Source organism: Camellia sinensis, chromosome 12 (genome assembly GCF_055761805.1).
Source record: "Camellia sinensis isolate YWXY chromosome 12, ASM5576180v1, whole genome shotgun sequence".
Classification (NCBI taxonomy): domain Eukaryota; kingdom Viridiplantae; phylum Streptophyta; class Magnoliopsida; order Ericales; family Theaceae; genus Camellia; species Camellia sinensis.
Genome location: NC_138972.1, coordinates 78,247,234 through 78,319,322, shown reverse-complemented (window position 1 = coordinate 78,319,322; position 72,089 = coordinate 78,247,234). Strand labels below are relative to the sequence as shown.

At 41.1% G+C, this 72,089-nt stretch overlaps 1 protein-coding gene and 1 pseudogene across 10 annotated transcripts in view; both read right to left on the bottom strand.

Moving 5' to 3' along the window:
• LOC114298958 (D-lactate dehydrogenase [cytochrome], mitochondrial) overlaps positions 1–4,275 on the bottom strand; it is a 35,075-nt gene extending 30,800 nt beyond the window's left edge. For 2 of the 10 annotated variants that reach the window (XR_014345613.1, XM_028243605.2), the window contains exons 1-6: positions 3,990–4,275; positions 1,986–2,267; positions 1,693–1,795; positions 1,195–1,295; positions 588–636; positions 139–231 (exon numbers count right to left, since the gene is read on the bottom strand). Coding sequence is in view for 5 of the 10 variants with exons in the window: in XM_028243605.2 (XP_028099406.2) it covers positions 139–231; positions 588–636; positions 1,195–1,295; positions 1,693–1,795; positions 1,986–2,236 (597 nt within the window). In the remaining 5 variants the exon portion in view is untranslated. Of the gene's footprint in view, positions 1–138; positions 232–587; positions 637–1,194; positions 1,296–1,692; positions 1,796–1,985; positions 2,410–3,989 lie in introns of those variants that run through there. The other 8 variants (XR_014345611.1, XM_028243606.2, XR_014345609.1 and 5 more) reach the window with 6 other exon arrangements.
• A 45,609-nt stretch (positions 4,276–49,884) lies between these two features.
• Positions 49,885–59,140, bottom strand: LOC145803687 (uncharacterized; annotated as a pseudogene).
• Between the last annotated feature and the right edge of the window lie 12,949 nt (positions 59,141–72,089).

Below are 72,089 nucleotides of genomic sequence, written 5' to 3'. Positions count from 1 at the left end.
CATTAGAAAGCACCAAAATGTATGGTTGATAGCTAAAACAAAATCAAGTTATTAATGAAAGTCAATAAACTAAATTTTACTGATAAAAGGGGCCTTCAAATCATGTGGCGTGATTTATAACAAGAAACAGGCTCATACTTTCATCAAATTCATGTCAATGCAAACACCTCCATGAGGTGATAATGTATGACCCTCGAGTGATGTGGCTCCACCGTAAGGTACAATAGGGACCTGCTCATCAAATTAAACCAGAAAATAAATTATAAAAAAAATAAAAGAAAAGTTCAAATAAATAAGCCAGTTTATAACTTGTGTAAGCTGGCCAAAATTATTTATAGTGAATATGTATATGTTAAGTAAAAAACAAGCATTATATTTGGTTCTTTTCTGCATTTCAAATTTGGATTTTCATGCCTAATGAATGGATACAAATAATTATCAATTTGAACAATCCAATAGCCCAAAACACAAATGCATAAAAGAAGAGTTACCCATTCACATTATATATTAGCAACTGAAAAACCATAAGAAACAATTGAAAGAAAAAGAGAAAAATCAGAAAACCCTCAAAAGCAAGGAGCTCAGACCTTATACTTATTACAAGATTTGACTATATTGGACACTTCCTCTGCATCCCTGCATGCACAAACTACAGTTAAGGTGCATTTTGGAGAGAAAACTAGGATACACTACACAATGTACTACTGAGCAGACCACAAAAAAATGGAGAAAAGGACTACTAAAAAATAGCTTGATGAACCATCTTTACAATAGACAGTCTTATCCCGTATCTCATATTTGTGATAACAACCAAACTAACACCAAGGACAGCATGTATTATTTCAAGTTAGATGAAAATTCTATGGATATCATGAAATGTTGAAGTAATAGCGTACGAATCAATGATGAACAAATTCAAGACACAAGTCAAGTCTCTGTCCACTATCAATAGCTAAAATAGGAACTGCATCATGCATAGATTTTCTCAAGAGTAGATGAAAACAGAAGCAACATATCAATTATGAGCATTCAGTGAACAAATAAAATGTCCCGTTTCTTTTGAATGCATGAGCTCATGGTGTACACTGGGACCAACACAACAAAAATAAAAAATAAAGAAAAATAAATACAAGTGCCGAATTATAAAAATAAACGATATTATAGTTTCCAAGTTAAAAAAAAGCCCAATCTCACCTTGGAAAAACAACCACATCAGGGATATTCACTGCTTTGTGGAAGCTATTTTGTGGCTTCCCATGGAAGTACCTCTCATCAAAATCCATTGTCATACTATCCTGCATAATGAAATGTGTCCATTCCCAACAGAATATTAAACATCTACTAAAGCACTTTATATTTCGATTCAAAAGTAATAATACTAATAATAAAAATAATCAATGCTATTTTGATTGCTGAGGATTGTAGAAACTTATGAGAAATAATCATTTGTGAAGTAAATATGGCAAATTCTCAATAGAATATAACAAAAAGGGTATGGAGGTTGGCCATTTCAACTTCAGAGAACGTTTGGGTTTGGTGCACCCATTTTGGGGCCGACCTGGTGATCCAAACCGTTCACTTTTAGTAGTTGTTGAATAGAATATTTATATGCAGAAAATTAAGATGATTAACACCCAAGAAGTCTCCAAAATTTATACGATACTAACAATAAAGAGGGAAGTGATAGAATACTTGGCAAATAGGTTTCAATTCATCAATAAGCTCTCGTGGAACATCCTTGTGAGAACCCTTCACCACATACTCTGTGCTACCCTTGCCCCCAAAGCTCGCACCTCTGGAGAAAACAAAAAAAAAAAAAAAACCAATAATTTAATTTCCATACAATCATCTAAACCAATTCCACATTTTTCATCGACTAAATTGAGTATTTGAGAGTGGACACAACATATTATATCAGACAGAACATATAAAATTCAAAAAATAAAAGATAAAAAAGTATGAAATGGGTTGAATGAATTAAATACCCATGATCAAGATTGGAGGCATCACAGAGTGATGGGTTGTTCTGGGTCTGGAGAGAAAGTGATCCAGCAGAGACAGCGATGGCGATTGGAAGCAAAGAGCAAACCCATGAAAGGATTGGTGTTTGTTTCTTGTCTGGAATCAGGGTCTGTGTAATGTGAGAGGTTTGGGTCCTATTTAGAGAATATCGGAGGTTAGTGTAAATGGGTTTTGAGGAACAACGTAAACGAGAGAACCAGGACGAAAACGCCATTGCTGAGCTTTGAAGAAGCTGGGTCTCTAATCTATGAGAACGAGAGAGAGAGAGAGAGTTAGAGTTGATCACGAAACTCGAGTGCAGTGAAGTGGGGCATTTCCATAAATAAGTTAAAATAGTAAAGGAATTCCCAAATTGAACCTGTTCTGAAAGAATTTCCACGATAAGATAACTCGCTGTTCACAATCGTGAGTTTAACAAATTTTTTTTTGTTTCACGTAAAAATTGGTAAATTTTAAATTCGTGGTTACGAAAAGTGATTTTGATTAAGAATTTACGGTTACAAAACGTGATTTTATCCCAAAAAAAATTTCTTTTAAACTCGTGGTTCTAAACCACGATTTTATAAAAAAAAAATTTCTTGAACTCGCTATTTCAATTCACATTTTTTGATTAAAATCTTTTCTTCTGAACTCGTGGTTGTGAACCACAAGTTCGTCTATATCACAAACCACACCACACCACACACTCACAGCCACAGCCACAGCCACACCACACACTCTCTCTCTCCTTCTCTCTGACATATCACTCACACACACATCACACTTACATCAAAATAAAATAAATAAATTTTAAGAATTAAATAAATATAAATAAATAAATTTTTTCAATTAAATTTTTTTCTAATAATATATTTTCCCCATAATATGTTTTTCCAATTAAAATTTTTTTCAATTAATATATTTTTCCAGTAATATATTTTCCCAATTAAATTTTTTTCCAATAATATATTTTCCCCATAATATATTTTTCCAATTAAATTTTTTTCCAATAATATATTTTCCAATTAAATTTTTTTCCAATAATATATTTTTTCAATTAAATTTTTTTCCAATTAAATTAAATTAGAAAAAAATTTAATTGAAAAAAAAATTAATTAAAAAAACAATTGAAAAAAATTTATTTGAAAAAAATAATATATTTTTCCAATAATATATTTATTTATTTATATTTATTTAATTCTTAAAATTTATTTATTTTTATTTTGATGTAAGTATGATGTGTGTGTGAGTGATGTGTCAGAGAGGGAGAGAGAGTATGTGGTGTGGCTGTGGCTGTGGCTGTGAGTGTGTGGTGTGGTGTGGTTTGTGATATAAACGAACTCGTGGTTCACAACCACGAGTTCAGAAGAAAAGATTTTGGTCAAAAAGTGTGGATCGAAATAGCGAGTTCAAGAAAAAAAAAATTTATAAAATCGTGGTTTAGAACCACGAGTTTAAAAGAAAATTTTTTTTTGGATAAAATCGCGTTTTGTAACCGTGATTTCTTAATCAAAATTGCTTTTTGTAATCACAAATTTAAGATTTACCAATTTTCACGCGAAACGGAAAAAAATTTGTTGAACTCGCAATTGTGAACCGCGAGTTAGGTTATCTGGGAATTCTTTCAAAACTAGGCTTAGTTTGGGAATTCCTATACTATTTTAGCTTATTTATGGAAATGGCCCCAGTGAAGTGTTATTTATATAGAATAGAATTTTGACATTCGCTTCGTTTGATAAGTTGCTATTTTAGTAGGTTATTTTAGTTTTTGATTATTTTAATAAGTTAAAATTTTTGTGTTTGGGAAGATGATTGGATTTTTTTATGGTTAAATGTGATGTTTGTGAGAGAAAAAATGAAATGATTATGAGTTTGATGTGATATTTTATCTTATTAACTATTTTAACATATTTTATCTTTTTGTGAATTTTAACCTAAATTAGATTTTTTTTTTTTTTTTTCCAAACACCCCCCATTATGGCCATCACATTACACTGTAACAGGAACCGGAAATTCTATAATACACGTTGTTGAGTCGAAAATAGTCCTCAAAACCCCCCGAGGAACAAGATCATCTCTCCAGAAGCATGAAGAAGCTCAAAGCTCTTACTGAACTGAGCTTAATTAGGAGAACTTGGAAGGAGAGTTTGGTTATCAAGCTTCTGGGAACAGCTATGGGTTACAAATTGCTCATTACCCAAGTTGGAAAAATCTAGGACCTTCCAGGTGACTTCTAAGCCATTGATCTAGGGATCGGCTACTTCTTTTATGGCCAAATTACAACACCACTCGAGATTTGGTGAAAATACAGATTTTTTTGAAGTTTGAAAAATTACAAATTACCTTCTGAGCGTCAAATTTCAAGACAAATTACGGAAAATTAGGAGGAAATCTGTATGAAAATAAAAACCTCATGGGGTAATTTGTTATGGAAATATAAACCTAAATTTTCAAGACAAATTAAGAGAAATTATGGGGGAATCTGTATAAAAATAAAAACTTCAGGGGGCAATTTGTTATGGAAATATAAATCTCAGGGGGTGGGATGTAATTTCTCAAACCTCAGGGGGAATCTGTATTTTCACCAAACCTCGAGGGGGTGTTTGTAATTTGCCCTTCCTTTTCAAATTCAAAATGAAAGCGAATTATACAAAGGAAGTCTCAACTGCAACGTGGGAGCATCTATTTACACACACCAAATACACTCTTTGCACATCCTCCTCACTGCACACACTAAAAAAATTAATTCCTAATTAATTTACTCACTGCACACACGGTTAATTTCACATCTACCCTCATACACACACACACCCCCGACCCCAAACCCAGCTCTCCCAACGGTGCCCATTGAAGCTGAAGCTACATCTTCAATCGTGAAGCCTACCGTATTGAAGACATTACGCCATAGTAGAAGCTTCACACAACTTTCATCCCCAAAACTGCATCCATCAAGACATCACATTGAAGCATTCCAACACATTTTTAATCCTCATTCGTATTTAGGTGAGTTTACTTTTCAATCTTCATTCCTATTTAATTTGCAATGTAGAGTTTTGTTTTTATCATTTTGAAAACGAACGAAGGCCCACGGAGTGTAAACAAATTGTTCGGAACTGGTTTTCCGAAATTAAGGAATTTGTTCGGAAGTAGGAATCCGAAATTAGTGATTTATTTCAGCAGTAGGTTTTCGTAAAATTTTGATTATTTCGGCAGTCAACTTCCGAATAGTTTAAATTCGGACAACAATCAACTTCCGAAATTAATTTTTTGTTTTGGTTTTCAACTTCCGAACAGTGTATATACTTTCGATTTTCAACTTCCGAACAACGTTTTTTTTTTTTTCCCTCCCTTCTTTTGTATATTCTTTTTACATTTGTATAATCATCAAACGTATTAATTTTTGCAGATAATATGAATTTTGAATATCAACAACGTGTCCCACCTACTGCTTCAAATAGACGACGTCGTGAATTGGATGTTGACCATAAACGGGGACAAGGGCGTGGGCGAGGACGAGGTCGAGGTCGTGGTCAAGGTCGTGATCCAGTTTCGGTAGAATATGATATCCCCAGTGCCAGTCGAAGCCGAAGCCAAAGACGAGTTCCAAACTATGATATGCATGACATTGCTGTAGAGGACGCCTCTTTACCCGATTCTCCTACTGTCCAGGAAAAGTACCTTACTCATGCTTTTCCAGGTGGACTGACTGATCCATCAATACTGCGGAGTTTCAATAGTCATGTCACTGCAGCTATTTGGCACGGGGAGGTAAATATTCCTGAGTAGAAGTGAAATTCATTTGTATATAAGTTTTTTTTTTTTTTTTTGTGTGTTGTATGGTAGTTTCTAATGAGATATCATTTGTGTTATAGGAACGAGGGCCCCTAAAGTGTCATAATCATTCTTCGAAGATCCTTGCATGGCCATGGTGGTCAGTAGACAACAACACCAGATTCAAAGCCATTATTGAGCAGTCTAGGCTGTCACAGTTAGTTCGTTGCACTTATCGGTTTGTCAATAAGCTTCTAATCTCCAGTTTTGTTGAGAGATGGCAACCTGAGACGAACACATTTCACATGACAGTTGATGTGATGACGTTGACTTTGGATGATGTTGGCAATATTCTTAGCCTTCTCATTGTAGGCAGATCAGTCGGCGTACCAGATGTGACGGATCATCATGGAGTTACACTACTAGTTTCTGGCTTGGGGATTACTGAACGTGTAGCACATGAAGAGATTTCTACTGCTGGTGGCAATTCAGTCAGGCTTGAGTGGTTGCGAAGTCAGTTTGCTGGTGTCACAGAATCAGACCCCGATGAGGCTATGCAGTGCGCTGCTAAAGCTTATTTGTTGTTTCTGTTGGGATGTACACTATTCAGTGACAAGAGTGGCGGCAGGGTTCCTGTTGTTTACCTTGGCTTATTAATGGATTTGGGATCCATTCATACTTACGCCTGGGGTGCTGCTGAATTAGCATTTTTATACAGACAGTTGGGGTATGCTAGCCGGTCCGGGGTTAAATGGATGGGTGGTTATATGACTCTTTTGGAGACATGGATTTATGAGCACTTCCGAGCATTCTGACCTCACCAGAACATGGGCTACAATGAAGACATGCCACACGTGTACCATTGGGCATCTAAGAGAGAGGCGGGTTCCTCCATTGATCATTTGAAATCTTTTCGAGTCGAGCTTGACAGTTTGGTAGCTACTGATGTAAGTTTACTTGTCTTGAGATAATTTTAACACTTTCCATTTATCTTACCTTTCATATACTTTAATTAAAAAACACTTTACGTTTACAGGTTATTTGGGATCCATACCACAGCTGCAAAGACCGGCATCCATGTAACCCGGTTACGTTCTACCATGGATGCTTAAAGTGCTTAGATGTTGTCGAACCCTATCATCCAGATAGAGTGTTGAGGCAGTTTGGCAGGGTTCAAACCATCCCAGATGCACCGCTAGCTCCCAGTCGTGGTGCTCGAGGCAACATATCTGCATGATATACAGTCATGTACAGATACTTGGATAGGATCTGGGAGGCTTGGGATAACCACGTGTTATCTGAGCAACGGAGAAACACACTAGTTCGTCAGCCTGGGAATGTGTACTGGGTTACATGGATAGGTATAAGAATATCACGCACCTATATGTTGAGCACACTGATGAACCGCGTGTCCATGACCATCAGGATTTTAGCCAACATGCCGATGTAATATATTATCCTCTTTTATGCATTTGTAACTTACTTTTTATTTTCTGATATGTTCCCTAAAATGTGATATTCTTTTGAAATGCAGCGTATTGCACATGCACTGCAGATTTCACATCCTATTATTGACACGGGTTATGAGGAGGGGATTCAACATCCTCATCGACTTTACCAGGCTATCGAGAGTATGACGCATGTCCTTCAAGGTTAGCACATTGACGAAGCTAGACCTAGTTCTGCTGGACCTAGTTATACTGGAGGTTGCTTTCCATTTTCGCCATTGACATACAGTCGTAGGCCTAGGCGTAGGCATACAGCTGATTCGTGACATGTTATTTGTTAGTTGATGAATTTTTTGTGGTGTTTTTTGTAAGATGATATTGTTGTAATGGTAACAGTGGTTAATATTTTCTTATTAGAATGAAATGGCAACAAAGGTTAATACCATTGAAAATGACATTTTATTATTAGAATGGAATAGTAGCAATGGTCGTTGATTTTGTAAATGATATTTTCTTATTACAATGGAATGGTAACAATGGTCGATAACATTCAATCCATACCACAGAACACATCAACATAAAAAACACATCCATTAATTTCTTCCATAATTCTAACATTGTCAAATGTATACATGTGTCATGCGACATCAACAACATCAAATGTCTCTCGAGTAGCTACATTATCATGAATAATGTCCTTGAAATGTTGAATGCGACGCACATATGCATCATCCCAGTCGACAGCGCAAGGGTGACGGTATTTTCGTCAATTAGTGGCTATAAGAGGAACTGGATGGCCTGGCTGCAACAAAACCTACACCAAATATCAATTGAGTTAGTGGTCATACCTCATAACTTCTTGTACATGCACAAATTTATAAGTTTCTGTTATACCTGGATGAAATGATTTCCGTTGACAAACCCAATGGCAATCTCACGTCTATCAAGTTGAGGTATTGGCACTGTTCTAAAAGGTAAAAAGGTGAGACATTGCTGTAATGACAAGTGGTATAACACAAGATTGTAGGACAATGCAACAAGATGCCCCATGTCTAGCATAGTCATCCAATGTGAGTATCCAGGACTGTCTACAAGGTATGACAATATGCTTGTCAATTCTTCAAACCTTTCGTAGGACCCATAAAATGTAATGTATTCCTCTTTGTGTGTGTGCAGTTCACCCAACAGATCACGTCTAACCTAAGCCCAGTCATCTTCTGTATGACCAATTGAAGCAATTATAGCCCTGAAACCACATTTCCCATCTGCAGCTACATCCTTGACAAACTTAATGTATGGTTTCAACCCAGAAGGGAAAGCATCAACATATGCACCAAGTTTCACTGTTCTAATAATGTATACCTTCTCTTTCGCATTCACCTTCTCCTTTTCCTTAACAGGTCGCTTCTTCTTGGTTTCTAGAGTAGAAGCTAATGTAGTGATTTGAGTGTCCCTATGTGAGAAGGAATCATGTCCAGATTGCACCAACTCAAATGCACATGGGTCACGACGGGTAGAAACATTGATCTTCTTATGATCCCGAGGATGTGTTTTGGGCTTCACCTCCGTCTCAATAAGAAAAGTGCTTCCCGGATATACAATCTCTTTTAACTTCTTCAAAAGCTCCAACCGCATGGTTCTATCACTTTCATTAAACTTGTTCACAAATAATTGTACTTCTGCACGACAACTCACCTCTGTTTCCTCTTCTTTCTTGCATATGGAGATATGAAGTTGCCTCTACTGTGAGTATACGGTAGCAAGTGGTATAGGACGATCTTGTCTGATGTAGTCAGCAATCTCATGGGCACAAGGTAAACCATGAGTGTGGCGAAGGACGCATCCACAAACTTCAACATCAATACCAATGGAATTGGCTCTCTTACTCTCTACAAGCAAATACTCCAATGCAGAGATAGACACATTACCCCGTAGCTCCCTATACTGAGAAGGTTTAAATTGATGTTGCACAACAGTTAGACTTTTCTCAAATAAAGCCTTGATATCAGTGTGTTGCAACTCAAGCAGACTGTGTATTTTCTCAAATGATGCCTAAAATGAGACTTGACATGAACCCAATTGTCTATTAAGTTTTGCATGTGCACTCTCAGCCCTGTTCAATTCAATGTAAGTCAAATTAAAATCAAGTACATGGCACTTATTAATAACATATTGAACAAAAGTAATCTTACCTGTTCGTTGTAACATTGCCACAATGCATACACGTGTCTGTCCATGCCGCCACAAATTTGTCCTTGTAAGGAACCAACCAAGTATCCATGGCGTATTTGACTGCATCAGGATAACTACTAAATTCCTTAAGTAATGATTTAAGACGCTTATCGTATTGAATTTCAGAAGATGAATACACTAAAGAGTTTCACTCATGGTTGAACTTCTCCCATTTCTGCTGTGTCTCAAACATTTTCTTGCATTTGGTCAATACATTCTTATTAACATGCCAACAACATAATAAATGATGAGCACTCGGGAATATCTTCTGTATGGCATTCATCAAGGCTAGCTCTCTGTCAGTAACAATAATTGTTGGCACAACAAAACCATCCATGACATCACGCAATGTAGCTAACACCCACGCATAGTTATCGACCCTCTCATACTGTAAGTGTGCGAAAGCTACAGAGAAAGTCATTTCAGTTGATGTCACTCCCACAATTTCAAGAAAAAGAAGACGATATCTGTTGGTTTTATATGTGCAATCCATAATTAATATATGTGGAAAAGACCAAAATAAGTCCAAACTGGTAGGATGTGCCCAATACAAGTCTGTCACAGTCATCGTGGACTCTTCAGACCGATGGCGCTTAATGTAATTATACTGGGCCAATTCACTCAATAAGTGTTGCATCTGTGATCTTCCAGCTCTCTGTACCACCCTGTTTCGATGGCGTACATTGTAAATGGTTTTAAATGTGCTTACATTGAGGGCATCTTGCTGTTTCAAGGTTACTAGGATTTCTTTTGGCCGAACCATACTCTTTGACATATCCATTAACAATGCTTTCTCATCCTTTGACAGCCTCCCGCATATGAATGTCCCTCAAGGTGCTCCTCAGGTGGATGATTATGAAATCTGCATACTACGGTCAATGTCCATTCATCATGTGTGGTAAACCTGTGAGCCCTCATATCAAAGGGACAACCACACTTCTTTGTACCAGTTATTCTTGATGTATTGTTGCCATCATGTTTTAACTTCTTTGTCGCTCTATATTGGCCACTCCTCTCACAAGCAAGATACATCCTGGGTCTTTTTTTCCCTCCACCATAGTCTGATGTTTTGATTACAATGACCAAACCATTTCTCTTTCGAACTTCACGTACCCAGTTGAGCAATTCATCCTTACTTTTGAATACCTACAAAGTCAAATAAATATTATCAAACATTTACATTTGTTGAGCAATTCGAAACATAATCATTATAATTTCATAGAATGAACCTGTTCAGTTGTGAATTGAGTAGTGTAATCCAACGCAAAATCCGCGCAAACTTGACTTCTTTGAGTTGACACATATTCCTACATGTTTTGTATAACATTACAAATTTTTAATGGCATTATAAAGATTAATTTGTAATTCGAAACTGTAAATTTGGTATGCAGTTTGCAAATTTGGAATATAAAATGGGAAAAAAAAATTTACTTCATTCGGAAGTAATTGTCCGAATTCATTTTAAAATTTCGGAAGTTGAATGTCGTAAAAGTTAACTTATTTCGGACAACAACTTCCGAAATTAAATACTTATTTCGATAGTAGATTTCCGAACAAAATAATATAATTCGACTCTGGTTATCCGAACGACGCTGGAAAAAAAAAACAAGAGAAACTCACATTTCCTTCGTTATGTTTGTCATAAACATTAATTTGCTGATTTTCAGAAGGCAAATCCTCCATAACAATGATGAATGAGGAAGAACCTACGAATGAGGAAGGTTGATGCTTTCCCTTCTAGCTTAATGTATGATGAATGAGTGCATTGAGAAGCTACGAACTTGGAGCTTAATGGAAGAAACTACGAACTTGGAAGAAGCTACGAATGAGTGAATACTCTGCTTTCACTTCTAGCTCAATGAAGCTACAAACTTGGAGACGTTTTGAATTAGATGGATATGTGCACGATGCAACAGATGTGAAGTCTGGATGGATGTGTGCATTGAGACGTTTTGAATCAACAATGATGTCTAAAATAGTAATTTCACTTAGGGATAAAATTGTAATAAAATTAAATATCATTAAGTGTGTATATAGAGGGGATTTGGTGTGTGTAGATAGAAGCTCCCCTGCAACGTGGGTAAGATTTCCTTAACTTCCTATTGATTACTATAGTGAAAAGGTCCTTTTTCATAGAGTGAGGCTAGAAATCCCAAATAATCTATTAAATTTTTTATCAAACCTCTTATATAGGTGTAAGACCCATATATATGTGGGTTTGTGTGAATCTCATCTTATGTGAGAGATTTAGTAAAAAATTTGATAGATTATTTGGGATTTATAGCATTTTCCTTTTCCATATAGCCAAAGTTATTGGCAAACCACTTAAAATAGATATAAGCATAGACAACTCATTGTAAGAGGGGTTAACTTGAACCCATTAATTAATTGGGCCAAATTGAAACCCAATAAGCAAGAAGTTTGGAGAAATTATTGCCAAATGGGTTAAGTGAATTCTATTGAACAGACCCACAAAAAAGTTAACAAATTGGGCCGAGAAGGATACATTTCAAGGATATATCTTTAAAGAAAGCCCAATAAGCCCATTCGAGGAGGTTCAAATTATATGAGTGTCTGAGAAGGTTAACCGTTGTTTTCAAAAGAGATGAAACCCTCAGAGGAGCTCTATTCTCCGAGGTATTAGCTTAGTCTTGAAAGGGTTCGGAACCACGAACCTAGAGACCTATTTGAGTTTGAACTCAAAAGGGTTTGGATCTACGAACCTAGAGATCAAAAGCACTTGGCTTCGAACGGATTTGGACGCAATCTAGAAGCCGTTCCATTAATGAGTCTCAGAACACTTGCATGCTTGGAGCTTTTCGGGATCTATACACCAAAACCATGGACGTAACGGAGTCCGAACAAAGGACCCGATATCGAGGACGGTAAGTGGAGACAAATTCACTCTTCAGTTAAACTAGCCTATACCCGAATCTAGGTGGCACGATCTAAGGGGTCCTAAGACTCGACAATATCTACGACAGGGCGTCCTCTTGGGCTACCCCTGTTAGGATGATTGGGGATCATCGGTTAGGTGTGGCTAAGAAAAAGGGTTCGTCGAGAGGTTGATATCCTTTTTGGGATTTTCCTCATCCTTGGAGAAATCACCTCCTCGAACAAGGTAGTTAGAAAGAATATTCCCCATGTGCCTTGCACATAGGCTCCATCCTACATCATGATATGCCTATAAATAGCATCTACCCATAACTTTATAAGGGATGAATTTTGGAGAGACAACTCTTGGGAAAGAACTAATTTCCCTTCTCTATTATCTATCTTGAAAGTGAAAGTGGGAGATCCATGGAACAGTCTTGCCATTATTTTCTCTCTAACTACTTTGCCTTCTTCATCACCCAATCTCTTATCTTCATCATCTCTCTTTGCTATTGTGTTCCTCGTTTGTGACAATTAAAGAATCTAAGCCTCTCATCATTTCTAGAGAATTCGAGTTTTCTTCAAAAATCTCCGAAGATCTTTGAATTTTCCGACAACATTCTTGAACCCTCTCATACACTCATCTAGAAGTAAATTTGCATTTGCCCAAGTGTGTCTGGAGATGGATCTAAGTAAACCATTGATTTCGCATTTTGCCATAGATTTGTATACTTATGGTACTGAGTACGAACATCTTCACACTTTCTGCTTTTCCTGTGGAAGGGTTGGCCATCTTAGAGAAAATATATACTCCTCTATAATCTTTGTAATTATTGTAAAGATTTTAGATACATTCTAATAACAATAACTCATCACCTCATGTGGATATATTAAATTTGTCAAAAGAATATAACCTATCAATATCAAATTTGTCAAAAAATAAATAATGACCAATCAGATTTTTCAAAACGTGAATAGTAAATTTTACCATTTAAACGCAGTAATATATCCGAAATTCAAACATGCACAGTAAATTCTATTTAAAGGAATACTTGTTTTTCCATGTTTCTACTATTTCTAGAATACAGAAAATGAGAGTTACTTCCCTCAAGAATGGTGAGGGTGGTTGGATTTCGGATCCTGAGATGCTCAAAATATGTCCATAGTTACTTTTGCAACTTGTTTAAGAGTGATTGTGGACAGTCTCTGCCTAACATCACTAATATTCCACATCCTGGACAGATTGTTGGCCCCTCAGTTTGTGCTTTTATTCAACAGTTTTTTTCAAACAAATTATCCCCCAGAGTTTTAAAGACACTTTGATCATTCTTATTCCAAAAATTGAAGACCCTGAATCTCTTAATCATTTTCGGCTCATCAACCTGTGTAATGTTTTATATAAAACCCTTACTAAAGTTTTGGTGAGCCGTCTCAGACCCATTTTGACTAAAGTGGTTGGGCCTTTTCAAAGTAATTTTATTCCCGGACACTACACCTGTGACAATATTATTATTGCCCAAGAGATTGTCCATACTCTTAGAGGCAAAAAGGGAAGAATGGGGACATGATTTTGAAAATTGATCTTGAGAAAGCCTATGACAATGTGCCATGGGAGTTTCTCCACCATGCTCTTTTGGATCTTAGCTTGAACGATCATTGGGTTGAGTTAATTATGAATTGTGTTACCAATGTCAAAGCCTCTATTCTTTAGAACGGAGAAAAGTTGCAGGACTTTCACACGGAGAAAGGGCTAAGGTAGGGGGATCCCATTTCTCCTTACCTTTTTGTTCTTTGCATGGAGAGACTTTTGAATATGATTTTGGCTAAAGTTAATGAGATGAGTTGGAAAGGGGTTAAGGCATCTGCTCAAGGCCTTATTATTTCACATCTCTTTTTTACGGATGGCCTGCTTCTATTTGGAAAAGCAGTGGAGACGAATTGGGAAACCATCATAGAAGTCTTGAATGAGTTCAGTACTATTTCAGGCCTCAAGATAATTTTTTTGAAATCTAAACTCTTCATATCTCCTAATGTGAACAATCTCAAGGCCAGATCTTTGTGTAGTCTATGTGGTACTTCTCTCACCTATGATTTGGATAAGTATCTTGGTATTCCTTTGCTCCATAAAAGATGTAACCGGAATCACTTTTAGTTCATTATTGATAAGATTCAAAGCAGACTTTCTGGGTGGAAAGTAAACATGCTCTCTTTAACGGGGAGAGCTACTCTAATTCAATCGGTCACCTGAACTCTCCTATCATATACTATGCAAACCATGCTTACCCCTATGAATATTTGCAAGAAAATTGATAGACTTAGGCCTCTTTGGGAACATACTATTTTAGTAACTTTTTAACTTTTTACGAAAAGATGTGTAGAAAAATAGAGAGAATGATGTGACAATTTATAGTGACTTTTTGACTTTTTAGCTAAAATATATAGTCCCCAAACGAGGCCTTAACCGGAATTTTTGTGGGGGTGATAACGAGAATAGGAAAAAAAATACACCTTGTGAATTGGGCTACTGTTTGTAATAGTAAGAAAATATAAGGGCTTGGTCTTCGCAAGGCTAAGCTCCAGAACATTTCTCTTTTATCCAAGTTGGGATGGAAAATTCTTAACAAGGATTCTTGTTTGTGGGTGAAGGTGCTGGAACAAAAATACTTAATGATAAGCTTATGTCTTACTCTACTAAAAGGAACTCTTCATTTACTTGGCGGGGTATCCTTAAGACTAGAGATGTATTGAGAAAAGGCATTAAATAGGGCGTCGGTGATGGCTCTAAGATCTCAATTTGGCATGATTGGTGGTGTGGGAAGGCTACTTTAGCATCCCAATATTCGAATCACAACTCCATTAATCTGGATATTGTTGATAAACTCATGAATAATCTGGGGAGTAGGATGTAACATAGTTATGAATTATCTCCCTAATGTTGTCTTTGCTGATGTGCTCAAAATCCATTTACCCCAGTTTGTTACTTTTCTTGACACTCCTCATTGGAAGGGATCCAGAAGTGGTCAATTTTCTACTGCTACGGCCTATCAGATTGCATCCAATCCAGTGGATAATCCTATCTATCTGGAATAGGTTTGGAGACTCAAGATTCCCCAAAAACTTAAAGGCTTTTTGTAGCTTATCTTTCATGGCAAACATCTTACGAATGCTACGAGAGTGTTGAGAGGTTTTAACGGAGGATGCCAAGTGTCCCAGATGTACTTATTATTTGGAAGACATTGAGCATCTGGTTCGTGATTGTATACATTCTATGAATGCATGGGATAATTTGTTTGGAAGCCAAGGTAGTGTTCTAAACAGGTTGGGTTCCTTTCTTACCTGGTTTATAAAGAATTTATGTCCTCAAGCTAAATTGGATCCCATTTGAACCTTGGTCTTTGTGGTTGCTGTTTGGCAAATTTGGAAAGAAAAGAATAGGAAAATTTTTCATAATGTTGAACCTTCTTGGCAAAACACAAATTTTCTTATCCATAATATGTTAATGAGATTCAACAAGCTTTTGATTCTGATTTAAATTTTAGTAGGCCATCTCTAACTTTGGTTGCAGGTAAGATCACGCTAAATACTGATGGATGTACCCAAGGTGACTCGCGAGAAGGAGGATTTGGAGAAGTTTTAAGAGACGATGCAGTTGTTTGGCTCTGTGGATTTTTTTGGGAAGCTTGAATTTTGCCAAAGTTTGGAAGTTGAAATGTGAGGTATATATCGAGGGCTAACGATCATGCTAAAGAAGGGACTACATGAAGTTATCGTTGAGACTGATTCCACTTCGGCTAAAGTTACTCATTGAAGGTCCTCCTTAAAACTGCCATTTTCGCAACATTTTGAAGACTTTTTACACGTGATCCATAGGTGCAACTGCACCATTCCTCATATCTTGCGTGAAGGCAACAAATACATAGATCTTCTTGCAAACATGGGGGCTGATCAAGTGGAACATTTGGTGGTGGTGGTAGTGGATGATACATTTGCTGTAGTTCGGAGCAAAATAATGGCAAACATGATTGGGACGTCATATCAAAGAATCTAGGATCTGATTTGCCTCCCATTTGCTCTGTTTTTTAGCTATTTCTATTTTTGTTTTCTATTCCGATGTACCAAAAAAAAATAGTATGTATCATATGCTATGTATATGATGGCTAGTATACTATGGATTGGAGTGTCTCATTTCATTCCACCTTGCCTCTAATCCAATTCTTATGAAATTTACCCTCATTTTCGTCTCAAATTTGTAAATTTAGGATTAGTTTGGAAAAAGCTTTTTTAGTTTGACTTTTTGACTAATTTAACTTGGCTAAATTAGCTCTGTTTGGAAAGAATTTTGACTTTTTTGCTTTTTTGTCAGAGAAAAAGTGAAATAATTATAATTTGTATATAATATTTTATCTTATTGACTTATTTAAACCTATTTTTTCTTTTTGTATTTTTTTTTTTTAGTCCCAACCTAAACCCAACTCACTTGCCAAACGAGGACTTAACCTCTACTCTTGACCAATCAGTAACATAATAAAAAAAATGGGCAAATTATACTAATAGTCCCTATAGTTTGGGATTTGTGTTACTTTGGTGCCTAACTTTTCAATTGTGATACATTTGACTCTAAATTTAGAATCTTATTTCTAATAAAGACAATCGAATATGTTTCCTTTGTAAACGATCAATTTCAAGGGAAAGTCGTCATACAACTTATTTTGTGTTGGTTAATTTGTATGTTATTTGAAATACAATGATCTTTTTTTTTCTATGAATAATGCTGGTACTTTCTTAGTTATAAAGTTCTATTTTGACTTGATTTTCATAATCTATTTTTAGAAAAAATTTATAAGAAACTAAAAATTAAATTGGTGAAAAAAAATTAAAAACACATATTTTTTATATAATTTTATCTTTTGGGAAGGTAGAAATAATTTTAAAATTTATTTTTATATTTGTGGAGAAGTGGTTTGGAAATACTCTTTGGGTCCAATGAGACGCTTGAGATCCTCAGCTAGCAACCTAAAAAGGAATAAACACTCCGGTCGGGGGTGCCAGAATTAGCACTCCAACGGATAAGTCAGTGAATATTCTCTTGGTTACTTCTATCTTAAGTTAAGCTTACTTGTTCTCACATACCTCTCTTTGGTTGATGTTCTTCTATTTATATTTTCCTCTAGGCCTCAGAGTTGGGCCCATCTTTAATCCACCGTGCAATTATTCACTCGGCTCCTTCTGTTGCTGACCAACCTCTACTCAGCTCCTTGCTCAATTGGTTCTATGGCCGATTAGGATACCCCTAAATTTATGTACGATGGGGCCGAATGCAATGTATACATCTTGATTCTCTAAGAATAATATTCAGCAGTTGGCTGGCGTGTTTGGTTTCGAACTTGAAAAGTCAGAGTCGAAATTCGGCGGTTAACCTTATTCCAACGCGAGTGTCAGAGCGCACGTGCTTTACGGTCATCATTACAACTTGCCGCCCCTTCGTACACTTCTTTCATTTATTATTATGATTTAAAGTTTTGTTGTCTTTTCGAATGCGTATATATTATTTTGAATACTTGAAGCTCTTGGTCTGCCTTCCGATACACCTCTGCAACCTATGTCCATTTTTCATTGTCTTCTCTGTCTCTTGTAAGTTCTCTTCCTCTTTATTTCGAATCCCATTTCATTGTTTGTTTTCAATTTAGCGTACTCCATAGACTGATGAAAATGGCAAAGCATTTGAAAGACCTCATTTCTGCTAATCGAGTCTCTGGCTTTCGACGCCATTTTTCTATCCCCAACGACGTCTATCTGTCACTCGTGACAGACAGCACCCTTGATATGGAGAGAGAGGATCAAAGCACAATCGTCTTCCCTCTCTTATCAATTGCTAAGGACGGAGTCCGTTTCCCCCTTCACCCATTTCTTAGGGCCGTCCTTCGCCATTAGGGTCTAATCCCTTCACAACCTAACGTAAATTTCTTCCGAATCATAATGGGGATTATAGAATTAAACCGTCGCCTTAGGATCAATCTCGGCATACCTGCTATTCGGATTGTTATGCCTTGGTCAAGTCTTCTGGCCGACATGGGCGATATTTTCTCAGGGCTAAAGACACCGACCATCAATTAGTGACCATGCTTGCTAGTTCTGGTAAGCGAGTTGATGATGTCATGGTCGTTGTCCGAGGTAATTGGGAATTCGGCGAAGGCGAAGACGAAGATCGCCTAGATCCAATTTCCAGACGGAGAGGTGAACCAGGTGGCCATATAGCTCCTTGCACTTATTTTTCTTATATGTGTTCAACTTTATTTTCGTGGTCTTATGATTTTACTTGTGCAGGAAATGATTTGAAGAAAGTTTTGGTTTCAACCGACGATTCCGTTCTTGCGGAAATCAAAGTCGCGCTCCAATACTTCGGCCGTCCAAGCCTTCAGAGACAAGGGAGGGCGGCCCACATTCTTCTTCAATATAAGCCGACGTAAACGATGTTCTCGGTGGCGGACAACATTCCAGTTCCGAGGGGTGAAGAGTATCTTACGGCCATTATCTTAACCAACTTAAAAAATGTAAGGCAAGTTGGTTTTGAGGCATCCGATTCGGAGTAGGTGGAAGTAGCCGAAGAGGTCGATGAGGAGTCAAGCCAGTCTAAAGCTGGGGTAGACGAGGCTTTAAAGTTGGCCTTTGAGAAAGTCAGACTCAATTTGTCTGACCCTCCGCCCACCTCAGGCCAAGGGGACATCTCATTCGAAGATATTTTTACAAACTTAGGGGACTTACCCGGCTCCTACCCTGATAACATGGCCGGCGAGTCGCTTAGCCAATTAGTCAAATAAAAAAACGCCGAGAAGATGGCTGCCCAAAAAAGGGTTGAAGCCGAGCGAAACCAACCTCCACCCCCTCCACCTGTCATTAGGGAAGAAACTCCTCCACCTGTTCCCGTTGAAAAGGTGGTCCAGAATGAAGTGGCCGAAAAAGAACCTGTTATCAAAGAACAGGAGGGTCAAGTGACAGAGTACATAGGTGAAAAACCCCCGGCCGAACACGAAGCCGCTTGTTCGGAAGACCCAGTGGACAAACAGCCACGCTTGGAAGAATCGGACTTGGTTGTGCCATTCATAGTACAACCAAGGATAAAACACATGCCGGTTGGTTTTGATGCATCGGCTATAAGAGATCCAGCTGTGGCTTTGAGCCTGGCTTCTTCCATTTCTATGCCGGCAAACAGAGCAACTTTTAGGGCAGAGGCCGATCTTCTGGCCATCACGTTGGCCGCTCAATCGGCGATATTGGTACGTGATCCTTTATAGTTTTGCAAGGCTGACCAAAAGAGTTTCTATATTAGCCTACTGATCCTTTGTTTTGCAGGCGACGGGGAGGATAGCCGAGATTGCACGTCGCCAACATGACGCTATCGAACAGATCGGCTTTCTTATAGCCGAGTTGGAAATCGAGAAGGGGAAGACAGCTGAGGCTTCTCTCTGAGCTGAGTCTAAGGTCGCGAAAGCGGCGGTAGAGAAAGCTAGGGCCGATGCCGAAGCAAATAAGGCTAAGACTGCTGACGAACTGAAAGTGGCCGCTGAGGAAAAGGCGAAAACAAATGAAGAAGCGCTCAGATTAGCCAACGAGATGATTGCCAAGCTGGAGGCCGACCTGGAAGAGTCGAACCAGGCGAAGGAAAATGCCAAGTCTGCGCTTTCCGAGTCGTTCAAGGCTGGCAAGGATGTGGCCCTGGCGGACTACGTAGAAGAAGTGTCGAAATTCAAAAATAGGGGGTTCAAACACGGCTGCCTCAAAGCCTTGGCTGCTGCTAACGTGGTATCGGAACAGCCGATTCTGTATGAGCAGGTAGACGTTGAGTCGCTGGAGTCTGACCCCGAAGACTGAGTTGAATATTTTCCATTTTGTCTTTGGTACTAGGTGTATGTAGGTTTTACTAAATGTATTAGGTTTTTGGTTATTCATTGTTGTGAGAAGCTGATGTAGGGTAGTTTTCATTTGTAAAATGAATTGTAATTGTGCTCAATTTACGAATGAAAATTATTTTTGCTATTTGTGCTCAATTTATGTGCTTGTTAGAAGCTAAGTGAGATGTAAAATCATGAAATGAATGGAACAAGCTACCGAATTAAACATAACTGTGAAGTGCTGTAACTTAGCCGAATATATTAGTGAATATGCCCTTGCCCCAGCAAGTTAATGAACTAGTCAGCCTAAAAATGGCGGTTCAGGGATTTGCTGGGGCACAATGGTAATTCGACTGAGCCTTGATAGTTAAGCCGAATAGATTGATGAATTTGCCCTTGCCCCAACAAGTTACTGAACCAGTCAGGCTAAAGACGGCGATTCGGGGATTTGCTGGGACACAATGGTAATTTGGTTGAGCTTTGATAGTTAAGCCGAATAGATTAATGAATCTGCCCTTGCCTCAGCAGGTTACTGAACCAGTCAGGCTAAAAACGGCGGTTCAGGGATTTGCTGGGGCACAATGGTAATTTGGCTGAGCCTTGATAGTTAAGCCGAATAGACTAGTCAGCCTAAAAACGACAGTTCAGGAGTTTGCTGGGGGCATAACGGCAATTCAGCTGAGCTCTGATAGTTAAGCTGAATAGATTGATGAATCTGCCCTTGCCCCAGCAGGTTACTGAACCAGTCAGCCTAAAAACGGTAGTTCAGGAGTTTGCTAGGGCACAATGGCAATTCAGCTGAGCTCTGATAGTTAAGCAGAGTAGATTGATGAATCTGCCCTCGGCCCAGCCAAAGTATGAACTGGAAGGCTATATGATCTTAGTTCATGGAGTGGCTGATGTGCATGAGTAGATCAGTGCCAGGCTTAGATATTTGGCCGACTAGATTATTGAATCTGCTCTTGTCCCAGCCAATGCTTGAACTAGAACATCGGATACTTTTAGTTCATGGCATGAGGCTTTTGAAGTTTATCATTAATGAGATCGCCTTAGGGGTGCTGCACCTGTAAGGAATAAATGGGGTGGGTGCTTTGTGCTCGTAGGTCCCATTAGCGTGCTCAGACTCAATATCCTAACCCAGTCTATTGAGGAAGGTTAGACAAGTGCGAATGTCAAATAAACTATTCTTCAATATCAGATGAGAGGGGAGGACATTGGGTGAACTGGACGCAGAGATGAATCGAAGTTGTGAGCCTCTGCGCACGAGCAGTAGGGTGACGAGGGAGTGGGAGAGACGCTAGTTCCCTCGTCGTCGAAGTAGGTCACCCATAAGAGAAAAGCAGCAGCGGGGCAAATCCCCTCAACTAAGCTCCAAAGGAGAATCCGGTGCGACACCGCGCCTGTTGAGTTTTGCGGTCTTTGTGGGGAACAAACCGATGATGGAAGGAGATTTAATCATTCACGACCCAAATGTTGTAGTCGAGTTCGCTCGACAGATTTTTCCACCAGAAGTCTAGCAATCGATGGTCGGTCGACAGAATTTCAAAGTGTTTCGGGAGGGCATCCGTAAGGCGGTGAAGGGGTTGTACACTGCCTATGAAATCGGCATGCGTCTACGGGCCGCATGGCGGGATATAGGTCAGAAAGACGAACGCATTCGAAGCTTAGAAGCTCGCGCAGAGAAGGCTGAGTGTGAACTAAGAGAGGTAAAGGCTGCCGAGGCATAATCGGCCGGCAAATCAAACCCGATTGTGGAGGAGAGGGTGGACCCAACGACTAATAAGTCATGCGCTTGCCGATGGAGATACGGCTAGCATGTTTGCAATTGAGACTGCCAAGGCCAAGGATTATGAAAAAGGCTTCCACGACTTTCGAAAGGTCAGGATAGAGAAGACCAAGGAAAAACTAGCTGATGAAGGCTGTCGATGTGAGAATCGTGGATTCAAGAATGGATGGATTAAGGCACTATAGGCCTTGGACGCTCTCCAAGCAGCAGGCGTTGATTCGACGTCGCCGCTATATCAGAGTCATTATTTTTCCTTCGCGACCTTCGAAGTTGAGAAGAGTGATGATGAGGGAGATACCGATTTAAACTAGATACTGTAAACGCTCTAACACAGATTGGGAGCGAATTATGTATTTATTGGTTAATTTAACAAAACACTTTATTTTAAATGTTTGTATGTTTCAATTTATACATTCTAAGTCGTCGGTTAATGTAATGAAACATTTCATTTTCAATGCTTTCATGTTTCAACTTTCGCCAACTACGCGTGCTTTTTAATCATAATATTCACGAGAAACGTGCCGAATCCATGGCTATTATCTACGCTAGCCGTGAGACCTACGAAGAGTGCTCCGAATCCGGAAACTCATTCAGCTCAAAAGTTACGCTATTGGGCTTCCAAACTCGGTGGCTTTTTTATCTTGGCCAATCGTGATATTCACGAAGGGCGCTCTGAATCCGGAGTCTTATTCAGCCTAAACGTGACCTGCACGGATGGGGCTCCAAATTCGAAGGCTTTTTTATCTTTGGCCAATCGTGATATCCATGAAAGGCACTCTGAATCCGGAGTCTTATTCGGGCCAAACGTGACCTGTACAGATGGGGCTCCAAATTCGAAGGCTTTTTTATCTTGGCCAATCGTGATATGTACGAAGGGCGCTCCAAATCCGGAGTCTTATTCAGCCCAAACGTGACCGGCACGGATGAGGCTCTGAATTTGGAGGCTTTGTTATCTTGGCCAATGCGTGATATCTACGAAGGGTGCTCCGAATCCGGAGGGCGCTCCAAATCCAGAGTCTTATTCAGCCTAAACGTGACCTGCACATATGGGGCTCCGAATTCGGAGGCTTTTTTATCTTTGGCCAATCGTGATATCCACAAAGGGCGCTTTGAATCCAGAGTCTTATTCGGCCCAAACGTGACTGGCACAGATGGAGCACTGAATTCGGAGTCTTTGTTATCTTGGCCAATTGTGATATCCACGAAGGGCGCTCCGAATCCGGAGTCTTATTTGGCCCAAACGTGACCTGCACAGATCGGGCTCCGAATTCAGAGGCTTTTTTTATCTTGGCCAATCGTGATATCCACGAAGGGCGCTCCAAATCCGGAGTCTTATTCGGCCCAAACGTGACTTGTATGGATGGGACTCCGAATTCGGAGGCTTTTTTATATTGGCTAATCGTGATATCCACGAAGGACGCTTCGAATCTGGAGTCTTATTCAGCCCAAACGTGACCTGCACGGATGAGGCTCCAAATTCGGAGGCTTTTTTATCTTGGCCAATCGTGATATCCATAAAGGGCGCTCTGAATCCGGAGTCTTATTCGGCCCAAACGTGATCTGCACGGATGGGGCTCTGAATTCGGAGGCTTTTTTATCTTGGTCAATCGTGATATCCATGAAGGGCGCTCCGAATCCAGAGTCTTATTTGGCCCAAACGTGACCTGCACGGATGGGGCTCCGAATTCGGAGGCTTTTGAACTGGATTTCACAATGAGAAAATATGAGACTTTGTATTGCAAAAGTGAAATCTGTACGTGGCGAATCATTCAAAACAAGTATCATGCCCCACAAGTCGGGTTTAATGATAAAATTTACGCAAATGCGTGGAATTCCAAGGGCGTGGCAGACTCCTCCCAGACATGTCTTTGAGCCGATATGCCTTTGTTCCCGCGATTGAGTCGATCTGGTATGGGTCGTCCCAGTTAGGACCCAATTTTCCATCAGCCACATTTTTAGCAGTTATAAGCACTTTCTTCAGGACCAATTCGCCTGGTACATAGCGGCGTGGCTGAACATGTTGATTATACGACTTAGCAAGCTGCTGCTGGTACCATGCCATGGGTACAAGGGCACGGTCTCTTCGTTCTTCAATCAGAGTCAAATCCAAGGCCAGCATCATGTCGTTTTGGCCCATATCAAAAACTTTTGATTTCAAGGTTGGGAGGCCGATCTCCAATGGGATGATTACCTGCATTCCGATGCACAAAGCGAACGGTGTTTTCCCAGTGGACCACCTCGGAGTAGTGCGATGAGCCCACAACACACTCGGCAATTCTTCGACCTATCTGCCTTTAGCTTTCTCTACCCTCTTCTTGATGCCGTCCAAAATGGCTTTGTTGGAAGCTTCAGCTTGGCCGTTGCTCTATGGATAAGCCGGGGTGGAGAAATAGGGCCGAATACCATACTTGTTGCACAGTTCTCGGTAGACACCGCAATCAAACTGGATGCCGTTGTCTGAAATAAGTGCTCTTGGAATGCCGAATCGCATTATGATATTTCTCCATACAAAACGCTTCACATCAGTATCTTGAATGTGCGTTAGCGCCTCCGCTTCTACCCATTTTGTAAAATAATCTGTCGCGATAATCAAAAATCGCTTGTTGCCCGGGGCGCGAGGCAATGGTCCGACGATGTCAAGTCCCCATTGGGTGAACGACCAAGGACTAGTTATAGAGCTTAACTCTTCAGCAAGCAGATGGGTGAAAGGAGAAAACTTCTGGCACTGTTCACATTTCTTCACGTAACACTCGGCATCAGCTCTCATTGTCAGCCAATAATAACCCTGTGTCACAGCTTGATAAGCCAAAGAGCGCCCGCCAGAGTGGGCACCACAGCTACCTTCATGTATTTCAGTTAGGCGTTCCTCAACTTTATCAGGACTAACGCATTCTAGGTATAGACCAGAAAGGGATTTCTTGTAAAGCTTTCCTTGCGGATCCAAGTAGTATCGCAGGGCTTTGTTTCGCAGCTTGTGCGCTTCTTTCTTATCCGACGGGAGCTGTTCGGAAAACAGGAATGCAGCAATGGAGTCCATCCAACTCGGACCTGACTCTATGACATTGATTTAGACTTCTTCTGAAGGGCCAATGCTCGGCTTAGGGATGAAACCCACTTCAATTGTCCGTTTAATCTCTGAGTTAACGACGGGGGCTAGGCAAGCCAGGGCGTTTGCATCTGTGTTCTGATCACGGGTTATTTGGTTCAATTCATGGTGGTCAAATTTTGTCAGCAACGAATTTGCCGTTTTCATATAAGTTTCCATACGGTCGTTTTTAGCCGCGTACTCCCTCTTCAGTTGGTTGATCACCAGTTTTGAATTGCAAAATATAAGCAAACGCCGAGCACCCAGGAGATGTGCATTCCGTAAGCCGGTTAGTAGGGCTTTGTATTCGGCCTCATTGTTCGATGCTTTGAAGCCGAGTTTGACAGCTTGCTCAATTATTGCTCCGTTGGGAGCCATGATCACTACTCCGGCCCCACTGCCGCGTTGATTGGACGATCCATCATAGTACAACTGCCAAATGTCCCTAACATAAATTCTCCAGTTCGACTTAGGGTGAGTTTGATCAGACTTGAAGTTGGCAAGACCCCCAGTGAACTTGGCCACAAAGTCGGCGAGCACTTGCCCCTTGATTGAAGTTCTAGACAGAAACAGAATATCGTACTGGCCGAGTTCAAGAGCCCACTTTGAAACGCGTCCTGATGCTTCTGCGCTACGGAGTATTGACCGGAGGGGGTAGTCCGTTAGTACCTCGATGGTATGCCCCTGAAAGTAATGCATCAGTTTTCTTGCTGCCATGACGAGGGCTAGGATGAGTTTTTCCAACAGAAGGTAACGTGTTTCAGTGTCAACCATTGCCCTGTTCACATAATACACTGGCCATTGCTCCCTAAGTTCTTCTTTTAATAGTACGGCGCTGATGGCCCGGTCAAAAACTGCTAGATATAAAATGAGTAGGTCGCCTACCGAAGGTGTTGTCAAGAGTGGAACTAATCGGAGGTAAGTTTTTAGACCGTTGAAAGCTGCTTCGCACTCAGAGGTCCATTCAAAAGCTTTACCCTGTCGTAGGGTATGAAAGAATTGTTGGCAGCGATCTGTGGAACGACTGATGAACCTGTTGAGTACGATGGCCATCCCCATAAACTTTTGAACCTCCTTCACCGATTGAGGGGGGGCGAGTTCCAGGATTGCTATGATTTGCCTCGAGTTGGCTTCGATTCCTCGGTGGTGACAATGTAGCCAAGGAATTTGCCGAATCCGATCCCAAATGCACATTTGGAAGCGTTCAGCTTCATTATGTACTTGCGTAAAATGCCGAATGTCTATTCCTAATCAGCTAGATGAGTTTGCTCTTCTTTGGATTTGACCACCATATTGTCAATGTACACTTCCATGGTACGACCGAGTTGCTCCTTGAACATGGCAGTGACTAGTCTTTGGTAAGTTGCCCCTGTATTCTTCAACCCAAAAGGCATAACCTTATAGCAATAAGACCTCCGGATGCGTGGCGATTTGATGGTAGCCTCTGTAGACATCGAGGAAGCTCATACGTTGATGACGTGTTGTGGCATCTACGAGTTGGTCGATTTTGGGGAGAGGAAAACAATCCTTGGGGCAAGCTTTGTTCAAGTCCGTGAAGTCCACACTGACACGGCAAGTCCCATTTTTCTTCTTTACCACCACAGTATTCAATAGCCATGTAGGATAGGTTATTTCCTGGATTGCCCCGGCATCAAGCAACCAGTCAACTTCTTCAACAACGGCAGCAGTATGTTCTGTGGCTAACCGCTGACTTTTCTGAATAATCGGCTTACATTTGGGGTCAACATTTAAACGGTGCTGAGAAACAGATGGATCTACCCCTGGCATCTTATATGGTGACCATGAAAATACATCAAGGTTGCCGAGTAAGAAGGTAATTAGATGCTGCCTGTCGGCTTGATTCAAGGAGGCGCCGACCATGAAGAACCTGTTTGGATCCCTGTCAATTTCAACTCAATTCAGGGCTTCCGTGGCCTTTTCACCTGGGAGCCGTCCAACATCGTCGAGGCTCTCGCTATCCGGCACCTCAATAAAATTCACCTCCAGCTCTCTCGGTGTCTTTGCAGCAAGAAGATAACATGCTTGTGCCGATTTTTGGGAACCACGGATTTGTTCAATGCCGCGTTCAGTAGGGAAGCGGAGCAGTTGATGATAGGTGCTTGGAACGGCATGCATGGCATGTAGACAAGTTCGTCCCATCATGAGATTATACGACGAAGGCAGCTTGACAACCAAGAATTCCACATCCACTGTTCGGGAGCCCGCTCGAACTAGTAGTGTGATTTTGCCCAATGGGTATTCTAGATTAGCGTTGAAGCCAAATAATGGATAATAAGCTGGAGACAGGTCCAACTCGGTGAACCCAAGTTTGATGAAGATCTTGTAGTACATAACTTCTGAAGTACTCCCCTGGTCAATGAGAACGCGTTCAACGATGAATCGGCTTACGCGTAGTTCGATGACCAATGGATCAATGTGGGGGAGCATTACGCCGATTAAATCAGAATCGTCGAAGGTAATACTCGGAGCTTCATAGGGCCGTTTTGCTGGTGTGATTTGCTTTTGGGGGTCAGGATTCGACTGAATTGTATGAACTGTGCATGTCGTCGGCAGGCTGTATATCATATGGATTACGCCGAGTGGGGGTGAATCATGCCTTAAAGCTATTGTTTTAGTTGCGTTGTCTTTTCGGACGTACTGCTTGAACCGACCGTCTTGTACCAATTCCTCAAGGTGATCCTTCAATGCATAATAACTTTCGGTATCGTGGCCGTGATCCTTGTGATATTCGCACCGTCTATCCCGTCTCCTTATGTCGGAAGGTCCCACCATTTTTTATGGCCATTTGAAGAACGGAAGGTGCTGAACTTTAGACATGCTGATCGGCTCCGACAACTCTGTATATTTCTTGTCCGCGCACCTGGTGCACCTGCTATCCACTTGAAGTTGTTCACTAGCTCGGTGGGAACATTGGTCATTTGGTCGGCGTAAATCCCGTCTTCTGTCTCATTTAGCCCGATTTCGTGATTCAGGACTCCGCGATGGTACAGATTTTATCAGTTGAACGATCTCAGAAGGGGCCGTCTTGTTGGCCTTGTGCTCGGCTTTAACCCACAGGGCGTCATCTTCCACTTTGCAATATTCCTTGACTTTCTTCATCAACGACTAGACTATTTTGGGGGGCCTTCTAGTTAAGGAACTGCAGAGAGCACTATCAGGATGCAACCCCATTTTAAAGGCGGTGATGGCCATGGAGTCGTTGCAGGCGTCATCCATAAGATTAAAGCATTCCCAATAGTGTGCCGAATACACTCATAAGGTTTCCCCTGGTTGGATTTGCATTGCCCAGAGAGAGTCGGCTTACGTCGACTGGACCTCATTGGTGATGAATCTTGCCCTGAAGGATTTCTGTAATTGGTGGAAGCTCTTAATTGACGCCGATTCCAACTTATAACACCATCTAACAGCCAATGGTCCTAAACTGGTCGGAAATATCCAGCACATGAGAGCCTCGTCGTTTGGATGCAGCGCCATGGCTTGTTTATAATGACGGATATGGTCAGTGGGATCCGATTTTCCATCGTATAGAGTGAACGATGGAGCCTTGAACTTTTTGGCTAGTACTGCCCTTGTGATCCGTCACACAAAGGGGTCATATTGGTCCTCCTCGTCTGAATCATTTCTTCTTCTCTTACTCCGTGCACGCGGACTTCCTTCAGAAGAACTAGAGACTTCGACTCGCCCTTTCTTTTTGGGTTCTGAGGATGAGGAGTCAGAATCACTACCGCTATATTGTCTTCGAATGCGAGGTCATCGACCATCCTTTCTTAGAGGTTGTGGTAGATCTTGGTGCACGGCACGCTGGGATTTCGCCACCTCCAAGGCCAAATCCTATCGAAGGCGCTCGTTCTCAGCCATCATGTTCTCCAATCTCTGTTCATTTTGTTTCGCCTGATCCATAATTGCTTGCATTGTTTCATCAGCTGAATCGAAGTTCAAGGCTCTTTGTGCAACAATGTTTTCTGGCCCCAACATGGTGATTGGAGTGGTATCGACTCGTGGCGTAAGGTTGTCAGCGACTACCGGAGGATCTTCCGTCACGCCCTTCATGGATATGCTAGAGTATTCCCACAGACGGCGCCAATTATGGAGAAGTGGTTTAGAAATACTCTTTGGGTCCAATGAGACGCTCGAGATCCTCAACTGGCAACTTGAAAAGGAATGAACACTCCAGTCGGGGGTGCCAAAATTAGCACTCCGACGGACAAGTCAGTGTATATTCTCTTGGTTACTTCTATCTTAAGTTAAGCTTACTTGTTCTCACATACCTCTTTTTGGTTGATGTTCCTCTATTTATATTTTCCTTTGGGCCTCAGAGTTGGGCCCACCTTTAGTCCACCGTGCAATTATTCACTCGGCTCCTTGCTCAACTGGTTCTATGGCCGATTAGGATACCCCTGAATTTATATACGACGGGGCCGAATGCAATGTATACATCTTGATTCTCTAAGAATAATATTCGGCCTCTTCGCATCCTCTAATACTTGGCTTCCACAATATTTATTTTCATTAAATTAGCTTCTATTTTTTCAAAAGTCAAACATGATGACAACTTTGATATCATTATTAAACTAATCCATTAAAATAAAAAAATTAAACATATCGATTACACATTAAAAGTCTAATAACCATTCATTACATAATAACCATTCAAAAATATCTGTTAACAACAAAAAAAACCATCTATTACATGATCATCATCCAGACATATACTAAAAATTAATTTGGTAAAAAAGTAAAAATATCAAAATGTAAAAGATTTAACATTTTTCTATAATTTTATCTGTGGTGGATAGAAATAATTTTTAAAAATTCAAAAATAATTTTTTGATATTTATTTTTGTCAAACTAGCTTATATTTTATCAAATTGACGATTTTGCCTTTAAAATGGAGCATTTTTCACTTGCAAAGGAAACGATGTTTTCAATTGTCCTTATTTGGAACGAGATTCAAAATTCAAGATCAAATGTATCACAATTGAAAGGTCAAAAATCAAAATGACACAAACTCCAAATTACAATGGCCGTTAGTGTAATTCTCCCTTAAAAAAATACAAAATGTTTAAGACCTTTCATAAAACCCCCCACAATTTCACCTCTAATGATGTGGAATGATAGGTATCAACTTTTGATTTGTCTCATACACAATTATTTAGGGTGCTACTCCCTTGTCACATGTGCAATTGGGGCTTGATGAAATAGGGAGATGTAGCAAAACTCATCTCTTTTTAATAAAACTAGTGGGGTTTATGTTTTGTTATAGCAATTGGAATGCTTCAAATTGTGTATGAGCAACATAGGTATATGTGTTTCTATTTCTAAAAATCTGATCTTAATCACATGATCAAAACAAATCTTGGACTACTTAATTCAAAATCTTTCAAATTTGGAAGCCTTTTTTTACTCTCATAATAAACTCCAACCCCATATTCTATGGAATAAATATTTACATTCTTTTTTTAAATCCTTTCTACCATTTATATATTATGGGTCAAGTTTGCAGAATAGGTACAAAAAAACATTTTTCTCTTTCTCTTTTCTTTTATATTATTGGACATCAATTGTTACAAGTTCGAAGGATTACTTGTGAGAGTGCACACAAACAGTCTCGTCGTTGAATCCTAGAGGGTGATCGCCAAGAGCATATTTGCACCAAAGAAACAATCGAATAGGGGCGAAATCACTTTCAAGGACAGCGGATTTAGGTCCACACCTCGACTAAAATTTGATATGATATTTTACTCTATTATTTTATATTCATTGTTCTTGATTCATTTGGGTTTACTATATATTCATTTGTTTTGATTAATTGAAGCACTTTTATACTACTATTTCTAACATTCTTGAAAGTGAGTTCGTGCTTTCAATTGATCAATAGAAATGGCTTATGATAAGGCTATTCCAGATATCTCAAAGTTGGAACCATTTAATGGAAAAAAAACTATAGGAGATAGGCTGAAAAGGTTATGTTTCATCGAGAGAGCTTCCATGTTGACTATGTACTTTTTAATGAACGTGTGTCGGATAATGTGTTAGAATCATCATGTTCAGAGACTGCTAGGGGACATATTCCTAACTACCTCGCAAAGTCTCTATTTGATATTTATGTGCCTATAAAATCAGCATGGCAAATCTAGGTAGCACTTTGATGGGTCGTTTCACACACCAAAAATAAACACGAAACTATACCAAATTCCTTAGAATAACGGTAAGTCCAGGTATCAATCCACAAGGGCAAACGGGAAATTAAACTAATTTAATTTTTAAATTTCTAAATTAATTTTTGATGAAAGAGATGGTTGTTCATAACCTAATGATAATTAAATTAAACAAAGTAAATAAACTAGCAATTATAAGTAAAGATGAAGTTACTAATTTTGGGAAAAACCTAGGATAATGAATTCACTACTAGTTACGTAAATAAGGCTTCAATTTGAAAATCAATTATGTTACGGTTCGAACTAAATAATACTTCGCAACTACAAATTCAAAGCATTAATCAAGAAAATTATCATATTCAATGTATGGGCACGAACCATCTCAAGTAGTACGAGTCATTCACTCTAAACTATGGTAGCAAAACGACTCATCCCTCGTAATATGACTCGTCTCATACCTTGAATATGAAATCACAGAAAACCATTGCATAGGAAGCATTCAACAATCACAAAAAGAAGAATACTTGAAGAAATAATGGAAAATATATTTAAAAACTTCTTGAATACCATACAACTGTTCAAACCATTACATAAAAGAAAACAAAAAAGAAAATCCTATTTACTTGGTTGGGGTTTTATCAAAACCCTAGAAATAGGAGCCTAGCCACTCATAGAAGCGTTGGAAGAAATAGAAGAAGAAGAAGAAGCCTCTATCAAAATTGTCCTTGATGCTTTGAGAATCCTCTTTTCTAAACCCTAGCCCCTCATTTCTTTTCGAATTTTTCAAAACCCTAATCTAGCATTTCTTCTGTCTTTTTACACCTATAATATTTTTCCCACATTCAAAACATTAGGTATGCTTCCTGAGGTACAGCCGCACGTGCAAGAAATTTCACCACATGTAAGGCGAGGGTTCCTCACGTGCAGCGGGAATGGGCCTCCGCACGTGTGATTTTCTTAGGCTCTGTTTGGCTGCGATGAATGGGCCGTACGTGTGGAAAGCATTTTTCTCTACAATTTCTGCATTTTTGCTCATTTTATGCTCCCACTGTGTCCAATCTGATTGACATTAAACAGACATAAAATATATAATTTGACAGGCAAGTAGGGTTAAGAGATCCTAATTATCAGCCTCAGTATTGTACAATTCGACCTCAATCACATCTCCTAACTTACAACTTGCTAGTCTTCAAGCAAGGAATAAAGAAAGATAAACAAAATTAAACAAAATCTAGCTACCTCCTCTTTCGTGCAAAAAACGATTGCATTTAGCATATACAACAAGCCTTTAAACCACAAAATTATCCCAAGTTGACGAGTATAGTCTCATGAGGGTTTCCATAAATGATACTATAGACATCCTATTTTTGACCGCCCTTAAGACTTGGGCACCTCAGGTTGATCACTTGATGATGAAATACTACGCTATACAATTGTTCAAATTCCTCAGCAATAGGGCTTCGGTTTTCCAACTCTGGAGCCTAGAACCTTGCACCTCCTTTTAGCCAAAACCTAATTTTTCCACACCTGACCACCCAAAGGCCTACAAGCCAACAGGTGGTCGGCTAGCCAGAATTTGGTAGTTGGCCATTCCCCACCTGGTCGACCGGCCAAGTTTCTCGGCTGGCAGATATTTGTTGCCAGTTGTCCCCCCCCCATGCGTATGCACTGCACTAGCTAGCTTAATACAGATATTTTTGAGACAGCAACCAATTTTTCTATATATACTTGACCATACCTTATGTTTTTAGGTTAGAAAAATTACCAAAGCTCAAATTCTTTAAAAGCTCTTTCTCTCTCTCTCTCTCCTCTCTTGCAATCTATATACACCTTACATATACTCGCTAAACCAAATATTTGAGTCTCCTTGTTGAGGTTCTTAAGCTAAAATTTCAACCTTTGAGGATGAGCACTTGTTGGTTTGTGAATCAAAGAGTTATCTCTCTTCAAGAGGTATAATTTTTGCCTTATTTACACTACTTTTTTCCTTTCTTTTCTTGCTATTTTTTCACTATTTTGGACTATCTTTGATGGGCTGAAACTTGTGATTTAAAGCTACTAAAGGTGGAGGGGTTAACTACCCTTCTTTGAACCTTGTTCTCCAAGCTTTTGTCCTTATGTTTCCCACATATTTTCCAACTTTTGGCTACTGATTTTCAGAGTTTTTTAGAGGCTAAATATGTGGTTTTGAAGTCCCAAAAACGGAGGGGTGAGCCGCCCCTCCTTAGACTTGTTTACTAGCTTTATTTCTCTCTTATTTTAGCTCACTTTTCCTAGCTTTTCATACTAATTCCAGCATTGTTTTTGTGAGTTTTAGGACTATTTTAGTGTGTTTATTTCATTTATGCTTTGTATAATATGCTTGTAGTGTTGTAGTCCTCATAGGTTTGGTGGTTTAGGCCTTAGACACCAACCTATTTGAGTTGATAGCTTTTATTTTATGCTTTTCAAACATGTGTTCACACTTGCAATAATCATCTCTGCACCATCGCTCCTTTGTTGGCTTTCTTTGTTTGAAAGTCGTTTCAAATGAGGGTTGTTTAAGGCATTCGAAAGAGACCCTTCCATGCTTAATAGTTTAATTCTCTTCGGAGGTTTATTACCAAGGCATCACATCTCTCTCATGCCAAGAACAACTTCTTGTTTGACACTTCTCTTCGTTTAGTGGACATAACTCTCATTTTTGGACAAAAATGATTAAAGAATGAAAAGATAATTAAAAGAGAATAAAATTAGACTAAAATGGTAACAATAATAATAAAATTGGTTTGGGTTCAATCAGACATTAATTGAATCTATTGCGTCTCGAGTCATTACATACTCATTAGTGATGTCAATGACTCGAGAAATGATGTTTACGACTTCCCTAGAGAGGTAACTCCATGATAGAGAGGAGGTCTTCTTGGTCTTTTCTTTTCATTCATTGAGCCTTTGTTCCATCGAGCCATAGATCATCACACAATAACCTCGCCACCATTGATGATTTGTGGATCGATTCTACTTATCTCTTGATCTGTTTCATGATAGGGTGGAGCAGAGAGGTCAAACATCTCCTGAAAATACTTTGTTTGTGCTCTGTTTCTTTTCTGTTGTAGCAAAGTAAACCCCCAAAACAGTGGCCGGCCAGCAATCTGTCCATTCAGCCGATCACTTTTCAAGGTCGGCCGGCTACCTTATGTTATGCAGACTGTACCATTTTCATGGCAGAACACAATAGAGGTTGGGGTGAAAACAGATTATTTTTCTGACTGCAAAACAGAACAGAAATTGGCAGTAAATAGAGAGTTTTCAAAAGGATATTCTTGTTCATAAACGTGCGGCTCCTCACTTCCCGTGCCTTTAATTTAATGCTCTAATAGTAACATGCTGTAATTATTACTTAGATTAATTTGAATTTGTAATAATTAGTAAATTTAGCTTGCTAATTCATTAGGTATTGTAATAGTTAGTATTCGGACACTTGGACATTCAGACCCTCTTGTGTGAGGGCAAATTTGTAACACTTGTAGTATTATGTATGTCTTCCAACCCCCATTTCTTTATCCCTTTTATATCTCTACTTATTATGGTTGCATGTTGCATTCATGTTTTAATTTCATAATATTACTATGATTTGTATCCATTTTTGCATGCATAAGGGTTCGGCTCGTCATACCAATCAATGTCAATTTCAAATTCCTTAGTCGAATATGTGTTTCTTCGCATGCCTTGAATTGACTCACATGCCATATTAGTAGCCGAGCCTATTAATTGCATTTTGTATGTTTGCATTAGTCATTTACATCATTAGAATCATGCATTTTTCTAACCATTTTTCTTCTAATTTTGGCTTGTCTCGATTGAGTACTAGGTGAGCATTTCTTGCTTTAGCATATTGCATGAATGTTAGTGTTGCCATATCAAGCATGTTTACCATGAGACTAAGTGCTTAGGTGAAATATCTCATGAATGCCTGTGGATAGAGGTTTATTACTTAAATTGAGATAATTTGATTAATGTACATACGAGATCACTTTTTCAAGTGGTACATATTCAAAACACTTTTCAAAACAAACATGAAATCAAAGCTGCAATCCAACTTTTGTGAATTAGTTTATACTTACGTGTATCACATAGTAAAAGATAGCATAATAATCGAAACAAGAGCATATAATGTACATAAAATTCACATCATGATTAGTAGATGCCGATCTTTGATTGGGTGGGTAGGGTGCTTAATTCATGACCTTTCCCTCTCATATCTAAGTTCTCAAGCCGAGACACTTTGGTGATGACGGACTAATGGCTTTCGGCACGAGTCACGGGTTTCCTAAATTTTCCAAAAATATTTAGGTGGCGACTCTGAAATCTAGCAAAGAAGTCCATTTTTGGCATGGTTGATTCAAAATCGATTTTTCAAAAAGATTTGTCTGATTTGGACTCATTTGTGTTTATCTATTTCACATTGCACATATGAAATCAGATTCAGAACCACGGGAGTCCGAACTGTAGGGCTATCGTATCTGAGGAGACTAAACCACTCTAAGGAGCACAAAAAGTAAGCTACAGATATCCACAAACATTGACATATTCACATCTGCCCAACAACAATTAATCACACTACACAACTCAAGAATTAATTTATGTGCCACTACAGTGCAATATTAAGACATGATGAATCATTGCAGGTACAGTAAACAAGCATGAAGGAATCTATTGAGCAAAGACCACAATTCAGTACTATAAAAATTGAGTTCCATGTACTTGTGAATGCTAGTAGAACACATCATCAGTACCCTCGGTGTAAAGTGCAATTTCCATAACTTGTTAATTGTCCACTATAATAGCCTAGTGTAACTCACAATAACACCCAACATATACAGAAAAACTAAACTTTTGCAACCAGGATTCATATATATATATAATTTTTTTGAAAGACTGTGTAATGTCCGGATTTCTTAAGCTTTCTAATCTACCCATGTAACAATCATTGGGCCAATGCCTCCCAAACCAGACGGTTTTAGGGCACTAGGTGTGAAGACACCCCTACGGGCTTAATAACTCGAGCTGAAAAGGCTACGAATCTGAACAAGTCATTTTTTCTTATTTTTTCTTAACTATGCAATGTCTAGGTCCTTTAAGCTTTTTAATTAACCCATGTAGCAAGTATTGGGCCAATGACTACCAAATCAGATGGTTTTAGGGCACTAGGTGTAGAGACACCCCTACAGGCTTAATAACTCGAGTTAAAGAGGCTACAAATCCAAAAAAGTCAAGTCTTTTTTTTTTTATAGTGAGAATCAAGGCTTACTCATTTGTTCTTTTTTTGCAACACTAGCTATTATTAATAATGTACACCGGGGATTATAATAGAGAAGTCACCGCTATGATAGTGTGTTCATGTGAATCAAGGCATACCCATGATTAGTCTACTAATACCACAAACAAAAACAATTGTCCTAGTGCAAACTTCACATGTGAGTATTTACCCAATAAACCCTTTTTATACAAGTGTACTATATTTCCCAATTAACATATGCTTATATCACTACCCTTACTAGCAACAAGTGAACATCAAGTGAAGCAGTACAATCAAGTGAAGCAGATATAAACATGAATTATGAATTATGAGCCAAGTAGGAGTACACAAAAGAAAACACCCTTATCCCCCAACTTGAATATGACACTGTCCTCAATGGAAACAAATTCGAAGAAAATATGAAAGAAACAGAATATTACCAGATATTGTAGGTGCACATCTAGCTAGGCAAATAATAACACAACACACACACTCTATTTTTTTTTTCTTTGAAGAAAAAGAAAAAAAAAATAAATAAAACAAAGAAAAAGATAGTATGTTACTAATGAGAATCCGGTGGTGGTGGTGGTGGGAAATGCTGCTCAAACAAGGCTTCATCATAAACCCGTACGCTGAGCTGGTCAAAATGCTGCTGGCTCGACTTCTGATATGTATAAAAATCAGTTTGCAGGGATGCAACCGACTGCTAATAGTCGAGCTGGCGGTCGTGAATGTGGTCGAATGCCGCTTGTGAATAATCCATATGCGCCTAAAAGTTCGTATGCAACCCCATGAGAAGCTGGTGGTGCTCTTGAAGAGTACTGTGGACCTGATCCACAGAGTGCTGAAAATGCAAGTACTCCTCTCGAGTTAAAACAAAGAAAAAGATAATATGTTACTAATGAGAATCCGGTGGTGGTGGTGGTGGTGGGAAATGCTGCTCAAACAAGGCTTCATCATAAACTCGAACGCTGAGCAAGTCAAAACGCTACTGGCTCGACTTCCGATATGTATAAAAATCAGTTTGCAAGGATGCAACCGACTGCTAATAGTCGAGCTGGCGGTCGTGAATATGGTCGAATGCCGCTTGTGAATAATCCATATGCGCTTAAAAGTTCGTATGCAACCCCATGAGAAGCTGGTGGTGCTCCTGAAGAGTACTGTGGACCTGATCCACAGAGTGCTGAAAATGCAAGTACTCCTCTCGAGTTATGTATATCGGCTCCCCTTAAGGAGGCACGGGAGAGGCAAGAGGAGGTAGTGGCTCGTACATGGGGTCATTGGCCTCAACAACTAGGACTCCGCCTTGTAGTGGTATTCGGGAGAAGCTATACTGCCATTCCTACTGACCAAAAGTAGGGTAGGCAGTGTTGATTTCTTCAGCCAGATCAATCGGAAGGCCGTTTTCAGCTGGAAGATTAGAGTGAGTAGGTTAGCAAAGGGTAGGGGCCAAGTCGTGTTCTACATAAGTTGAGGCTGAACGGCCTCCCGCATAAATTTCCGCATATGCACCCAGATTACGTGCTGAAGGTGTACCCAATAACCATGTTAGTAATCATGTAGGACCCACACAAACTCTTTTCGGCGCTCAGCTTTATGCCCAAGTGGAAGGGCATTCTTATACAACACCGAGTCAAGGAATAATAAACAGCTAGACAGCTTGCTCCAACGCAGGCATGTGAAGTTAGGATCACCATGGGCCCCTAGGAAGAATTCTTGGATGATGTGGGGTATGGGTTGATGACCCACAACTTTAGGGAATGGCTAGTCGTCACGCTCATCATAGAAACCTAACACCCGGGCAATCATGGGTTGCGTGATGCTAATGTTGTGGCCATCAATAGTGGAGAAAAGGGCGGGAGAGGACACCATAGGCTCCTCATACATGTTTTGGTAGAAGAGCCGGACCAGATGAGGATAAGTTGGTGTCGTAACAGTACAAATGCCCAATTATTGCCGAAGTTAAAGCTGTTCAACGGTTCAAGAAGTGACCGTGTCATTCTGAAAATATGGGATGTTGAACTGAGTGAGCTTGTGAAGCGAGCGAGAATCCCACTCCAGTCGTGGTGACTCAACTGGTGGTAGTGGCGAGGATGGTGGTGACGATAGCGACAGTGGTGTCGAGGAGGATGAACATCTGGCCTTTTTGGAGGCCTGGGTGGATAGCCGTCTATTCATGTTCTACACACACCAAAAGCAAATACATACATATCCGTGGAACCAACATGAGAATACGAATATCAAACCACAAGGCTGCTCACTTGTTTCACCACATGCGATTATCATCATCATCATTTTTTATTTTATTTTTTTTAGGAAGAGCAATGATAAAAGAAATAAAATAAATAACATACATTAAAAAAATTGCAATAACAATTTTTTTTAATAGATAAATAAATAAAAATAATAATAAAAATAAAAATAAAAGAAACAACTCTAACAAATACGGAACTAAATTAGTATACCACAACTAGTCATAGACATATACATTAAACTAACTACTTAACAATGGTGTGGTTAGAAAACTAATGACCAAATAATTAAAACTAACTAAACTAAACAGGTAGGACCTGTTTGGTAACGTTTACGTTTTCAATTTATATTTACTAAAATTTTATAAACTGGTTTTTGCTTATTTTTAGAAAAACATAAACTACAAACGCGTTTGGTTTAGACAAAATGTTTAAAAAAAATTTAAAAATATAAAAAAGAGTGAGAAATGGCAAGTGGTGGTGGGTGGAGACAAGTGGTGGCGGTGGAAGATGGTGGTGGAAAATGATGGCGAGTGGTGGTGGTGGAAGACAGTGGTGGAAAATGGTAGCGGGTGAGTGGTGGCGGTGGTGGTAGCGGGTGGTGGGTAGTGGTGGCAGGTGGGTGGCGGATGGCGAGTGGTGGTGGTGGATGGGTGGGTGACGGTGGTGGGTGGTGGGTGGTAGCGAGTGAGTGGTGGTGGGTAGTGGTGGCGGGTGGTGGTGGTGGATGGGTGGGTGACGGTGGCGGGTGGTGGGTGGTAACGAGTGAGTGGTGGTGATGGTGGTGGTGGGTAGTAGTGGCAGGTGGGTGATGGGTGGTGGAGGTAGGTGGGTGGCGGGTGGGTGATGGATATTGGTGGTGGTGGTGGTGGTGGTGGTGGCGGTGGCGGGTGGTGGTGGCAAGTGGGTGGCAGGTGGCTGGTGGTGGCGGGTGGTGGTAGGTGGGTGGTGAGTGGTGGTGGCGGGTAGGTGGCGAGTGGTGGGTGGTGGCGGGTAGGTGGCAGGTGGGTGGTGGATGGTGGTGGTGGTGGTGGTGGTGGCGGCGAGGGGTGGGTGGTGGTGGTGGCGAGTGGGTGGCAGGTGGGTGGTGGTGGGCTGTGGGTGACAGGTGGGTGGTGGTAGTGGTGGCGACGAGGGGTGGGTGGTGGTGGCGAGTGGGTGGCAGGTGGGTGGTGGTGGGGGGGTGGGTGGTGGGTGGTGGGGTGATGGTGGCGGAAGACGGTGGTGAAAAATGGTGGCGGGTGGTGGCTAGTGTTGGGTGGTAAAAAAAAAAAAACTCAAAACTCAAAACATAAACTCATTTTTTGAGTTTACATTTTTTGGCCAAATTTATAAACTGAGACCATTGATTTATAAATTAAAAATTTACCAAACAAGTTTTTATTTGAGTTTTTAAAATTTTTGTAAATATAAACTGAAAACGTAAGTGTTACGAAATGGCACCGTAATGAACTAAACTATTTTAAGCAATCAAAATAATAAAAAGAATAAAAGACACAACCTGTTAAATAATAAAATATAGAATTAGATATGCTAAACAATTTATTTTTTTTGAATTGTCGCATGTGCACCGACAAAGGCCGCACGTGCGACTGGTGCTCCATCCAGAATTGTTTTCCAGCTTTTTTTTTAAATTTTTTTTTATTATTATTTTTTTAAGATGAACCTTGAACAATGACAGGGACAACAAAAAGAAAAACTCCATTAAACTAAAATAAACTCAACTACAAGTTAAGATTAAAAGAAGAAAAACACAAATCTACACAAAAAGAAGGATTTACTTTGAAAGAGTGAAGAAAGAGAGAGAAAGAATGGAGATTCGCTGGAAAAAAATGGTGGTCACCAGAGATCACCGAACGGAGAGAAGGTAGGGTACTGGTGGTGAGGCTCTGATGGTAGAGTAGTGGTGAGAAGAGGTTGGGTGGAGGTTGGTGATGGTGGAAAGAAGAATGAAGAAAGTTGGTGGTGGTGGGGTATGAGTGAAAGAGAAAGGGAGGAAGAAGATGATAAGGTAGAGAGAGAGAGAGAGAAAAAGAGAGAGTGTGTGTGAGAGAGAAAGAGGTAGAAAGAATGAATCTGAGTGATAGTCAAAGTGGGTCTAGGGTTGGATAATCATTTTTTTTAAGAAAAATAAAAATAAATAAAGAAAAAATAATAAGAAGAAGAAGAAAAAAAAAGTGTAATAAACAAGTCAAACGTCGTGCTGCACGTGCGGGAGAGTACGCCACATGTGCGAAGACACTTGCGCACCAGGCCCCACTCGTACATATAAAGTAGTAGCAAATTTGTGCTTCAAGAATTATCCCGCACGTGTGGGGCCCTGGCCGCACGTGCGGCGACTATGCTGCACTACATCGCGTACTTGCATTTAAAACACTAGTGAAATTATGGACTGAATTTTTTTTTCCACATGTGCGATGGTTTGTTCCGCATGCCTGGGGATTTTTTTTATATACCCAAATACAACCCAAAAACATTTCAAACCATTTCTACCTTCATTGCACATCTGAAATAAATATAGCACTCCGAAAAATCTAAATGCTCAACAAAGGTATAATCTTCACGCGAAAACCACAGGTACTACTTTCTCTCGAATTATGTTTGTAACTTTCCCTATTTTCTAACAGGGTGACTGTAGACACCCCATTTTTGATCGTCCTCAAGACTTGGACGTCATCGTTTGAATACTCGATGATTATCCATACTCATGTTCGTTTTGAATTCCTGAAGGTCTCGGCTATGCGCCTTGCCTTGGAACCTCTCAACTTGTCTGTTTTGTGCTTAGTTGTGGACCAAGAGCTTGTGGCTTTGTTTCTGAGGGAAGAGGGTGGCCTGCTGGCCAGCCTTACAACCCATCGGCCAAGCCCCATGCCGATCAGTCGTGCCCTCTTTCCATCGGCGCCGGTCGGCCTCATTGATGGCCGGTCGGCCACTTTAATGGCCGATCGGCCATATTTTTTTGGTTGAGGCCCTTTTTTTTGCTTTTGCAGATATTTTGTTGCCAGCTGTGCCAGCTAGTGAGCACAGAGTGCATCCTCCATACATGTGTATGGAGGGATTGCACCAAGTTTCTAGCTCGTCCAACAAGCTTGAGACTTGGATTTCTATAAGAGGGAAGCTCTCTCTCCCTTTTTAGAGGTTCAAAAATTTGCATTAGGGCTATAAATATCCCCCTCTCTCTAAATTTCTCCCTCTCTCTCTATATTTGTATTGGTTTGTGCCTTAAAGTGGTTTTTTTTCACACTTTTGCACTAAAGCACCTAGTGAAACACCTTCACTCTTGAGCTGAGGTACCTGGAGGTTTGTTTGAAGCTCAAAAGCTTGGTTTTTGCCTCAGAAATTACTATTTTGAAGTTGTTCTTCAAGGGTGAGTCTTTACCCTCTTTAAAGCTTTGTTTTCATTGCTTATTTGGCCCTATTTGCATGATGTTTTAGGCCTAACCTTCAACTGCAAAAAGCTTCATTTTTAAGTATTAAAAGTGGTTGTTTGAGGCTTGGTTTGAGTTAGGAGTGGTCTACCCCCTTTGGTGCCTTGTTTTACTTTATTTTGTGCCATCTCTTTAGGCCTTTGAGATCACCTTCTCTTGGCCTTTTAACCACTGAAATCTAGTGGATTTTCAGTGGTAGAAATGTGGTTTTGAGGCCCAAAATGAGAGGGTGTGGTCCTCTCTCCTCTTGTCTTGTTTGCTTGCCTTGTTGGCCTCATTATTGAGCATGTGTTGGCTTGTTCTCAGGCTATTTTTGGCCCTATTTCAACATGGCATAACTCTATTTTGGCTTGGTTGAGTCACCTCATGCATGCTTTTTGCACTTGTAGTGTAATCTTACCATTTAGCCTTGTGTGCTCAATGCTTTGATCCATCATGCTAGCCTATTTTGGTTCCATCTTAGGATGTTTTTGTTGTTATTTTAGCATGCCTTAGCTCTGTTTTGGGTCAGTTTGATTGCCTCTTGCATGCTTCACACCCTTGTAGTGCAATCCTCCATATAGCCTTAACATGCACCATGCTTTAGACCACTATTTTAGCATGTTTTTTTAGCTCCACTCCATCAAGCTTTTACTTATGCTTTGCCATGTTTAAGCTCTATTTTAAGTGTTTTTGGTCATGCATGCCTTGCTTTGTATAGCCATAGTGCAATCTTGCTCACTAGCTTTGAGTTTCATAGTCTCTAGCATGGCTTACTTGAGTTGTTTGCATGCTTTGGCCTCTTTTCTCACATTATTTCAGTGAATGAAGTGTGGTCATACTCTTCCATGCTTCACTCTTTCAATGCTTTTGGAGGGTTATGCTTTATGCCTCAATCATAAGCCAATTGGCATGCGTGCTTGCCTAAGCTTTTTGGGCTACCATCTCAGTGTGTTTTTGGTCTTATTTTGCCATGATATAACTCTGTTTTTGGTTGGTTAGAGCATCCCTCATTTGCTTCTTACACTTGTAGTGTAATCATGCTTATTGGCCTAGCTTACTTGGTGTTTTGGCCTTTTATTCTAGCATATGTTGGCTATGTTCAAGCATGTTTTTGGCCTCGTTTTGGCATGTTCTAGAACTGTTTTGAATCATCTTGGCCCTTTGGGGCTTGCTTGATATGGCTATGGTGCAAGTGCATTTGCTAGCCTTAAGCTTTGAGCCCCCCTAGCATGCTTTATTTGTGATATGTACATGATATGACATCATTTGGAATGTTATTTCAGAGCATATAGTGTTGCCACATTTCCATGTTTTTCACTCTTTAGGTGCTCTTGAGAGTTGCACCTTTATGCCTTGTTTGTGAGCCAATGCATGGGCATCATTCTTTTGCCATTCATGCTATCATTTTAGATCATTTTGGCCACTGTTTTGGCATGCATAAGGTCTGTTTGGTGTTGGTTTAGTCCATTGAGCATTGTGTTGCATGGTCCTAGTGTTGTATCCTTCACTAGTGTTTAATGCCTAAGTGTTCTAGTATGTTGTGCGTGAGTGTTTTCATGTTAGAGCCTTGTGCATACCACCTTAACATGTCATGATTAGCATGGTGTTTGCATAACATGTTGTTTACATGTGTGTTGCATTGCATTGTGTTTGGATCAGGTGTTGATCCAAATACGAGAAACGAGGGGTGTTTCATACTTGAAGTGATGAAACAGGCCTCATTTCTTTGTCGCCGTCCCCCTTGATTGTACATGATAAGGTGGAGGCCTCTCGAGTCCTATGTGTTATTTGTGCATTCATCAACATTGTGCAAGCTTGACTTTTTGGCCATCATGCATCGAAATGCGTGATTGGTGGCTTGAGAGCCGAGCACTACACTCCTTTGAGCTTGAGACATGATAACGAGTGTGGTTGCACACACATTCCCTTGTAAATACACTGTCATGCCTCTATTTGTGCCATGTTGCAGCAAAAAGACAAATTACAGGAAGCAATGGCCGACAGGCCATCAAAGTTGCCGACTGGCCATCAAGTTTGCCGATCGGCTATCAGAAGTGGCCGATGGCCATCCCCCTTGGCCGACCATCCCTCAACATGTTCCTAAGGTGGGTCAAAAGCAATCTGGAAGTTGGCACAATTTTTGGAAGTCCAAAAGAGTACAAATTGAGGCATCTTGAGGCAAGGCGGTGGATTTCCGGGAGGACGCGACTGAGCATGCATGCCTCCCTCGCCCGTGAGGCCATTTTACCGCTTTACTAGCTAGTTATAGTTAATTGCATGTTTTGTAATTAATTAGTTTAATTTGTGTTGTAATAATTAATTAGCTAAGTTAGTTAATTAGTTTTGGGTTTGTAATAATTAGCCTAATTAGTTTAATTAGATTAGTTGGTTAGCTTAGCTCGTTATTCGGACCCTCCATCGAGAGAGCAAATATTGTAATAAGTGTGCGTGTGTGTGATGCATGTCTTCCAACCCCATTTCTTTCTCCCTTTTATTTACCAGCTTTTGATGGTTAGTTTTAGGACATGTTTCAAATTAGCATACTTATGTTTGCATCCGTGCATCATCCATTCATATTACATGAACCGGGCTCATCATTCAAACTGCATTATATTTCAATACCTATTTGAATACATGTTATTCAGTGTTGCATTCATATGCCATCTTAGATAGTCGAGCCCACTTAGCCGCATTTTTGCATGTGTTGCATTAGGCATCTTAACATAGCTAGGATCATGCATTGATTTCTAATTAGCTTCTTTTTTGGCTCGGAGTACACTGTAAGTGTTTATGCTTTAGCATCCTTGCATGAGTGTGAGTGTTGCCATGACAGCATGCTTGCCATGAGGCTATTTGCTTAACTGATATAACTGCATGAATGCCTGTGGATGATGGCTTCATTGCTTGAATTGGAACAATTCATCAAATGTGTATTTTAAGCCCACTCTGCGGAGTGGCAAAATCATGTTTTCTAAGCCCACTTGAGGGTGGCAAATCCGCGCATTAGCCTACTTGCGAGTAGCACTTTCAAACCACTTTAAAAAACAAACATGAGATGTTTTGTTCCAACTTAAACGATTTGGCCTATACTTGTATGTTGTGCGCATCACATAATAAGCTAACTAATAAACCAGAATAAGAACACATGTGTTTTCAAAAATAACATATCATGTTAGTAGAGGCCGATCATTTGATCGGGTGAGCGGGGGTGCTCATTTCAGGACCTTCCCCTCTCGTACCCAAGTTCTCGAGCCGAGATAACTTTGGTGATGACGGACCCGTGGCCTTAGGCACGAGCCAGGGTTTCCTAAATTTCCCAAAACAAAATATTTAGGTAGCGACTCTGAAATCTGGCAAAGCAGTCCATGTTTGGCGCTTTTTGATTAAAATCGATTTTCCAAAACGATTTGCTGGATTTGGACTCTTTGGGCGGTCTACTGTGACAGACTAGGTTGATTTGATATTCAGAATCGAAGCGCCTAAAGCTAACTCGACCTATGAGGCTACCATATAGAGTTCAAGCCGAGGTGGTTTTGAAGCAATCTCCACACCCCTGGGTATTTAAACTAGACTTTAGTCTCGAAAATTCCAAACATTTGTGTTCTAGGCTTTGCCATTAGAACTCTAGTTTCCACTATCTCGGTTGGTTTCCTAGGAACTCACTACAAACATAGTTAGGTGGCTATACCAGACCATCAGATGTTGTTCGGGCATAGCTAACACCAAATGAATTACACCTTTAGAGGATTTAACGTCTCCTAGACTCAAAACAATTACGATAGAATATATATTGGGTCCGTCAAGTAAACAACCTCAATCATCTCCTCTCTCTCAATACCATCCTGTGGACTCGCCTTTTTTCGCGCCCCGCCTTTCGGAAAGAGTTTGAAAAGAAGGCCTCACAGTTCAGACTCCCGTGGTTCTGAATCTAGTCTCACAAGTGCAATGTGAAACTGATAATCACCAAAGAGTCCAATTCGGCAAATCTTTTTGGAAAATCGATTTTAAATAAAATAATGCCAAAATTGGACTGCTTTTCCAGATACAGAGTCGCCACCTAAATATTTTGTTTTTGGGAAAATTTAGGAAACCCTGACTCGTGCCAAAGGCCACGTGTCTGTCATCACCAAAGTTGCCTCGGCTCCGGAACTTGGGTACGAGAGGGGAAGGTCTTAAAATGAGCACCTCCGCTCGCCCAATAAAAGATCGGCCTCTATTAATTATGATATGATGTTTTATAAACATTATGTGTTCTTATTCCGGTTATTAATCTAACTTTACTATGTGACACATACAAGTAAGTATAGATTAGTCGTAAGACTTGGAACAATTCAACTCATGTTTGTTTACGAAAATGGTTTGAATTTTCCACCCTCAAGTGGGCTTAAAAATGAGGATTTTCCACCAAACATAGTTGGCTTAAAATATGATTTTCCACAACAAAGTGGGCTTAAAACTCACATTCATTGAATTGTTCTAATTCAAACAACAAGCTTCTATCCACAGGCATTCATATAGTTTAGCATTTAAGCACATAGCCTCATGGCAAGCATGCGAAACATGGCAATATGACAATCACACTCATGCAAGTATGCTAAAGCATAAAACTCACTGAGTACTCCAAGTCAAAACAAAAACTAGTCAGAAAAATGCATGGTCCTAACTTTATACAAAATGCCTAATGCAACACATGCAATAATGCAACTAAATAGGCTCGGCTACTTAATCATGGTATTTTGCAACACTTTGATAGTATGCTTTGAAACACGTATTCAAAGAAATATTGAAATTGCAATGCAGTTTGAATGATGCGCCGGGCCTCGGTGCATGCAAGACAAAATGAATGGATGCAAGCATGCAAACATAAGGTATGCTAAGTGAAAATGTCTCTAATCTAACCATCAAAAGTGATTAAATAAAATGGAGAAAAACGTGGGGTTGGAAGATATACACACACGCACGCACGTACACTTATTATAACATTACGCCATCGCGAAGGAGGGTCTGAATGAATAAGCTAACTAGCTACACTAATTAAGTTAAGCTAAGCTATTACAAACCGAAACTAATTAACTATTCTAGTTAACTAATTATTACAAACTGAAGTTGAATAACTAGCTATACTAAGCTAATTAAAGCAATTAAACTAATTAACTATCTAAGCTATTTGAATAATTATAACACTTGACACTTGCATGAATAAAGCAAATAAATGGCCTCGGGGCGAGGGATGCATGCATGCTTGGATTCTCCTCTCGAAAATGCCACTGCCTTGCCGTTGCAACCTCTGTTTGCACATGCTTGAACACCAACAGTGCTGCCACCTTCCAGTATGCCTCTGCTCCAACTCAGGAGCACACTTGTGCAATTTTTCATTTATGGCCGGTTGGTTACAAATGGTGGCCGTCGGCTACCATTATCCCTTCCCTGGACTTCTTCTTTTGCTGCAATAGAGAGCAAACAGAGGCAAAGCAGTGTATTCTCACAAAGTGTGTGTACTGTTACTCTCCTTATCATCACATAAGCTCAAAGAAGAGTAACTCTTGGCCCTCAAACCATCAACCAAGCATTTTCAATGCATGATGTCTAGAGAACCAAGCTTGTACAAGCTTAATGAGTGCAAAACAAGACTCAACAAAGCCATAACCATATCATGTATGATCAAGGGTGATGGTGACCGAGGAAGATGGCACATTTCATCACATTGAGTATGAAACGTCCCATTTTCCTCGTGTTCGAATTAACGTCCAATTCAAACACATGCAATGCAACACAAAAGATGTTTTATCTTGCCTCTTTTACTTTGTTCATTTTGTTTACTCATTTTAGATTACCAATCCATTCTTTAATTGATTAGTCCAAAAGGCGAGTGTCCTTTAATTGAAAGTAGGCTCAAACCACAAGTGCCTTGAACATGAAAGTGACCTCATGCCGTTAGTAATGAACTCCCGAAGGAATTAGACCATTAAGCACGAGTGTCTCAATTTCACACTTAAGCCAACAAGGGGTTCAAAGTCACTTTCAAAATAAATGAAAGAGTGAAGAATAGAGGGAGATTGCAGAGATTTTAGTGTTGAAATGGAGTACAAAATGACACTAAAACATGCAAGCAACTCATATAATTCATGTTTAAAAGCCTAAAATATTAAGCTAGTGAAGCCTCTTTACACTACAACCACACAATACAAGCCTCAAAGGACCAAACCAGCTCAAAATAGAGCTGAAACCAGTCAAAATAGTAGCAAAAACATGCTGAGATTAAGATACAAAATGCTAGAAAAACATGCTCACATGTTAAGCTATCTAGGAATGCAAACAAGACACAAGGAGGGGTGGTTACCCCCTCCAATTTTGGGCTTCAAAACAAGGTTTTTGCCACTGAAATAACTCTAAATTTCAGTGGTTTAAAGGCCCAAAAAGTTTGATTTGAATATGCTAAAAGATGGTGCAAAAGTTTACATAATTAAGCAACAAGAAGGGTGGATCACCTCTTAACACAAAATAACCTCAAACCATCATGTTAAGCCTAAAAAATCAGGTTTTTTTGTAGTTGAAAACCAGCTAAAAAACAATACAAAAGAATCGCAAAACAAGGGTACACAATAAGCTTAAATGAAGTAAGTTCTCTACCTTTGAAGCATAGCACAAAACAGCCACAATTTCAGGCTCAAACCTCCTTCCAAAGCTCAAACTAGGCTCCAAGGGACCTCAGCTCCAAGGTGGTCAAGTTTGGTTAAGGGTTAGTGTGCAAAAGTGTAGAGAAAACTAACTACAAAGCACAAAACAATATGAGAGAGAGAGAGAATCCTAGAGAGAGAGAGAGAGAGAGAAAATTTTGTTCTAAAATGTCTAACCTCTCTAAATAGGGGAGAGCACCCCCTATATATAGAAAACCAAGGTTGAAGCTTGAAATCATCCTACCATACACGTGTATGGAGATGCACTTCAGTGAACAACAATTGGCACAACTGGCAAACAAATATCTAAAAAAGGAGACAAATGGTTGTCTGCCAATATTAGTGGCCATCGGCCACCATTAGTAGCCGACTGGCCACCATTAGTGGCCGTCGGCCACCACAAGTGGCCGACAAGCACAATTAGTGGCCGAAAAAGCCTAGGACTGGCCGACAAGTTCCCTCCCCCTTCCAGGCAAGAGGCAACAAGGTTTTGGCCCAAAAATAAGCACAAAACAAAAAGGTTTAGAGGCTCAAAGACAAGGCGTTCCACCAAGGACTTTGGGCACTCAAGACAAACACAAACAAGCACAATCATCGAGTACACAAGTGATGACGTCCAAGTCTTAAGGACGGTCAAAAATGGGGTGTCTACACATCCACATAATGTTTCAATCTTTAGCCATTTACCTTGAAGGTCGTACCATCTTGTGGATTTTTAATCTCAATCTCCCCATGCGAAAATACTTCAATAACTTCATTTGGACCATCCCACCAAGACCGGAGTTTACCTGGGAACAACAGCAATTTGGTATTGGATTGCCACACTTTTTAGTGAGGCTCGAAGGACTTACAAGAAATGTGTCTATCATGAAGTGCCTTAGTCGTAGCCTTGTAAATTTTGGAGCTCTCATATGCATCATTGCGAAGCTCCTCTAACTCATTGAGTTGGAGTTTTCGATGGTCACCAGCTTTGGCCATATCAAAATTGAACTTCTTAATGGCCTACAAAGCCCGGTGTTCTAACTCAACAAGGAGATGGCACGCTTTCTCGAAAACAATCCTATATGGTGACATCCCAATGGGTGTTTTATATACAATGCGATAAGCCCAAAGTGCATCAACCAACCTAGTGGAACAATCTTTCCTATCGGGCCTCACAGTTTTCTCGAGGATGTGTTTGACATCCCTATTAGAAACCTCTACTTGACCACTAGTCTGGGGATGATAAGGAGTGCCAACTTTGTGAGTGATCATCTATTTGTGCACCGATGCCTCAAAAAATCGGTTGCAAAAATGTTTGCCACTGTCACTAATTATGGCACGTGGGAACCCAAAACAACAGAAAATGATTTCATGGAGGAATTTAACCACAACTTTGTGGTCATTCATTCTGGTGGCCACTACCTCAATCCACTTGGAGACATAGTCCACGACCACCAAAATGTATTCAAATCCAAAAGATGGTGGAAATGGACCCATAAAATCAATGCTTCAAACATCGAAAATCTCAACAATCAAAATAGGGTCATCGGCATCATGTCTTGTCGTGACATAGAGCCCATTCGTTGACAACACACACAAGCACTACAGAAATTAGGGCATCTTTGAAGATAGACGGCCAGTAGAACCCACATTGTAAAACCTTGGCGGTCGTTTTCTGTCCACAGAAATGGCCGCTATTGAGATCTTGGAGTCTAATAAGAACTATAGGATGAGAGAATGATATTAACATCACTAGGAGAAGCGTCCGGGTTGTAAGAGGCACTTGAAGACAGTACCTAGCGCGTACAGACTGCTTAAGGGAATAAGACCTTTAGCTCCTAGGAAGAAGGAAAGAAGGGATGAGCGTAGATCAGGGTGGTCCTAGAGAGGAAGGAATCCCCTGCTAAGGATATCTGTTACGAGATGACTACTCTTTGATCTCTCTCCTACGCTCTTCGATAGCTGCTTGGCTTACAAGAACTACCAGATTGCTAGATCTTATTTCTAACCGTCAACTAAAACGCCAAACGACGATCCTTGCTTGCACAAAACCATCCACTAAATTTATTCTTGACGTCTAACGCTTTACTATCGTGCACAAGATATGAACAAAACAACTAACGCTGCTCACGCATTTACGCCAAGAAGAGCCAACTGCTTTCTTTGGGATCCGCGCTTGGGGTGCAATCTATTTATTATAATTATAGTACACAACCGAGTCTCTTAATAAAGAGAAGTTGGGGACATAGTCAACCTCCTACTATAAGAGCGATTCCCTCGGACCAAGATCGAGGGAAAGGGAAAGATTGAATCTTGAAAGATTGAGAGGTTTAGTGTCCTCTTAAGAAGGAATACCCAACTTCTGGGGTCAGCTTCGATCACGAGGAGAGAATAGCAGACCATTGAAAATCTAAATTCCTATCCGCCCAAGGGGGAGAGTTCGATTTCAAATCCAATGATTTATTTACCTACGAATCTGCTATTACGCAACTCAACCCTTCTCCGCAAACTCTTTTAGTTGTTGGATGCGCAAAACAACCTATTCCCCTTTCCGACGACTCGGTGACCTTTGACACGTTACACCTAGTTGCACGTAATCTGGCTTTCGCCTTTCACTCGTGCAGTTGGATTGACTAGTGACTTTGAACCTTGAGACCGAGCCCTGCCTCTCACCTTTCGGTTCATTACAAGGAAAGGCAAACAAGAAAAAAAGCACCTTTGGGCGGACACAAGCCCTCGAGACTTGACACTTGGACACTGGGAAGCTTGCCCCTGGAGACTGGGTCCTTCGTTTGGAACTGCCCTTTTCCTTTCCACTTTGGAATTCCTCGTTGCTTTCCCTACCATTAGCATCCAACAACATCGATTTCAGAGCCTAAAACCAGCAAAGCGAGCAAGTTTGGAAAGGAACTCATTCCACCCGCCGCTTGGATTGCTGAAATCGCTCAATTGAAGCCAAACAGGGTTCCTCGATAGAGTGAGATGCCAGTCAACGGTTGGCAGGGCTTGTTATGCCCAAAACAAGGCTTTTGATGAAGGATTCTCGAAAGAATTGGCATTTTGCCTTGCCTTTCTTAGAGTTCGAAATTCCCATCCAAGCCGATCCAACTCGGATTTGACTTCATCTCCAACCCCAGAACCCAAAACCTCCCTGGAGCTTGGTCATCCCAGATGAGCTGAGCTACGAAGTTTGGCATTCGTGAGGACGCAGCCCTATCAGAAAGGGCATTCTTGCTTATCTGTATATGAGAATTTGATAATTTGGTCACCGCGGCAGAGCTTCAATCGAAATAGTGATTCTTTGGCCGGGTTTGCTTATCCAACCCTCGACTTTAAGGCATCTCATTAGGTCCCCCCATTATGGGCAGTTTCAAAGGCCCGCCTAAACCCGGCCTTGCAACAAGGAACCTAGATAGAAGAATGGAATCGTAGCCTTCAAGCTGACGTCTGAATATCTCATTCATAATCCGACAAGTTAAATGAGAAAGAGGCGGTTTCATAGCTCTAGCTTGCTGCGTCAACTGGCCCTTCGTCATCCTTTCTGTGAGGTAGCTTGTCTCCTCCAGCTTGTCTGGTTAATGGGGCTCTCTATTCAAAGATTCAAGAAGTCACTCCGCTTTCTGGGATGGAGAAGTTTCCCTTTCTTTGATTCATTCGCCCTACGTGTTCATCTACTTTCTTCCAGTGGAGAAGGGACAAACCTTCCCTGTCTAGTCGAATAAGTCAAAGCGATTTTGGTCACAGAAATGGGAGAGACAAAAGAAAATCTCAAATCTTAGCCAATCCCTTGTCAGAAGGTAATCTTCCCTCTCGCCTGTGCTTGTGCGTTCCTATCTCTTATGAATGAGTCAACCGGATTGTGAAGATCTTACTTTATAGAAGCTACGGAACCTGGAGTTGATCTACTCTGAATCCTCAACTTTGAACCAAGGGTTTCTTTCTCAAGATCGAATTTAAGGCTGGGGTTATATAGGCAAAACGGGGGTTGGCGGCATCTGACATCAAATCACTTTAGCTTCATCAACAAGGTCTCTTTCAAGGACTAAACCCCTACCTATGAGCAAAAGAAAAAGCAGGCCTTCAAGCCAAGCCAGGGTCAACAGACTGGGTCCAGCCAACAAGCTTGAGCTATGAAAGAGAACAGCAACTTTTATATCTATATATGAATTATTGAGAACAAAAGCGAGCGAAGCGATAAGACAGCAAGCACTTATAGCCTTATAGTTCAATTCCTGTATGCAATCAAGCAAGCTATAACTTGAAGCGAGAAACAAAGCCTACGGGGGCTCATTCTACGAGGAAGACTAGCATACCTGGAAGAACAATAATCCATAAGGATAACCTGATGATATATCTATTATACAGAGAATCAGAGTTAGGGAGACTCGTAAGCTAAGCTCTAAGCAAGCACTGATAGCTAGTAGTGATTTGATTCTAAAGGCTAAAGGGAGCTAATTCATGCTAGTACGGATTCTTAAGTAAGCAATATAATAAACACAATAATGCCTAAGAAATGGAGTTGTGATTCTTAAGTATGCTCTTTCAAGCGAGTTGTCAGGTAAGTCAAGAATGCCTAAGCATAAGTAAGGCTAGCTCATTCCAAGCAAGAGAGACAAGCTCTCCTTAATTCCATCTATAAGCCAGAGAGGCAAGCAAGAAAGGAAGCATAGCATGCAAGGCACTTCTCGCTCTTTAATAATGCTAGTGGTTCTGCTCCGGTAGGCAAGTTATAAGACAAGCTAACAATGAAAGCTCTAAGCAAGGCGAGGAAGCTTAGCTTCTCTACTAAGCACTTCACTCTAGTTGTTATGAGAAAGTATGCTAATGAAAGCAAGCAAGGAAGATAGAGCTTCATTTCCTCTCCCTGACCTTTTGCTGGAAGCATCAGAATCAAAAGATTGAGAAGGAGGTGGAGGAGAGCTGCGATTCCTTTGGATCCAGAGATTGAGATGATGCCTAATGGCTCTAGTCAGCTATTTCTTACCCTCCTATTCCCCACCCCCCAAGTCCTTTTGATGGATGCTTTGTATCTTACCTTCGAAAGATGTTCTATTGGGTCACCTCCTTCCATTGGGAGAGAGATCGGGAGAGCTGGGTTTGGTAGTTCCCGTTAACTGGCAAGGATACGAATACAGGTAAAGGAATTGGTTTATTGGACTTTGAATGCTGCCTGGCAGCGAAGCGGATGGAGGAGAAAGAAAATGAGGTGGGCCAGCAGAGGAACTTGAGACTGAGATGTTTGGTTCTTCTCCGGGGTTATTGGATAGGGTGAAAGGCTAGCTTCTGAATCACTGGTTCCTGGTTCAGATGCCGCTGCATCCGGTTCCGGTGCCATAGATGTTCCTAGTCCGGGCTCTGTGGATGGCAATAAGATAAATCCTGGTTATTCGCGGCGTTAGGGAGGGGATGTAGGTGGGTCAGTAGTTCCCCTTCGAAGGTCCTAGTTCCTATTCCGGGTGAGGGCTTCGATCTATGGGAAACATAAGTCCTGTTAAAGCGCTCCTCTGGTTGGTGTAGGTACTACTGCCAGTCAAAACTCTCGCTAATAAGGCGTAAGAAGGCTTTCCGTTCGATGGAATCCCGTCATTCCTTTTAGAGATACGATAGCGATTCGCTTCCAGTGCTATCTAGTAAACTCTTATCTGAAAGTACTTTTCCTTCTCTTTGTCAAGCAGGGAATAACCAGCCTGAGGGAAGTGTTCGTTAAGCAAATCCGTAAGCAAATAGGGAAAGTAGTTAAATAGGGGAATAGAAGCAGTCAAAGGTAAGTTTTAATCGGGCGAAAAGAAGGTGAAAAAGAAAAAGAAAACCCCAACGAAACCATGAGGAAGCATTTTCAGGGACTAGCCCTATACCGACCAGAAAGACACCAAATTATCCTTATTGGGGCTTAGCCTTACTAAAAAATGGGAGATATATACTCCTTACTCTCAGTATAGTCAATTTTGTTAGGCTAGACTAGATACGTATGCACCTTCTTTTTACTTCGACGTTGAGCAAAGGGTTCGCCAACCCCAGATCTATTTATAAGAGGTAGTCAAAGAGGTTCTCTTACTTACCCGCAGCGTGCATCTGTTTCTTGCTTCAAAAGTAGGTTTTCTTTTCCTGCGCCCCATTCCAAGAGTCTAGATCGTACTAATTCAACTAATCATACGATGCAGACGCAACGCTATACCTAGAGTCTACCTAGAGTCTGATTTGTTTTCACAGTCGGAATCTCAGATTGAAATCCTACACAGAACCTCCATAGGGAAGGGCGTCTAGCCAGATCGAGAAGAACCTTCAAATGAAAGAACTAGAGTCGGGAGCCGCATAGATATGCACGATAGAAGGAAAAAATGCTTTGGCTTTAGTCCCGTACCCTTTCCCCTTACTTTATAGGGGTAGGGAATCCACAGGAAGAAGCTGGAAATCACTCGAGGAATGCCTCTATTTATGCCTGGCAAGGAGCCAACTTGTTTCTTTTACCCCTATTCCAGCTCAGAGGAAAGAGGCCCCTACGGGGACCAGCCCTCTATTTAGGAACAATACCAACCTAATCTGTTCCTACTCTGTTAGCAGTTAGCAAGCGATTCGATAAAACAAAAAAGATGTTATTTACTAGGATAGGTGGTTCGGAATTCTAGTGATAATTACCTCGAGTTTTCTTCTTAATTTAATTAATGGCATGACAAGTCCACCTTTATCATCCCGATCGGGCTTATCGGACTAACTCGGGTTTACCGGGGCAGCATACCTTCTCAGAGTTAAAAGGTGAGAATGACAAAAGGTGAGAATGCTATGGGTTTCACTCTCAGGCACACAACGCCGAATCACTTGATCCAAACAATACTTGAACGATTTCGGGTCTTCCCAGCAATAGTGTTTGACCTGTGAGAAAAATCGGTCTTTGTCTTGCTTAGACCAAGTTTTAGGAATTTGCCCAACCGCTAAGTAATTCACTATGTGAGCAAACCATGGGGGCTTCGCTCGTGACACCACAAGAATTTGTTTGTTGAGAATGAATCATGCAAAGTTAAAGGGTCACTCGTGTGCTCAACAAGGACTCGGGAGAGGTGATCCACCACCATGTTTTCAGATCCCTTCTTGTCTCGGATCTCTAAGTCAAATTCCTAAAGCAATAAAATCCATATAATCAAGTTAGGTTTGGTCTCTTTCTTCCATAATAGTTATCTCAAAGCGGTGTGATCAGTGAAGACTATGACCTTGGAACCTAGGAAATAGAACCAAAATTTATCTAAGGAAAAAACCACAGCTAGCAACTCTTTCTCGGTGGTAGTGTAATTCAATTGTGCAACTAGCATAATAAATAGCATAGAGTGGTCGATTCACCCTTTGGCCCAACACAGCCTCGATAGCATAGTCCAAGGCATCACACATGATTTCAAAAGGGAGCAACCAATCCGATGATTTCATAATTGGAGCGATAGTAAGGGTCGCTAGAAGGGTTTCAAAAGCTTTTAAACATGCATCATTAAAGATAAAAGGTGCTTCCTTAGCAAGTAAATTACACAAAGGGCGAGATATTTTTCTAAAGTATTTGATGAATCGACTATAAAAACCTGCATGCCCTAGGAAAGATCGAACTTGACGCACAGAAATGGGTTGAGAAAGGCCTGCAATGAGGTCAACCTTAGCTTTGTCTACCTCTATACCTTGAGGGGACACAATGTGTCCCAACACTATACCCTCACGAATCATAAAATGACTCTTTTGCTAACTCAAAATTAGGTTTGCCTCAGTACATCGTTCCAACACTCTAGTCCAATTTCTAAGGCATTCCTCAAAAGATGATCCAAACATCGAGAAATCATCCATGAAAACCTCTAAAGATTTATCCGCCATATCCAAGAAAATGGCCATCATATACCGTTAAAAAGTCGCTGATGCATTACATCGCCTAAAGGGCATGCGTTTATAAGCAAAAGTGCCAAAATGACAAGTGAATGTGGTCTTTTCTTGGTCAGCGGGGTACACTGGAACTTGATTATACCTCGAGTAACCATCGAGAAAGCAATAGAAGCCCTGCCCTGCTAACCTCTCCAGAATTTGGTCAATAAATGGCAATAAAAAATGGTCGTTCCTAGTCATGGAATTTAGTCTCCGATAACCAATGCACACTCGCCACCCAGTAGTGGTTCGTATGGGAACTAACTCTCCTTGCTCATTCTCAACAACAGTGATGCCCTATTTCGTGGGCACCACTTGTGTGAGACTCACCCACTTGCTATTCGAGATGGGGTATATAATATCTGCACCTAACAATTTCAACACGTTTTTTTTTTATACTACCTCTTTCATATTGGGATTAAGCCTTCGTTGCATTACACAAATTACACAAGGAGTGTGATAGTAGTAGGCTTCAACTCGCCAAGCCTGAATTCCTTGTACACAGAGTATGGCAACAAATTGACACTAGCCCCTAAATCTAACAAGGCCCTATTAATGAAATGGTCTCCTATAATGCATGCAATGGTTAGGGCACCCTGGTCTTTCAACTTAGGGGGCGTGTCACTCAATAAGATGGAGCTTACTTGCTCCGTGAGAATGACCTTTTGGGACACATGTGTCCTAGATTTACACTTTTGCGTACAAAGGTCCTTCAAAAATTTAACATAGGAAGGTACTTACTTAATTTCCTCCAATGGGGGAAGGTTGATTTTTACTTGTTTAAAAGCCTCCATCATTGCTTCCATGGATGTCGTCTTCTTATTAAAAGGGGACGGTGTATCAAGGCATTGGGGAAAGGGTGCCTTAGGCACATGTGTAATACTAAGGACTAAGTCATCCCCCTTATGTGTTTCTCCTTCACCCTTGTTCTCATTGGGTTTCTCACTGTGGTCTTCTTTGCCCTAGTTGCATTAGATGCAACTGGCCGAGACTCTAACTCCTTCCCACTTCTCAAAGTGATCACCACTTGCACCTGTTCATGGTGTTTTTCATTCCCACTTGACCCCTCTGCGCCATATTAACCCTTAGGGTTGGCCATAGTCTGACTCGATAATTTTCCTTCCTCTCTCATATTCATGCTATTAGCCATTTGACCTAATTGGGTCTCTAGTTTGGCAATGGAGTGAGTATGGGAGTGAACTACTGGTGCTAACCCCTTAAGCTCTGAGAGAGCTTCCAACATCGGAGTCTCAAAGGCCGAGTTGCCTTGAGGAACAGTCGGGGGTTGTGGTTGCCAGTAAGGTTGTGGTGGTCGATAGGAAAATTGGTTGGCAAAATTATTAAAATTTTGCCTTGGTGGTGGAGAATTGTAAAAAGTGCCTTGCAAAGGAGGTCTCCATGAAAAATTAGGGTGATTTCTTCATCCCGAGTTATATGTGTTGGAATATATGGTCATTACTCGGTTTGGAGAATCCTTAAGCAACATTCACATGCTCTTGGACTAATTCTGAAAATTATGATGCCGAAGGGCACTCACTCAAGTCATAAGCAGGGCTCGCACAAATACACATGTCTCGTAAAATTGAGGCTGAACTTGTTGTGTAGGGGCATCTCTTGAAGCTAATAATTGGTCCATTTTGCGAGACAATGCCTCTACTTGTTGGGCTAACTCTAGGTTTTTCCCTACCTCATAAATGCCCCCTCTTTTTGGGGCTCCAACTACAGGTTGCTGGACTTGCCGAGCTCCAGAGGAATGGTGAAGGGAATTATCACTTAGGTTCTCAAACAATTGCCATGCCTTGGCGTCATTTTTCGACATGAATGTCCCACCATAAGAAGAATCCACCATTTGGCGGTGAGACTCAATTAAGCCATAGTAAAAGGTCTGAACAAGTTGTCAATTAGACACTTGGTGGTGAGGGCACTGTTAGACAAGGTCACGAAGTCTTTCCCATGTTTCATGAAATTACTCGCTATCAATTTGAGCAAAATTGGTGATGGCTCACCTGAGTTGGTTAGTCTTACCAATGGGAAAGTATTTCTCCAAAAACTTCTGCTGTAATTGGTCCCATGTTGTGACAGAATTAATAGGTCTAGCTTTGTCCTTTAGTGAAAATAGGAACAGTGACAACATTAAGGCCTCATTGGTGAAATTTTGGATCCTCACTGTAGAGAAAATTTCTAGAAATTCATGCAAATGTTTGTAAGGGTCATCATGAGCTAGTCCATGGAATGATGGGAGCATTGGGATGGTGTTGGACATAATCTCATAATGTGCAGCGGTGGTGTCGGATAACTGAATGCATGATGGTGGTGTACATGCAGTTGGTGTGAAGTAATCCTTAAGGGTTTGGTTAGGCCCATTCGGGACATTCGGGTTCGCCATCTCTAATGGTTCGAAGTATTGATATGGATATTTAAGCCTAGGAACACATGAAAAAGCTCTAAGGTTCCTAAGAGTCCTTTCTAGTTCAAGGTCCAAACTCCACAATTCAGGGCGACAAGAACGGCACCAGTGCATACACCACTCACACATATACACACAAAGTTCCGACTCATGTGCACTAAGTTATGAAAGCAAAATACCAAAGGAGAAAATACTCACAACAGTTTAACGAAAACGCTTTACTTATCTTGCAGGTACTTGACGTGTAGATCGTTGTCTCCAATCTCCCTTTGAGCTCTCTATTTTTAGTACTTTGGTGCTTTGTTTGCGAGTATTTGCTTCTTTTTTTTAGCACTTTAGTGTTGCAGTGTGTTTTTAAAGCTCGGTTGCGCTCCGCTTACGCTCCAATGATAGCTCCACTTGCAAAAACTCTGCACATTAAGCAGCACGAAAGCATAAAATCCTAAACTAAAATTAAAATAAGAATGTAACTTTAAATTAATTAATTAATTTCTCCATAAGTCCCCGGAAATGGCGCCAAAATTTGGTGGGTCATTTCACACACCAAAAATAAACAATAAACTATACCAAATTCTTTAGAATAACAATAAGTCCAAGTATTGATCCACAGGAACAAAAGGGAAATTAAACTAATTTAACTGTTAAATTCCTAAATTAATTTTTGATGAAAGAGATGGTTGTTTATAACCTAATGATAATTAAATTAAACAAAGTGAATAAACTAGCAATTATAAGTAAAGATGAAGTTACTGATTTTGGGAAAAACCTAGGGTAATAAATTTACCACTAGTTACATAAACAAGACTTTAATTTAAAAATCAATTATGTTATAGTTCGAACTAAATAGTACTTCGCAACTATAAGTTCAAAGTATTGATCAAGAAAATTATCACATTCAATGTATGAACACGAACCATCTCAAGTAGTACAAGTTGTTCGCTCTAAACTACGATAGCAAAACGACTCATCCCTCGTAGTATGACTCGTCTCATACCTTGAATATGAAAGCACAGAAAACCATTGCATTAGAAGCATTCAACAATCACAAAAAAAAAAAAAAAAATACTTGAAGAAATAATGAAAAATATATTTGAAAATTTCTTGAATACCATACAACTATTCAAACCATTATATAAAAGAAAACCCTATTTACTTGGCTAGGGTTTCATCAAAACCCTAGAAATAGGAGCCTAGCCACTTATGAGGACGTGAGAAGAAATAGAAGAAGAAAAAGCCTCCATCAAAATTGTCCTAGAAGCTTTGAAAATCCTCTTTTCCAAAGCCCTAGCCCCTCCATTCTTTTTGAATTTTTCAAAACCCTAATCTAGCCTTTCTTCTGTCTTTTTATACCTCTGTTATTTTCCCCACATTCAAAACATCAGGCATGTTTCCCAAGGTACGATCGCACGTACGAGGAATTCCACCACACGTGCGGCGAGGGTTCCGCACATGCGGGAATGGGCCTCCGTATGTGCAATTTTCTCAGGCTCTATTTGGCTGTGATGAATGAGCTGCACGTGCGGGAAGCATTTTTCTCTACAATTTCTACATTTTTGCTCTTTTTATGCTCCCACTATGTCCAACTTAATTGACATTAAACAGACATAAAATATATAATTTGACAGGCAAGTAGAGTTAAGAGATCCTAATTATCGGCCTCAGTGTCGTACAATTTGGCCTCAATCACACTCAAAAAGTGATGGGTCATTTTCACACCAAAAATAAAGAACTAAACTAAACCTTAATTCCGTAGAATAATGGTAAATTCAGATATCGATCCATAGGGACTAAAAGAGTAAGGTGTTTATATATTAGAAAATCAACTCTTAATTAATTTGAATCAAATGAATGTTTTGATTTTAATATAAAATTAACTAAAAATAATTATTAAACAAAAATGAAAAATTGACGTAAAATTGAAGTAGAAAATAATTTCAGGTTTCGAATCCACCTCTAATCTCATAACAAGTAATTAATATATTAAATTCCAATAAATCAAATATTTAGATAATAGCAATGTATCGTGGTTACAAGCCTTGATATCATCTTCAAGAAGATGAGTATAATCAGATCACAGGCATGAATCATTTTCGGTCAACATGACTCATCCATACTAAACTAGGGTTGCGACACAACTCATCTCCCCTAAACATGGCTCGTCTCACAGTTTGAATATACACAAAAAGTAAAACAATTGTATGATCATGCATTCTCAATCACAGAAATCGAATACATAAATTGAATAAAAATATTATTTGAATAAAAGATTTAAAACAATAATACAACGATTATCCAAATCCAAATAAAAAATAGAATCTAAATACAAAATTACAAATTACTTGATTAGGTTTTCATCTCAATCTCGAAGAAGAAAATTAGCCGCTCATGGTTAAGGTAGAAACCTCTTCTCCTTGCCTCTCTCAACTTTTCTCTAGAATCCTACATAACCCTAATGATCAATAGGCTTCTCTATTTATAGACATAGGACACATCTAAATAATACCCAAGATGCTAGAATTCTCTAAAATCAAAAGGGAATTGGGATAGAATTATTCCCAACTTTTTTTTACTCATCTTGCGGGCCCATTTTGACCTAGTAAATGTCAGAATTTGAGAATTTTTATTTCACACAAAGTGTATCCCTTTAAGTTTTCTTTCCAATGCTTCTTGATTCACCTTAATCCAATATCAGATGAGAGAGATATGTCTAAAATCTCGATGCTGTGTAGAGTGACCACTATAGCAAAATTGTAACAATTTTAACTCTTTTTTCATCAAATCTCATCGATTGGGCTTTTATTACTTAATTCATCTTCTGAACCTTTAAACTTGGGTTGAGTCTTGTCTCTCGGGCTTTAAATACTTCAAATTAAGGTTAATTTCATCTCACAAGCTAGAATGACCTGCACATATACAAACTCATTAAAATTGTCAAGTAATAATAATGCAAGGACTAACAATTGTATTTTAGGGAGCCTAAATGTGTACATTTCGGCACCTATCAAAACGATATATGGTTCTGAAGATGTTGGTAAAAAGAAATACATTGTTGGGAAAACTTTAGATTACAAAATGGTAGATGACAAACCCATAATAGACCAAGTTCAGAGTATGAAAATCTAGTCCTAGAAATACTACATGAGAGGGAGATTTATGATCTGGAATTGGGCCGAGGTAACGGCCGAGCAAGTTGAGAGCCTAATGGTGCATGGGGCCGAGATGACCGGCGATCCGCCCAGAGATGGGCTGCCAGGACTTGGGCCGGGCAGGAGTTGGGCCAAGTATGTGCCGCCCTAGACCTTAAGGAAGCTGCTCGGCAGGGAAGTGCTCGGTTGGACCGAGCTGCTTGATCAGGCGATGGTGGAGCCAGTCAAGCTGAGTGACCGGCGCCCAGAAAGGCATGGTCAGCCGAGGCAATCATTTGATCGGCAGGAAGGCCGACCACAGGAGGTGTCCCGGGCTAGGCTTTACCAAGAGACCGCCTAGCCCGGTTCTCCTTAGGCTTAGCCAGTGAAGTGCTTGGATATGAAGCACAGCACGGCCGTGGATAGAGGAGCTCGGTTGCCGAGCTCCAGCTGAGAAGGCAGGCAGTTGAGATTAGGTGATGTTCAGCAAGGTTTATGTTGACAGATGGGATAGCGGAGCCACGTGTCAGGAGATGACTGGGAGTGGATATGGGGCGCAGAGGGTATATAAGCATGTCTGCGCCCCCCATACGGGGGAGACGAACATTCTGTAAGGAATTCTTACACTCAAACACTCATCTCTCTCTCTCTCTCTATCCTAAGGTGTGTGCTAACTTGATCGTCGGAGGGTTTTTCCGGCCACACACCGCCGGGCAGCTCACCGTTATTTGCTCGTAGGTGATCGGATATAAACGGAGCTCGGAAGAAAGGAGTACGGGCTTGCCGGAATATCTGCTTCCCGTACAATTGGCGCCGTCTGTGGGAAACTTGACAGACAAAACCTTGTCTTCCAGGCTCGTCTGATCGCCGTCCATGGCGAACAACGATGAGTTTCCGTTGTCCGCCATAGACGGAGCCACCCCGGAGTACACCAGAAGGAAAGAGGGACCTCCCGCCGTCCATCCAATAGCGGACTTGGGGACGCCCACCGGAGGACAGTCAGGAGACGCGCAGGATAAGCGCGGAAGAAGTCATGGTCATTCACGGAGTCCAGACGGTCACCGGCGGAGGAGAGACTTACACGCCAGACGTCTGGAAAATAAGTTGAGAGACCAAGACGCTGTCATCCGGCGAATGGTGGCGGAGATGGAGGATCTGAAGCGGCATGTCAAAGGGAAAGGTGTAGCTGGAGTGGGTGACCACAGTGAGCGCACCCCATCCCGCCATTCAGGCGGTCAGAGTCAGCGACGCAATCCATCTATCTCTATTACCAGAAGTTACCAAGTTGGTGATTCCGACGTGCATACAGCGAAGTCTAGCGCGCAGGATAGCACATACCAGCCCTCGCGTCCGGTGACGACGTCGAGGTACTCATATTCTGCTCACTCAGAGGATTTGCGGGTAGTCTTGAAGGAAAGAGCTCGCCGACGGGAGGCACAAAGGGTGCCGGCGTTTCAACAGCTATCATATGGGGTTCATGCCAGCGAGGCGGTCGGAATGCCTCCATTCCGCCAAGCAGCGCCACTCTTTGTAGATACGGACCTGGCCAGGCTGAGCGCCATCCCTTTTTCCCCAGAAATAGAAACAACACCGCTTCCGGCAGGCTTCCACCAGCCAAAGTTCACGCTTTACGACGGGAAAACCGATCCTTACATGCATGTAAGCCACTTCTAACAGGTTATGGCCGGACATAGGCAAAATGATGGTCTCATGTGCCTGATCTTCCCGTCAAGTTTAGGCGAGCTGGGCTTGAAGTGGTTCGAGAGGTTGCCAGAAGGGAGCATACAACGGTGGCATCAGTTGGCTGAAACCTTTGTGACGCGTTTCAAAACCAACATAAAAACACCAAAGGAAGTCAATCACTTACTAAGTGTCAAGATGGAACCGAGCGACACACTGAAGACATATAACTCCAGGTATTGGGAGATCTTCAACGAAATCTTGGATTGCCCGGTCAACCTTGCAATCACTCAATACAAGCGTGGTCTCCCGGTCGGACATAGACTGCGAGACTCGCTCACCATGCACCAACCGACGTCCATGGGCCAGCTCATGCAGCGCATCAATGAGCACATCCGTGTCGAAGATAATGCGTCAGCCTCTACCGTGAAGTTAACTCCGGTAGCAACAGACAAGAAGACAGCAGGCAAAGTGCACGCAGTTGGGCTAGAGTCCAGCCGCTCAAGTGATAGAGCAGAGGAATCAGACCGTGGCTTGAATCGTAAGAACCGGGGTAGAGGACGTCGGAACGACCGGGATGACTACACCCGAGATGATGTTGCGGATGCCAACAGAAGATTGAAGGCAAGAACTGGCATCACCACGGTCTTCAAGATTCTAATTTATCGCATACTTAGTGAAATTCGAGACGAGGAGTATGTCCGGTTTCCTGCTAAGTTGGGCGATGGACAGAAGGGCTACAATCCGCGGTATCGTTGCACATTCCACCGGGAGAGAGGCCACCGGACTGAGGATTTTTTGCCTTTAAGGCAACACTTAGAAGAGTTGGTCGCGGCCGGACACCTAGACCTTTACATTGATGGCGGCGTGAAGCCGAATCAGGCTCCAGTCGATCCCAAGGGACAGGATGACCGAGACGCACCACCACAGGGAGTTATAAATGTCATCCACGGCATCGTGGAACCGGAGCGTGTTTGTGAACTCCGGGGCATGATAAAAAAGGCAGAACATATGAAGGAAGTTTTGTCGGTACAGCCTGCCATCAAAAGGGGGAAGACAGAAGAAAAAAGACGGGATTAGTTTCACCTCAAGGGATCTAGAGCGTATCCAGACGCTGCACAACGATGCCCTGGTAGTAACACTACGCGTCAAGGAATTTGATGTTAAACGGATCTTGATCGATCATGGAAGCTCGGTCGAGATCATGTATTTTGATGTGTTCAAGCAGCTCAAACTCTGGGAGCCAGACTTGGCTCCGGCAACTTCGCCCCTGGTTGGTTTCAACTCGCAACCGGAGTGGCCCTTGGGAAAGATTATCCTGCCGGTCAAAGCGGGATCGGTGGTCAAGCAGGTGGAGTTTTGGGTGCTACAAGTGCCTTCGACGTACAACTTTATCCTTGGAAGGGGATGGCTTCACGCTATGCAAGCTGTAGCGTCGACCTACCACCAGGTGATGAGATTCCCCTCGGCTATGGGGGAAATCGAGGAGATCTGGGGGGATCAAGTCATGTCCAAACAGTGCTTCGTGGCAGTGAACAGCAGCCGGGCTGCCAAAGGGTTCGTGCAAATGATCGAAGGACCGGAAGACCGAGGAGTTCTGGAGGATGTGGGCACTAAGGTAGAGGACAAAGCGGTGGAGGACCTAATTGAGGTGCGACTCGACATAGAGCGGCCGGATAAGTTCTTCCTGCTCGGTTCCAGCCTTACTGCCCAGGAGAGGACCGAGATGGTTGAGTTTTTGATTGCCAACATCGAAGTCTTCGCATGGTCGCCTTACGACATGCCGGGCCTCGATCCAAGTTTTATCTGCCATCACCTCAGCGTCTTCCCTGGGGCAAAGCCAGTCATCCAGCGAACAAAGAGATCGGCACTGCATCACGCCGAGGTAGTTGCAGAGGAGGTGAAGAACCTGCTTGAGGCACGAGCAATTCAGAAAGTGCACTACCCTCGGTGGATTTCCAACACAGTAGTGGTGCCCAAGAAGAATGGAAAGTGGCGAGTTTGTGTCGACTATAAGACAGTCAACCGAGCTTGTCCCAAAGATAGCTTCCCTTTGCCGCGAATTGACCAGCTTGTGGACTTGACGGCTGGACATAATAGGCTCAGTTTCTTGGATGCCTATCGCGGCTACCATCAGATCGCCATGCATAGGCCTGACCGAGAGATCACCTCTTTCACGACTCCAAAGGGACTCTTCTGCTACCGAGTCATGCCTTTTGGTTTGAAGAACGCCGGGGCAACCTTTCAAAGGATGGTGACCAAAATGTTTGCTCTTTTGCTTGGCCGGACAATGGAGGCTTACATCGATGATATGGTGGTAAAGAGCCGACATGAGGCAAACCATTTGTCCGATTTAGCCGAGATGTTTGCCATTCTAAAGAAGCACAAGCTGCGCTTGAATGCGTCAAAGTGTGCCTTTGGCGTGGGATCTGGAAAATTTTTGGGGTTCCTAGTCACGAACCGAGGCATCGAAGCAGACCCTACTCAGATCAGAGCCGTGCAAGAGTTGAAGCAGCCCAGCTCGGCTAAGGACGTGCAGCATCGGCCGGGATGGCCGCCGCGCTTAATCGGTTTATAAGCCGGTCATCAGATCACTGCCGCCCTTTCTTTCAGGCTTTGAAGTCAAAGTTCTCGTGGGACGAAGAGTGTGACCGAGCTTTGGCCGAGCTCAAGGAATATCTGTCTTCTACGCCACTGTTGGTTACACCTAAGCCGGGAGAGGAACTCTACCTTTACCTTGCCTTCTCCCAGCACGCAGTCAGTGCGGTGCTAGTCCGCGCTGAAGGAATCAAGCACCTCCCAATTTTCTATGTCAGTAAGACCTTGCTGCCGGTTGAGACGAGGTACTTGCCGCTGGAAAAACTTGCGTTGGCATTGATGATGGCTTCAAGGAAGTTGGCGCATTATTTTCACGCCCATACCATCATCGTACTGATTGAGTTTCCCCTTATGAAGCACAGCACGACCATGGATAGAGGAGCTCGGCTGCCGAGCTCCAGCTGAGAAGGCAGGCAGTTGAGATTAGGTAATGTTCAGCAAGGTTTATGCTAACAGATGGGATAGCGGAGCCACGTGTCAGGAGATGACTGGGAGTGGATATGGGGCGCAGAGGGTATATAAGCATATCTGCGCCCCCCATGCGGGGGAGACGAACATTCTGTAAGGAATTCTTACACTCAAACACTCCTCTCTCTCTCTCTCTCTCTCTCTATCCTAAGGTGTGTGCTAACTTGATCGTCGGAGGGTTTTTCCGGCCACACACCGCCGGGCAGCTCACCGTTATTTGCTCGCAGGTGATCGGATATAAACGGAGCTCGGAAGAAAGGAGTACGGGCTTGCCGGAATATCTGCTCCCCGTACACTACATGAGGGCATGTCTATTGATGACACTTTCCAAGTGGCTGCTCTTATAGAAAAGTTGCCACCCTCTTGGGAAGAATATAAAAATGCTCTTAAATATAAGAAAACTGATCTTTCTATAGAAGACTTGACGGTGCATATACAGATTGAGGAGCACAATCGGATGAAGTAGCAAACTTGGTCTAAGAATTCACCTCTAAAGCCAATCTGGTGCAACAACGACCAACTAGTGAGGAGCACAATCGGAAGAAGTAGCAAACTCGGTCCAAGAATTCACCTCTAAAGCCAATCTAGTGGAACGACGACCAACTAGTGCACCCGAGAAATTCCATAATTTTAACAAAGGTAAACGAGGCTGCAGAAATTACCTTAATCACCATAATTATCAGCAACATAATTACCAGCACCACAATCACCAACCTAACAATCACAAGAAGCATAACAACAAGAATGGGAAGTTCAAGAGGCTTGACAAAGTGCAGATGAAAATCAAATGGGCTTGTTTTGTGTGGCAAGTCCGAACACGGGGCTTTTGATTTCAACTTACACAAAGCTAAACCACAAGCAAATCTAGTTGAAACTGAGGTGATAACAGTTGTGATCTCTGAGGTAAACTTAGTTAACAATCTCACAGAGTGGGTAGTGGACACAGGGGCCACTAAACACATTAGTACCAACAGAATTATATTCCTTGAATATGAGGAAGTGGGCAAGGGAGAAAATGTCTCCCTTGAAAATGGCTGCACTGCTGAACTGGTTGGGGAAGGAAAGGCATTGCTTAAACTCACTTCTGAAAAGACACTTGTACTTTAAAATGTGTTGCATGTTCCCAATATGCTTAGGAATCTCATTTCTGATTCTTTGTTGAACAAAGTTGGTATTAAGCTTGTGTTTGACTCTAATAAACTTGTTTTAACTCGCAATTAGGAGTGGGCGCGGGTCGGTTGCGGCCACGAAACCTCCAATCCGCCATCCGTCCGCCAGATTGGTGAATTGGAGAAAATCAATCCGCATCCGTCCGCCAATCCGGCGGATGTGGATTGAGCGGATTAGCGGTTTGGCGGATGGATGCGAATCGGTTTGGCGGTTTGAAATTTTATAAATTTTCAACATAATTCAACCTGTGCACTTCCTTAAAAAAAAAAAAAAAAAAGGAAGAAAGTATTACAGTTAATGACTTAAAAAAATATTATAGTTACTGCATAAGAAAGAAAGTTTAAAACTTTAGAATATCAAAATCACTGCATGCCTCATCCATATATTACAATCACAACATGCCTCATTCACATAAAATATTACAATCTGTGGTTCTTAAAATATAAAAACAATGCAAACCACCAAAACCATGAACAAAACAATAGTAGAGATTGTATATCTCTGTATTGTTACATTTATATATGTTTTTTAAAACAAAAGCCAACCAGCATATATTATATTTTCTATTTATTACTTTTAGAGTTAGATTTAAAAACCAAAAAATATATTCAAGTTGAAAATTTTTTTTCAACAGAATATTTGAACTCTTTTTCAATTGAAAACACAAACAAAATATTTAAACAAATTGAAAACACAAAGTCTTATAAATTACTAAGGGTACTCGCGGTTGGCGGTTCGGTTGCGGCCAAAAAAATCTCAAATCTACCATCCGTCCGCCAAATTGACGGATTGGAGAAAATCAATCCACAACCGTCCGCTCGACATCACGCATCCGTCCAAAATGCGGCGGATCGATTCGGTTCTGTTGGTTTTGACGAATCGATATACCCGCTGCTCACCCCTACTCGCAATGGGGAATTTGTGAGGAAGAGTTATTCATGGGGGGTGTTTGTACTTAATGTGTTGCTATGAATAAAGTTTCTACCTCTATTGCTTATATTGTGGAGTCTATTAATTTATGACACGTTAAACTAGGCCATGTGAATGTTGCCTCTATTAAAAGGATGAAACAATTGAATTTAATTCCTAATCTAGCAAGTATTGAATCTGGTAAATGTGTGATGTGTTGAAGCCAAACATTTTAAGAAACCTTTTAAATCAATAGAAGGAAAGACAGAACTTTTGTAACTTGTGCATACCGATCTAGGGATTTCAAAAACACCATGAGCAGAGAAGGCAAACACTATTACATAACATTCATAGATGATTACTCTAGATATAGTAAGGTGTATTTCCTTAGCCATAAAGATGAAACAGAACAAATGTTTTTAAAATTCAAGGCAGAAGTAAAAAATCAACTTGAAAAGAAAATTAAACGAGTTAGGTCAGATAGAGGAAGTGAATATGGGTCAAATCCACTCAAAGAGTGCCGTGAAAATAATGGGATTATACATGAACGAACAACTCCTTGCACTCTCGAACAAAATGGAATAGCAGAAACGAAAAACAGAACAATTAAAGAGATGATGAATGCAATGCTAATTAGTTCAAGATTACCAATGAATATGTTAGGGGAAGCTATTTTATCTGCTTGTCATGTGTTGAATAGGGTTCCACATAAGAAAACAAACAAAACCCCATACGAGTTATGGAAATGTTATGTCCCAAACCTTAGTTATCTCAAAGTGCGGGGGTGTTTGGCAAAGGTAGGTATTCCAAACTTTTTTTTTTTTTGATAAATAAACCAACTTTATTAAAAAGTGTAAGAAATAATGTATAGAGAAAGAGAGAGAATAAATTGTATGTATTATTATTGATTGATATATTGATATCTATTACAATGATTCATGATTCCTATATATAGAAGAGGGTGAGTGTGTAGTAGGTAAGGAGTAGGTGAAGTGGAGGTGGTAGTGGTGTAGTGGGTTAGGTTTAGTGGAGTAGGTGAGGTGGTAGTGGTGTAGTGGGTTAGGTTTAGTGGAGTAGGTGAGGTGGTAGTGGTGTAGTGGGTTAGATTTAGTGGAGTAGGTTTAAGTGGGTGAAGTAGGTGGAGAGTAGGTGGATTTTAACAGCCCCCCGCAAACTCAAGGGGGATAAGAACTAACCAACTTGAGTTTGGAGAGAGTAACAAAACAAGAAAATACATAAAAATAAAAGAGGATAAGAGACACTGTATGGTCGTGTCAGACCATTGGTGAAGACACTGGATGGTGGTGTCATAACGTTGTAGAGGACACTGTATGGGGGTGTCATAACGTTGTAGAGGACACTGTATGGGGGTGTCATAACGGTGTAGAGGACACTGGATGGCGGTGTCAGACCGATGTAGAAGACAGTTTATGGGGTCATGTCGGACCGTTGTAGAAGACAGTTTATGGGGTCATGTCGGACCGTTGTAGAAGACAGTTTATGGAGTCTTGCTGGACCCTTGTAGAAACTAACCGGAATCAATGTCGGGACAGTTTATAGAGTCTTGTCGGACCCATAAAGGAGCTAACCGGAATCAATGTCGGGACAGTTTACAGAGTCTTGTCGGACCCATAAAGGAGCTAACCGGAATCAATGTCGGGACAGTTTACAGAGTCTTGTCGGACCCTTGGAAAAGCTAACCGGAATCAAATGTCGGGACAGTTTACAGAGTCTTGTCGGACCCATGTAGAAATTAACCGGAAACAATGTCGGGACAGTTTACAGAGTCTTGTCGGACCCTTGTAGAAACTAACCGGAATCTATGTCGGGACAGTTTACAGAGTCTTGTCGGACCCTTAAAAAGTCGCACCCTCAAAAGGTGTGCCCAATCTGTCAAAAGGCGTGCCATCAAAAAACGTGCCCAATCCATAAAAAGGCGTGCCATCAAAAGTTGCGCCCTCAAAAGGCGCGCCCACTTCATCAAAAGTCGTGCCCGACAGAAAGCGTCGAGCCATCAAAAGGTGAGCCGGAGACGCGGCGAGGCACGTGAGCGACAGTGCGCGTGTCGGCCTCTTTGTCATGTTCTATATAAATCAATGCGGAGGCTGAGGCAGAAAACCTGCTAAAATCTTCTGAAAAACTCTTCCTTGACTGAGAGAGAAACTCTGTAATACTCTATAACCAACCCGTCTCTGAAACACTCAGCAACATGGCCTCTTCTTCCCGTCCAGCTACCCAAAACAGGGCCTCCTCTTCCCGTGGTCTGCTCACGCTCTTTCCAGAACTGAACGAGCCCACAAGAGAAATAACTGGTGCGGTGGCCAGTGAACCTCAACCAAACACCTCTGGTTTTGCTCCGTTGAACTTTCCGATGCGGTCGGTGGAGCAAAAAATGGCGGTGCAGTCGGATGTGGAGGCCAATCAGTATACCTTGAAGTCATGTGTGGAAACCATGACTGCGGTTACAAATTTGTCGAACCGGCTGCAGAGTAGGACAAATGAGATGCAGCAGTTAAACGCCCAACTGGCTCTGCTCCAACGCATGTATAAGGATGCGCGAGCAGAGATAAGTGTGCTAAAGGCGGAAAACAAGGAGCTGAAGCGGAAGGCCAGTTTTATGTTCCGATTTGGAGGGCCGCCATATGCTGCAGTGGAGGAGCAGGGAGTAGTGATCATGCCCAGTGGAGTGGGAAACACGGAGGCAACACCGGCAAGGGCCGCCCAAGACGGTGGCAAGAAGAAAAGACCGGCGGAATAGGCGAGAAGAAAAATCCCACTGTTCCGATTTGTGTTGGTTGTGTTTTGTTTTGTTTTGTGTTTTTTTTTATTTTTATTTTTTTTAATTTTTTTTTTATGGTGTAAAATGCTGATCGGGGTTGATCCCCGGCATGAAGAAATGACAAGTTTGTAAAATGTTGTTTTTTTTTTTTTTTTTGGAGTGTTTTGTTGAAAAAATAAAAATAAAATGAAAGAAAACA